This window comes from Amia ocellicauda, chromosome 1 (assembly GCF_036373705.1).
Source record: "Amia ocellicauda isolate fAmiCal2 chromosome 1, fAmiCal2.hap1, whole genome shotgun sequence".
NCBI classification, from domain to species: Eukaryota; Metazoa; Chordata; class Actinopteri; order Amiiformes; family Amiidae; genus Amia; species Amia ocellicauda.
Genome location: NC_089850.1, coordinates 5,110,130 through 5,182,218, shown reverse-complemented (window position 1 = coordinate 5,182,218; position 72,089 = coordinate 5,110,130). Strand labels below are relative to the sequence as shown.

General features: G+C 38.3%; 2 protein-coding genes across 2 annotated transcripts in view; both read right to left on the bottom strand.

Moving 5' to 3' along the window:
* sox7 (SRY-box transcription factor 7) overlaps positions 1-3,806 on the bottom strand; it is a 7,672-nt gene extending 3,866 nt beyond the window's left edge. The window contains exon 1 of the mRNA XM_066707678.1: positions 3,160-3,806. Coding sequence (XP_066563775.1) covers positions 3,160-3,391 — 232 coding nt within the window. The 5' untranslated portion in view covers positions 3,392-3,806. The remainder of the gene's footprint in view (positions 1-3,159) is intronic.
* An 11,653-nt stretch (positions 3,807-15,459) lies between these two features.
* Positions 15,460-57,555, bottom strand: pinx1 (PIN2 (TERF1) interacting telomerase inhibitor 1). Its single transcript, XM_066707666.1, has 7 exons — positions 57,497-57,555; positions 56,896-57,005; positions 56,434-56,526; positions 55,064-55,136; positions 53,173-53,256; positions 46,910-46,992; positions 15,460-17,040 (listed from the first exon to the last, which is right to left on the bottom strand). Exons 1-7 carry the CDS (start codon positions 57,513-57,515, stop codon positions 16,420-16,422), a joined length of 1,083 nt encoding a protein of 360 aa, XP_066563763.1. The 5' UTR covers positions 57,516-57,555; the 3' UTR covers positions 15,460-16,419.
* Between the last annotated feature and the right edge of the window lie 14,534 nt (positions 57,556-72,089).

Sequence of the window (72,089 nt, the reverse complement as noted above, 5' to 3'; positions counted from 1 at the left end):
GGATTATTCCTCTTTACAGTAGGTATGGAGATTTAATTTTAAAAGTGCAGGAAAAAGTTGTCACATCATAGGCATTCTGCAGGGCAACTGTAACTGAGTTGAAATGACCTACATTAATACATTTTACCTTCCCTGCCTTAAAGCAGAAAAGCTTTTCAAATAGCGACAGAAACCTAAGTTTTTAATATTAAAAAAAGGAAAATGTGATCTAGTTATGCAGACAGCTGATTGGGAACATCGGAGGCATGTGTCCTGATGTACTGCATGGTCAGTGACATGTTCTTTCCATGTCTTGTGTAATTTCTCTTGTTTTCACTGATATAAAGTTGTTATGTTGCCATGGTGTCTTTCCATGAGCTGTAGTGGCACTTTAGCCCAGTTTTAAAATGAAACCAAATCCACTTTTTATTTGGATTATATAAATAATAAGTATATAAGGCCACCGATAATTATTCTACAACTGAGGGTCACTTTCGAAGAGTTTCATAGGATCACTAGTTAAGAGGTCATTTAAATCACTTTGTAAGTTTTCCATGAAATGAAACAGAAAGCTCTAACTGAAAGATGTGAATTTGAGATGTAGGGCTGGTACTTCAACAATATAATGAGATCCAAAGTTGACTTCTCCTCAGTGGTTATCAGATACACATTCCTCTCACAGCACATAATGCGATAAAGCACGGCGGGAGGCCGGACACATCCCTGACTATGAAGTAATGAATGCCCGCGCTCTTTTGCTGCAGATCCCACACTGGAGGTGTTGGTCAGGTTGCAAAAATGTTGTACAAAGCTGCCACTGAGGCTTGAAACTTGAGTTTGTCAGATCTAAAGGTGAAGTAAGTAAAATAACAATAAAATAAGACAGGAAGGCTGTGATCTTAGGGACAGGAAAGTGCAATGCTTCTTAATATTAAACCATGAAATAGTATGGTATATTACTTTATATTGTATAATATTATATTACTGATATTTTGAAATTATTTTCGTTTTCCATCCATCCTTTTTATGTTTTACTTTTCAGTTTTCTTTGTTGATGGGAGTTTGGATTGAACTTCCACACACACATAATGAACAAATTAGATCCCATAAGCTTAATGCTGTAAAGAAAGCAGGAAAGGCAAATGGCTTTTCTCTGAGGTGATGTGAGGTGAGGTGACTCCACTGCTCTGAGTGATAGTACCTGGTGTGTATTTTGTGTTTCCTTTCCAAACAATTTATGATTAAATTTGGCATCCACCACTGAGTACTGAATGGAAAGGCTAGGGCATGTGGTACAACACATTTGTTTAACACAAGACAATCTTAAACTTGCAAAGGGAAATTAAAGACAGTTTAGATGTTTAAAATCATCCGCTGGAAGACATTCTTTGTTTCAGTAGGTAATACTGTAATTTTTGATACATACAGTAACATGACTCCTAAACCAATCTAATGGTGTTATATTCGTTTGTGCAATGTTGTCATTATGTGCCATCATTCAGAATGGCTAAACCTGTCTAAACCTTTGTTAATTGCTTTGCATTTTTGCAAAAGAACAGATAATTATAATGAAATGGTGATTATATATAGTAAAACAAATAAAATGATTTTGATTCTTGAAAACAGTACACTTCCAAATAAATGCACTATATCAAATAAAGTCTATTGAAACAATGTGTTTGTTATTATTATTATTATTATTATTATTATTATTATTATTATTATTATTTTATCCCACAGGTCTGTACAAGACATGTAATTATGTTCTATTACTATTACTAGCTTTTCTAAATGTAAAGATCTTACAGTATTGTAACCTTATACTGAAAATATGTGTATTACATCTTTATAAAATAAACTATGTAATATATGTGTGTGTTTATGTTCAGGAGTTTGGGTGTGGATGTAGAAAAAACATGTTTTAAGAAATAGAGATACATTCACTGATACAATTAATTCCTGAAAAGTTGAAACCTTGATCTCTACACATCTACTAATGGAGTTTAATGCTTGATACTAAACCTACGGACTAAAGCCAACTGCTGAAATATGAAACAGGAAAATACTGCAGGAATTCTGCTGCATCAGCAATAAATACATAAATAAATAAAATGTAGGATCATCGTATCTTCATTCATTTCAGTGACTAATAATGCTGAATAAAAAACAGCCGATGCAATAGACAAAAAAAAAAACAAAAAAAACATTACATTAGAGTTAAGACGTTAAAAGTGAGATTTTAGTATTTCGAAAACAAAAACCCAAACGATTTAAAGAAGTAACCACTAATGAAGCATCTCATTGAAACTAAGCTAGTCGACAATGCGGCTTGGTTTCAGTTTTCTTAAGCGACATAGAAAATTTAAGAAAATCTTGAAAATAAAATAAACTAATTAAGTACCAGAGGAACATTTAACAGCCAAATGTGTTTATTGTTTTATTCTTTTTAAGACGCGCAGTCCATAACGATTTATAGAAACACGCAAGATATGCTGTAGCCTACAGCGTGCTATACGGGACATCCCAGTACATTTTTCTTTCCACCACAAAACATAATAAAGAATATTTAGGCTATCATAAACAAAATCTGAATTTAACAAATAAACGTATTGAGAAGACTTTTTAAATGATATTGATCACGCCTAAATGCCATGTTTCACATCAGGCTAATACTGTCAATGAAACTGCAAAAGAAAACAGACACCCCCTCCAGATTGTATAGCCTATATTTCTTTAACTGCCATAAATATAATTCTATCAATATTTACGAATGCACCACACTATAAATATTGAAAACTTTTGTAAAACTTTACACTTAAACTCAATTTCCTCATACTTGACACTTGAAACACAGGACCGAAGCCAGGACAGAAGTCTTTTTGTGATATATGTGTACATGAATTATTATATTAATGCCAGCAGTCTAAACAAACACTTGTGCAAAGAACACACTTTGTCCAACACAATTTACGCGTCACTTTACTGAGGCACAGACACTGATTGCTTAGCTCTCTTTAAATGTGGGCTAAATTGCACTTTTCTTGTGATGTGGAATACATACTTACACGTTCATCAAGGTACAAGTAATAGTATATAGAGTACAAAACGACATCATGTGTATTGCATTGAATTAAACTGCATTGTGTGTTTCCAATGCCACTGACACTCTGATCATCTCACCTAGCATCTTGCTGAGCTCCGCATTGTGCAGGTCCGGGTTCTGGACGGCCAGTCTCTTGCGCTCGTCTTTAGCCCAAACCATGAAGGCGTTCATGGGTCTCCTGATGCGGGGCTCCGAGCCCTTGTCCCCCGTGGCCCTGTGCGTGGAGGGCCCCTCCGGCAGGTCTCCCTCCCCGGCGGTGCGCTCGAAGCTCTCCGGCCAGGAGGAGTAGGCGCTGATCAAAGCGGCCATCCTGTGATGGAGTAAACTTCAGCTGTGATTTTCACTTTCCTCTTGCCGGCTTTTTTGGTTTTGTTTTGTTTTACTTTGTTTTACTGAATTGTATAGTTTATATTTGACACATGTCCCAAAGCAAAATGGTATTTTCTAGGTATGTTTTGGTATCTTTCTGTCAAACAGAAAGACAACCTGATGTCCACAATTGTGACTATAGATTAAGCAAATCCTTTTGGTCAAATATCTTTGTCTTTCCTTTCTGTCTTTTTCTCTCTTGTAACAATCCCTCTTATTGGTGTCAGTGGTTTAATACTGAGTGATGAGTGTGGCGATGGCCAGCCTTGTCCCTGTCCAGACTGTGAGGTGCTCCTCTCTCTCTCTCTCTCTCTCTCTCTCTCTCTCTCTCTCTGTGACTCACTGCTCTCGGGTTTGGGGAAGCTATTTATATTTGTGGAGCCGGTCCCAGCAGTAGCCCCGGGGGTTTGCAGCTCCTCCTATATAGCAATTTAACCTGAGACTTGAAAAAAAAACTGATATCCACCTCAACCAACCTGTTATTTAGAGAAAAAACAAAACAACAAAAATCCCCACACCGCACTTGTATTTTCTCTAGCTCAGCTCGGTAGCCCAGGCGTTTGGCACCTGTGTGTCGGAGTCTAATGTCTGTGTGTTCTTTTCATATTTTAGTTTCTCGGAAAAATGTTTTTTTTTTTTTAATTCTTTTTATCAATGTTGTCATTGTTTTAGAGAGAAACTACACATTTTGTAGTTTTGTTTTTGGGCTATTGGGAGACGGAAGTTAATTTCAGTTCAAAGTTTAATGTAAAGTAGTATACAACAAAAATGTATGTGGTCCATGAAAACGACATAATGAAATGCACATTTGATTAAAAAGAAAGCTTTTGGCCCGTCTTTTTGTCTTTCCTATTATTATTATTATTATTATTATTATTATTATTAGTAGTAGTAGTAGTAGTAGTAGTAGTAGTAGTATTATAATTAGTTGTAGTATGCCTACTTTTATTATTATGAATAGGCTACCCTATGATTATTATGCCTATTATTAATAATAATACGATGTATATTAATATTAATACTATGCTATCTCTAGCACCATCATAATAATAAAGTGCTATCGTCGTTGTAGACGTTGTAATTTTTGCACACTTATCCTGCTTATTTATTTATTTATTTAGACATATATGCTCTTCAATAGTGTGTATTACAAAATGCATTGTTTTATGAAGGAAAAGCCTCCTCAAATATATATATATATATATATATATATATATATATATATATATATATATATATGTAATAATAATAATAATAATAATAATAATAATAATAATAAAACAAATCTACAACCTAAACTTATATCTGACACAATGTAAAGCTCTTTTACACACAGAGACAGCGCTGCTTGTGTCCCGCACACCCGCCGCCAGCGCGGCCATCAAATCACGGGCCGTTTAAACTACTTCAGCTTAAAAGTCTAATAGGTTTTTATGTTTTTGTTTTGCAGTGCAGATATAGGGGCACTTTACTCATACTTAAACAATGTTGGTAAATCACTTTTCATTTACACAAAATTATACCTATGTGAATTTATGTTTATTCTTTTTTTCCTACTGAAGCTAAAGAGCAGGTTATTCGTGTGTAATTAAAAGTTTTCTGTCGTCTCTATCCGTGTCATAGCAGATCACTTTTCTAGTCTCTCTCTATATCTCTCTCTCTCGGATAACACGTGTAAATACAACCTGTATATTAAACTTTCAAAGAAAACGATTCTTTGGAAAGTAGCTACACTATGTAGAATATACAATTGAGTCGCTCAAACTCAGAGTCCGTCTGCTGCGGGATACGGACCGCGCTGCGCACTGAGCGCAGGCGCAGGACTGATCTGCACTGGCAGCTGCGCCGCACTTTGGGCCGGTTTGAGTGGGAGGAGGGCGGGCGCGGCGGGGCGCTGATATAGAGACCCAATGACACAGCTTCATCATTGCAGAAAGCCTTGAACCTGATGGAAATTGTATGAGACTGATTCTCAAACACACATTAAATAGGCTACTTTATTGATTCTAGGATTTGGCCACCAAACCATTTCCCCCTCTTTTTTTAGGAAAGTTTAAAAGAACAAGAAGTAACACTTTACAATAACTGACACCAATTCTGAATGAATTAAGAAGTGGTCCTCAACACTGGTCCTGGCGGAACACTGACCCTGCTGTTTTTTGTTCCAACTGAGCTTTCAATTACTTAATTGAACCATTAATTTAAGTAATAATTTCCTAAATCAGAACCTTTTAATTATTTTTTAACAGATAAGTATAAAACTGTAAAAGGAAATGATCTTATTAAGGAACCACCTTTTTATCAGTTACACAATTTAAAGATTCAAATGTAATCAAATTACTTCAATTTAGGGTTCAATTAAGCAGGGTCAGTGTTCTGCCAGGACCAGGATTGAGAACCACTGAATTAATGTATGACTCCCACAGGAATATCAAATGTACACCTCATGCACTTCGACAGACTTCTGATGTTGATCCCACGTATAAGCCCTGACCCCAAACCTGTCCTTGTCCTTGTTGTATGCGTGATTAACAGCAGAACACAGGTGAAGTGCAAAAGGTATTTGTGTGTTATTGCTGTAGGATTCACACATCAGTTCATTAAGAATGGTAGCCCATTATTGTGTGACTGAACTAGAGACTTTATTCTGCAAGTTGTTGAAATGAAGCAGAAAAGCAAATTGCTTTTATTATCTACATGTCATCAGGGCATCAGAAAGTCCTTCATCAAAGCAGGGTTTCATACACTTTAATAATATAGGCAGCAGTGTCTCAAAAGCATGAGAGGACATGTATGCTTTTAATTCCCTTTTGTCCAGTGAGTGTGAGGCATATTTACAAGAACTGGGCAGGTAGTTTCAGAGACTGAGTTTTGTACAGTAATTGATTATGCTTTGATGACAGACCAATTTAAAATATTGCAGATATTGTTGCCCTAGATCAGGGGTGGTTAACCCTGGTCCTGGAGAGCCGCAGGGTCTGCAGGTTTTTGTTTTATCCAGATCGTTAACTGCTTAATTGAACCAATTATGGGTCTTAATTAGGCAAAATGTCCCTGTGTTCAATATCCATTGATTGGCAATTTAGAGAGACCTGGAAAACCTGCAGGATTATGGCTCTCCAGGAACAGGGTTGGCCACCCCTGGTCTACAGGCTTTTGTTCTATCCAGATCATTAACTGCTTAATTGAACCAATTATGGGTCTTAATTAGGCAAAATGTCCCAGTGTTCAATATCCATTAATTGGTAATTTAGAGAGACCTGGAAATCCTGCACGACTGCAGCTCTCCGGGACCAGGGTTAGCCACCCCTGCCCTAGATAAACAGATTTTCCCCACTTGCTTTTCAACTCGAAACTTTTTTGCATTGTTTAAAATATTTAATGCTTACTTACACACATTTGTAAACACAAATATAAGAGGGTTAAAGTTCAAATGCACCATGAAACCATTCTACTACATTATAATAAATCCATTAAGAAATAACACTTTTGTTTGTTAGCATAAATGTTAACATATTTTCATGTTCCTGAGTAATTGAGTAATTGAGAAAGCGAAGTTCAGTTTAGTGATGCCCAGGGCTGCAATTTTACTTTGGCCTCAGTCAAGTGAAACAGGATGATATTGTCCAAGTTTTTATTAGTAGACAAAAAGCATTTTACCATTTGGCTTAAGTCTCTGTGAGTATTCTACAGGTGTAGATGTAGCTGCCATGCTATGTAGAGATTTTCAGCAGCTTCAAATTCAGGCTTACAGGAAATTGACACATTTCTTAGTTTCGTAGACGTCAATGAGGAATGGCCCTAAAAAGGGGAACAATTGTTTTTAAATAAGACAAAAAAAAATACTTCTAATGGTCAATAAACCACACTTTGAAGCACATGGTACCTATGGTACGGTGGCGGCAGTAAAATGCACACAGGAGGTCACCTACAGACTACACTGAACACTGGGGTTATCAGGGAGGAAGCTGACCCATCTTTTCCTACTCTTTCATCTACATCGACAAATCCATAGCTGTCACTCATTGGTCTCTGCATCCCACTGGGAGGAAATACTGATGTTGCATTGCTGTGGTTGATCTTGCCCTCAATACCTATGTAAATCTTAGGGAAAGAAATGTCAAATCTTGGACACAATGAGCTACATTAGTTATATTCCCCTGATGCTGCATTAGCTCCATTCTGCCACATACAAAATAATCTAGTATTAAAACTTTGTTGACTATAATAATGCTGCCTAAAGTTATTACAGCTGATGGTTTTACTTGCATGACAAGTTATACTACAAAGCAATTATTTTAATCTAGCATCGGCTATTTGCCATGTAAAGACATGTTCAATATCGATGTTTAACTGAAGTTAGCAGATGCCACTCCCCTTCGCATGTGTTCCTGTTGACTGTGTTTCCACAGACATCCCCACTTGCTGGCCTCATATTACAGGAAAACCCTCGAAGAACTCCGTAACAACAGAAGACTTTCCTGTCCTCTTCTTATTTTAGAGGGGTGTCGGCCATTTGAATGATTTACGACTCTGAAACAGGAAACTGCACCTGATGCCCCAGATTGCCGTAGTGGAGATTTGTGAAATATGTCCCTCGACTTCCTGGATACATTCGAAACTGATTACATTTGTTATTCACTTGTGTTTATATGAAAAGTTACACACACATTCGCTGGAGTGTGGGGTCAGTTTCTGTTGTAATTCTCTCACACACCGAGAACTTTGCTGAAGTTATCTTCTTGATTTCATTGATATAGCCTCTTACGAGATGTGGCTCATTATAATTGGACAACATAAGAAATTGCATGTTTCTAAAGTTGTTGCTCAACTGTAATCAAGTGTAAACTGAGTATTATTTGTTTGCTAAAATTATGTTGTTGCTTAAATACTGCAGTGGTATAAGCCTCTTGAACAGATCATCATTGTAAATAAATAAAATGTTTATCTGTTTAAATAAAGGTTCTGTATTTAAACCCTGTATGTTTCATATTATTCAGTTCTGCCATTATTCTCACTGTTCAGAAAAATTTCCAGAGCTCCAACCTTCGTTTCTGTGAATGGGCTGACAATATAAGACAGGATTCACCATGATGTATTATATATAGGAAACATGCAGTTCGACAAAAGTCAGTCTTAATATTATATTACATGTAATGCTAAATATAGCAAGAAAACAATCCACTACATCACATAATTTAATCCACACAGTCCAAAAAGTGGTTTACCACTACAACCATGTAATGGGTATATTGATACAAAGTACTAATCATCCATTTCATTAATAGTGTTTTTAAAGTATCATAAACGTTTAATTCCAAACCTAGATGAATTGGTAAATTGTAAGCTAATTCCTTTCACAAATGGCAAGGTTAAACAGTATGTATACAAAGCTCAAAGATTAAATGAAGTTAGTGAAGATTATACCAGAGCTGTAACCAAGTCACTAAAACTGCGAGTCATTTAAGAGTAAAGGCTCAAGTCAAGTCAGTGACGTGCCAAGCTCAAGTCAAGTCGAGTCACCTATCTGGCTCAAGTCAGTACATAGAATGCATGTTTTCATTTTTCTCTCAAACTTCTTCCCCATTATTAACTGGTTTTATGTACAAGACCATCAGTATGTGTGTGCGTGTGTCTCTGTTAGTGTGTGTCTGTTATTATAATAATAATAATAATTATTATTATTATTGTCTTGGCAGAGACCCTTAACCAGGGCATACAAGAGCCATACAAAAGTGCAAAAACACAGTATAAAATTACAAATTAAACATAATACAATTACATAAATGCAGGTACAATATATAGTTAATATAAAATACAAGTCCTACATCCTATTTTTAACAGTTAACAAATGCAGACATGATGCACTGAATATGCGCTAATGTGTGTTTGTATCAGTATGTGTGTGTGTCAGAAATGGGGGGGACATGCATTTCCAGTCCTTGGGTTGGGGGGCGGGGGGGTGGTAGTTGTCGAGTAGTTATGGGGTGCGTGTTGTTCTCAAGCGGAGTGGAAAGCTTGTAAGTGCAGATCTCGAAATGCATGTCAAGAGATCTAAATATTTTGAGATATGCAAATTCTGTGCAGATACGCCACCATAACTTGATTCCTGCTTGCGGACGGTATGGTCATAGAGCTGTGCTATAGGCTAGAAAAGCATTTCCTTAGCAACGGTCTTACCAATCACTGCAAAAGCCAGTTCCATTTATGGTGACTGTATGTAGAGAACGGGCGTTTTTGTTTTGTTTAAATTTATTTTTATCATAAAGACAATGACTTGAGTCAGATGGATACTTTTGTGTTGTGACTCGAGTCGTGTCTTTTCTTGTAGGGACTCCAGTCAAGTAATTTGATATCAATGACTCGTCATTAAAAAAAAAAAAAAAAAAAAAGACAACTGTATTGACAACTACAAAAGACAGATATTTGACACTATGTAAAAGATGAAGTCTGAATACCTGAATAAGCAGTATTTCAGAGGATATGAATCAAGAAGTCAGCCTCTATGGTAGAAACAGCGATATAGAGAATTTTGTGTAAATGGAGAAGTTTGAAAAGTTCCGCACTTTAAGATAGATGACACTTTCAAAGCAAGGGCAGGAAAAGGACCGAGCTACTGTGAAGAATGGTCATGTTTCCATCAGGAGGTGGAACCATCCAGGGTCTTCATAGACTAGCAAACGTTATTGTAAAGTATCAAAAGTAAGTAAACCTAAACTCTGCACTTAGTTGTCACAGTGATGACAAATGTGACAACTCTAATCTGAGAACACTACACAATCCCATAGGAGGACATACATCGGGAGAAAAAAGCAGGTTATTTTGTGTGCAGTTTACCAATTAGCGCGCACACTTTATACATTCAAAACCACGCTATAATAAACTGCGTCAGGGGATAAAGATACCATGCACTCAAATGAAATGCCATTATAAATAATTGTGAAGTTTACTAAATCTTGGCCACAAATTACAAACTACTTATGATTTTGTGCATGTCATGCTTTATTTTTTCCAAGTTGTGTCCTATCTGGGGCTTTGTGGAACAAACCACAAAGCCCCAGATAGGACACAACTGGGAAAAAATAAACTGAGCTGCACTGGACAATACAAGTATCTGACCCAGGCACTAGTGAAATGTCAGTTAGATCTGAATGTATGTTTTGAAAGGATCTCAAAGTTGCTTATCAAGGAAAAGGGAAAAGCTCGACAGGACACATGCTGAGGATAAAATGAGATATATAATGTAGTATTCTGATTTATTTTAACCTCGATGAAGTACAAAAAAAATGCAGGCGTATACACACCTTTTTACATGATAAAATGTATACAGAGCCTGGTAATACTGGACAACAAAGATTTTGCTTGAACACCTTTGGGTGTATCTTAAAGATTTTTGGCTGCTGATCACGAAAATCACCTTTAAATTACATACCATTTTATTGAAATCTTCTAATTTGCAGATTTCTTGTCATATTTTAAGTCTATTAATATTTCGCTCACGTTATACGATGCCTTTTGTAGCTCAGGCATGCACTCAGGGCAGGTTCTCTAACGTTTGTGGAACTGATACTGATGCAGACCAGTGCCACATGACGACAGTCTTCCGGTACCAGAGCCACCAGAGAAATGGAGCTTAGACAAAACAGATGAAGATGCTGCAATGCACCAGCTGGGCATGGACAATGACATTGATCCAGATATTGAAACATGAAAGAAACGTACAAAAACATGGAACTGTTGTTGAAGCACATCCAGTACACCAAGTACAATTGGAACATGTGTGGAGATCTAAAGGTTTTGGCTCAGCTAATTGGAATGCAGCTCAGATATACCAAGTACTGTTGTTATATTTGTGAATGGGACAGACATGCTAAAGAGTCACATTACATTAAAACGAACTGGCCACTCTAAGAATTTGGTTCCAGGACAGAAAAACGTGGCACATGAACCACTTGATATTTTTGCCTCCTCTTCACATAAACCTGGGACTAATGAAAAAATTGTGAAAGTGATGGACAAAGAAGGTGAAGGTTTTCATTATTTGAGACATATTTCCAAGAATAACTGATGCCAAGATTAAATAAGGCATTTTCGTTGGTCCACAGATCAGACACATCATCAATGACAAGCGGTTCCAAGATCTGTTAGTGGAGCTAAAGAAAATTACCTGGAAAGCATTCAAGGATGTCATTCAACTACAGAGCACCAAATTACATTAAGCTGATTGACACATTTCTTACAGCATACAAAACCACAAAGTGCAACATGTCACTGAAGATTCATTTCCTGCATTCACACTTGGACTTCTTCCTCACAAATCTTGGTGCAGTCAGTGACAAACATGGTGAAAGGTTTCACATTGCCACAATGGAAAAATGGTATCAGGCCAAATGGAATCCATCAATGCTGGCTGACTATTGTTGGACACTGCAACGAGATGGACCGGACACTGAGTACAAATGAAATTCAGGAGCAAATATTTTTTAGCCCTGTTGAACACGTTATAGTCAATGAAACTTAATTTCATGTTTCTCAAAATTGTGATACAGTATGTGTTCACTTTGAAGGGGTCTATCATAATCAATTTTTTTTCAGGAAGCAAATCTTTTGAAAAAATGTGTTGTCCCGTGTAATCAGTATTTTGTGAAGTGACGTTGGTTTTGATAGCGTGGAGGAGTTGCTTCCTATAGCTTTTGAAACCAATTAGGATGGTCAAAAGCAGACTCTACAATCCACACCGATTGCTAGCCTTCGGTGCAACAGTAGAAACAGCTCCTTAATTATGTACCTGAATGTATTATCAGCAAATCCACTGTGGTTCTGGAATAGTTACCGAAACCTAGATCTCAAAAACTGGAAATAAATCATTTAATTTCATAAAGGGGGCAGCATTCAGGATCTTTTTAAACTCAATTTGTTTTGCAACAACTCATATGTTTATATGGACTTCTTGCAGTCACACCAGATATTAGTTTTGCTATGATCTTCTTGACATGCATTCAACCAAAAATCAAGATGATCTTGTCTGCAGACTTGTTTAATCGCCAGCCAAACAAACTAAATGTAGCTTAAATTTTAGGAAAAACTGCCATCTTGATAGCCTTGTTAAAACTGATTACACTTGAATTATTAAAAAGTAAACAGTTTTAGCAGAAACTCCAGCTTTAAAACACTTGTAGAGTAGTGGAGGTTATACTTGAAAAAACACATTTCACCATTTCAGAAGGGCATCTGGGGAAACATAAAAACAAAAAAATACAGCTCTGGAAAAAATTAAGAGACCACTTAATATTGATTTCTGAACTTGGAGCGGTCTCAATTTTTTCCAGAGCTGTATGTTTTGCAATAAAAAACAGACATAATGTATAAAGCAATTAACAGTAATTCAGTTCTCTAAATAAATATATAAACAAACTAAAGTAACAGACAACTAAAGCTGACCAAGTGAATAGTTTGACTGTATTCTTTAATCGAGTATGTTTTATAAGGAGGTCTCTGTGAGCAATGACTACTGCAGCCACAAGTATCTCTTGTCCTGTGAACACTCCAGTGATGTGTGGTGCTAAATCCAAACAACAATATCAAAATTAGTGTTTACAGACAGCGGCACGGTTCATTTACAGTGAAGGACCTGGGGGAACGCCTCAATAAAGCCCTGGATGAAAGAACTGCTGTACCCACTAGGGAGGACACTATTACAGAACATGTTACACAAACAGTCTGTACATTTTTGGCAATATAGCCCACACCTAAAGACTGTCAACAGATCTGTACACTTCCCTTATGCACATAAAGGAGTTTAATTACACATACAGGGGAACAACTTTACTGTATGATGCAATAAGTAGGGAGTCACACCAAATGTTCATGGTGACAACAGGAATGCGATACCAATTAGCCCAATTTTACATTCACCGAGCAAAGGATTAATGTTCACCCTTTTAACCGCCAGAGTAAATATTCGGAAAAGGCAGTGCCAGTGAAGCAAGTTTTGCTGCATTGTAGCATCGTAATGAATTGATAAAAATGAGTAATATACAGAGCGATTTTGGTGGGGAGCAAGTATCTTGTGATTTTTTGCTTGAATTTATACTCGTGAAATTCCCAAGCTGTAAAAAAAAAAAACATCGGAGAACTGCGTGTGAAGTGAAGTGGCACACAGGTGAAACCACCTCAGATACATTTTCTCCAAGTAAGAAAGTTTTCTGCATCATAAATATGATAATGTGCTAAAAGTATCATTCAGATGAATATACTGTAACTGAATTCTTAACTTTAATTTGGTTTAATTTCTTATATTGAAATATACATGAAAAATGGTTATTTAAATTTTAAAAACACTTAAAGTTGAGCTTCAAGCAAATAAGAAATTTTACATCTCAGAACAACCTTCTGGTTTTATGGTAGCAATAAACTATATACATTGAAGTCTTCAATAAATTCACATAAATTACTCAAGGAAAATAGGAAAATAGTTTTCCTTTGCATTATAAAGCATTCATTACTGAATAGCAATTCATATATTTGTTTGAAATAAGTTGTTTTAAGAATGTGGTAGTTCATATGACATTTAAAAAATGTATTGTTTCAGCATACATAAAAAATCATAAATATAAGATTTTAACAAAAAATATTAGCTGATTTCCTTAATAATCAAATTATTAAGTCAGAACCTAAAACAGTGCCAATATATTCAACAACATATTCAATTTTCACACAAGAGAAAACAAATATTAATATTTATTGTGAAACAAAATTAGATTATAATAAGACTAATAACCATGAGGCAACACCTGTGTTCAAGGTGTTGTATAAAAGCTAAAAATAAGATTGTCATGGAGGTTTACAATAAAGTAATGATTTTGCAAAATCATTTCAAGTCTTCAATGAACCACTAAATCAGTTTTTATTTTAGTGACATTTCATGGTAAGCACTTTCTCAAAGAACTTAAATCTAATTAAAGAATAATGTATGTCGCATTGGAATTCACTTCAAAGGGTATAATATATACTATAACTATACATCGATCAGTCATAACATTATGACCACTGACAGGTGAAGTGAATAACACTGATAATCTCGTTATCATGGCACCTGTCAGTGGGTGGGATATATTAGGCAGCAAGTGAACATTTTGTCCTCAAAGTTGATGTGTTAGAAGCAGGAAAAAAGGGGCAAGCGTAAGGATATGAGCGACTTTGACAAGGGCCAAATTGTCATGGCTAGACGACTGGGTGAGAGCATCTCCAAAACTGCAGCTCTAGTGGGGTGTTCCCGGTCTGCAGTGGTCAGTACCTATAAAAAGTGGTCCAAGGAAAGAAAAGCGGCCACAGGGTCATGGGCGTCCAAGGCTCATTGATGCAAGGGGGGAGCAAAGGCTGGCCCGTGTGGTCCGATCCAACAGACGAGCTTCTGTAGCTCAAATTGCTGAAAAAGTTCATGCTGGTTCTGATAGAAAGGTGTCAGAACACACAGTGCATCGCAGTTTGTTGTGTATGGGGCTGCGTAGCCACAGACCAGTCAGGATGCCCTGATGGCATTGGCCTCTTTCAGCAGGATAATGCGCCCTGCCACAAAGCAAAGATGGTTCAGGAATGGTTTGAGAAACACAATGAGTTCAAGGTGTTGACTTGGCCTCCAAATTCCCCAGATCTCAATCAAATTGAGCATCTGTGGGATATGCTGGACAAACAAGTCCGATCCAGGGAGGCCCCACCTCACAACTTACAGGACTTAAAGGATCTGCTGCTAACGTCTTGGTGCCAGATACCACAGCACACCTTCAGAGGTCTAGTGGAGTCCATGCCTCGACATTTCAGGGCTGTTTTGGTGGCAAAAGGGGGACCTACACAATATTAGGCAGGTGGTCATAATGTTATGGCTGTTCGGTGTTAACGTTTCTGTTAATTAGCGGAGAAGACCTCAGGCAGCATTTTGACACAATTGCCACACAGAACCCCTAATCAAGATTCCTGTAATGCAGAATAAATATGTTTGAGACATCTACCCTTGTTTAGTTCATTTAATGTTTACACTACAGACAGCCACTAGCAATTGTATTCATTCAACAGGGTGACACGAGATTCATTTTAGGGGTTAATACATACAGTAATCCAAGTCAAAAGTAATCCAAGCATTCACTTGAAACACTTATTTACTGATTTAAGTTAAACAGATATTGTATATTAAAATATACTTATTTATCAATTATATGTGATCAGAGGTTGTTCAATCCGGAGAAAACTTAAGATTCCAGAGTCAAAAAACTTTTTTTTTCTCAAGGTTGAATCATCCGTGAGAAATGTACCATTGATAAATAAGTATAGTTTAATGAACTATCACCAAAAACAGTTTTAAGGATATGAATACTATCAATTACATGTATATAATTAAGTCACAACATTCTTGACAAATCTTTCTTTGCAATAGAAGAGGTTTGTAGTCAGCAATTTGCAAACTTTTTGTTCTTAAAAAGGAGTGGGTTAATCTCTGGGGAAGTACAAGTATTACAATGGCAACTACAGGTCCTCTGTCCAGCATTTGATGTCTAGATATCATTAAAGGTAGTAAAACTGTTTACCATTGCAAGAATATTACAGATTTGTAATTTATTCTGAAATAAGTTATTTAAGAAATGTCTCCAGTGGTAAAAATATATAAATTGCCAGTATCATGACATCCAGAAAACCTGCTCCCAGGTATAGAAAATACAATTCAGCTGAGCAGAAGTGATACTAACTGGGGCTGTACAGTAATGTCCTATAACCACTGCAAATTCATCATCAAAACTTTTATCTCATCCTCTATGATGAACTGGCCTTACAAATGTGTCTCGTGCAACAGCTCCAAAAAATTATCACTTTTTCTTCACAGGAAACATCTTTGGTGTTTTCCATGGCTAAACCCACTTTTCCACGCAATTTAACTCCTGCATTTCAGTCACTGAGCCGTTAGTAAGTTGTGCTCCTCAATCTGAATAGTCTCTCTTCTTTTTCTTGTTTTTCTTGGATTTCTTCTTAGTAACTCTCTCTGGTTCCTCTTCCTCCTTCTCCTTCTCCTCTTCCCTCCTTCTCTTCTTCCGTTTCTTCTTTTCTTTCTTGTCTACCTCAGGGCTTTCACCATCTCCCTCCACGTGTGTGTCCATCTCCACTGTTCCTGGCGTGACCTCCCTGCGTTTTGACTTCTTTTTCTTGATGGTGGTGTGACTGTCCGCGTCTGCACAGTTCTCCTCTGGGGCTGCCCACTCCGTGGCCTCCTTTGTGTCACCGACGTCCTCAGTGACTACCTCCTCTTTTTCTTGGTGTTCTTCATGGCTGCGTTTCTTCTTCTTCTTCTTGGACTTCAGTTTCTCAACTTCTGAGGAGTCTGGAGACTCTTCTGAGGCCGGACTTGGGGACGGCTCTGCCCAAGTGCCTGCCCGGCTCCTCTTTAGCTGAGCCATCCTCTTGGCAAAATACTCCTGCATGGTCATACGGCTGGTGACCGTGTTCAAGGTAGTTTCTACATCCAGGTCAGGGGTCACTTCGGGCTTTACATCCCTTACGTCCATCACCCTCTCGTCTTGGGACTCCTGACTGCTGCTGCTGTCCTGAAAGAGATTAAACAAACAGGTTTAAGATCACAGAAAAAATTAACAGTTTAAATGTAATCTAAAATGGACAGAATCAAATCATGGAATGGGCATAATCCACTCGTACCTGGTATTTCCAAAACTTCATAACACCCATTGATAATAAATAAATAAAAGCATATAGGACAACAGAAATAAGTGACTTTCAGTATTAACAAAGGTAAATGTTGACCTATGACCCATAGTTTTTTTTTTTTTTTTTTTTTAATAACTTCACAAAATCACCTGAGAAGGTGTGGACAATTCCTGAAGAGACTAACAAAATGGCAATTTGTTGTCTAAAATATTAAAATGTAACATTACACACTGTAAGACCTTTAAATTGGCAATAGCAGGCATCTCAACTCACTTCACAGCTTTAAAACCTCTTATTGAGCATGTGCATTGGTGAAACAAACACTGAGAAACAAAGACGGAAGGCAATCACTCTTAATAACCTGCTTTGTGAATAAAGCACAAACATGCCGGTGCTGCATTGTGCAAAGTCCATCTCACAGACCTTCTAGGACAACTTTGCCAGATTTTAACCAGGCCCCACGTCCTATGAGGCCTCATCAGCTCATAAGCGACATACCCTTTCAGTGAGAGGGCCCTGCATCTTCCCGTGTTTACTCGTATCTCCAGAAAAGTTAGCTCATTACTCTGAGGAGGAAGAGGGGGATGCGGCGGGGAAATTCCCTGTTAGAGTGGAAGAAATCCAAAGCACTCCTCCCTCCAAGATATCAGAGGAATTTTAATCGCACAGAACAGGGGATTTAAAGGGCAGCACTAAAATGATTATGGATATTAGCCAGGTGAGTTTTGAGTCAAGCATGTGCATAGCAAGACAACTGATTCACACAGAAGAATTAAGGAGCACCCTGTCGATTACTCCCATCCATTCGTGAAAGCCTTTCTGAAGTAGCTGGGACTAAAAATGCATGCTGGGAAGAAAGACATCATTCTAATAGTCAAGAGCGTGTGATGAGAGTGGAAAGATTTCTGCAGTGGGCACTGGGCATGTACGTCATCTTACTATTAAAAGCTAGTGTGCATCAACAGATTTATTGAGATCCTTCAAAAAATGCACAAATGTGATCGTAGGATAAAGCAGTAGCTGCAAGCTGCACTAATCTTCCAAGAATATCCTTGTCGATCAGAAAGATACATTTAACAGACCATTGATAAATATTTAAAAAAATCAAAGTGTACAGAGTAAACAGCTATCGGTTTTATTTTGTCTTCTGGTCTGGATTCAAATGTTCATGGCGATGCTATTCATCATTAGGGGCTGTCTGTTCCTTTGGTCGTCAAAGAGACAATTAATCACGACTACAAAATCCAGCATGAGTTTCTTATCTCAGCAACACCGTATCACAGAACGGCACAAGAACCAGGTGTTCCTTCAAATTACACGAGTTCAACCGCCAGTGAGTAAGACACATGACACTAAATCAGATGCTGCTTGTGCCGCAAAGCATCGTTGGTCTGCAAACAATGCGTCTTCAGCTCTTTACTGTTGTTATTTGAAGACTGTGAAACCATTCTGTGTAATACGGGCTGTATTGAGAGAGGGCAGCTTTAATTTGTCAGTAATATTAACCTTAGAGCCATTTCTCAGGTCTCTTGCAGTAACTCTATGGTTTCACAAACGCTTCAGATCTTGTATCTTTATAGTCAAACAGGGTAAGAAAGATAGTAGATTATCTTTCCCAAACTTCCAGCAAAACCAACAATATTTTGAAATCCATAATAAACAGTCATTCTGTGCAGCAGTTCGATTCATTGCAGGTTTTATAAGTAGTAGGCTGAATTATGAACCAAAACAATCTAATGTTCTTTAATTCTACCGTTTAAAAACACAAGTGTAAACACTCAAATGCACGATTGCTGTAACAGATTGCATTGTTAAGGTGGACTACACAAAACAGATCACTTATTGGGGAACATAGCTGCTGTTATAGCTTCTTTGTAAGTATAGACTTAAATGTTGACAAAATATACAAAATGTTGGGGGGATTCATATTACTAAAATAACTGCAAAATATGATATTCCCTGTAATGATTATTAACTACAACACTGAGATGTTAATCAGAATATTTCTAAGAGAAAAAAACAAAGTAAAAGGATTTGTTCAACAATTCAGTCACAAATGTCTCAATTCTCAAATTGCCTTGGTTTGAAATAGTTGATTAAAAAAATGCTTTCTGCTAATGTACATACTCAGCTTACATCAAATACTTACAGAACACCTGTATTTGAGGGTTTCCTCCTTCTGGCAGATGATTCACTAATGATATATCCCAAACCACAGTGAGGCATAAATATGAAGGGCCAGGGAACAAGGCAAGTGTTATGCTTTCATAGTAATCTGTGTCCTTCTGTATTACCTGGGAATATTGAACTACTGAACTATTGAAGGTTAAGGTTGTAAGGCTTTGACAAGTAAATGCATACAGGTGAAAGGAAAGCTAGCATGACGTGGGTGTTGTAGTATCTAGGATTAAACTAATGCCACTTTTCTGTTCAAGAAAAACCTGAAAATCATAGGGGAGAGGTTTGGACTTTCAGCAGTTTTCCAGAGATGCTTTTTTCCCCGATTCAGTGTACCTGAAAAACATTTTGTCCATTAAACCTGTTACAAAATGTATAGGAAGGCAGTGTATCCTTCCACTTAGAACAGCTGGAAAGCGGAGGTAATTCTGTCCAAGATTCCCCCAGGGACAACCTGCACACAACTTTGGCTGAAAACCAAAACCAGTAGACTGACAGGGATGTCATCTGTTCAAAGAATGTAAACATCATGTGCTATAAACATTATCAATACTATATAATAATGATAATATAGAACTGAAAAAAGTCAGAGAGCCATTGAGTTCTTTTAAGGAACATATTTTGGTTTAACCTGTTAAATCCTGTTCTCTCTCACTATTCCTCAGTACTATACTCATGGCCACCTGAGATGTGCCCCAGTAAAACTACTGTGATTTTCATCTGTTCTGCTGCCACAGTATTTACTTTTTCATTTATGATATTAAAATTAAAATGTAATCTGCTTAACTGCCTTGATTCAGAGGATAGCCAACAACAATCTGATAATCTGTTAACATTCAAAATTGATATTGAAACATAGTAAAACTCTTATAATTCAGTTACAATTCTGAGTTTTCCATTGAGGGCAAGGAAAACTGGATCAGTGACACTGGCTTCCGTCTTTTTGAGTCAGACCAGAGAGATGCTTAGTAGTCACTGAGATGACATGTATGTAGTGGGTTAATTGGTCATACCTTTATTGATGACCTAGAACTTGTTCCCATGACCGAATACCATGTGAGGTTTAACTTAATGAATACATTAATAATATCCTCAATTTTGATCCCATAGCTTATGTTTCTATAAGGACAAGGAAGACTGATGACCATTAATTGGCATTTTCCATCTATAAATGATGCCCAGTTCAATCACTGATCTGCCTCGCATAGGCAGGCTCTCTAGCCCAGCTTAGCTGGAATTAGTCTTCAAATTCCACTGAGACTGAAGGAAGTACCAAGTTTATAATACAGTGACAATGTCCTCCTAGAAAAAGTGCAAAACCACATTCAAATAAAAGAAACAGAAGCAATTCCAAGACAATTTAATACAAAAGTAATGTTTGAAAATAAGCCAGTATAAGGAGAACATGTTTATAAACAAAGTTGTTATTTTTCAACACTAAAATAATTTGAACTGAGAAGTCTATATCATTTTTTAACTGGTCGTCTGACCTATGAAAAAAAAAAAAGATGATAATCTCAGGAGGCATTATGGACCACTCAGCTATGGATAATAATGCATAACTCAAACAGTTTGTCATCCAGGCCTGCTGGACCATTTGTCTTCATTTTCCTAACGGCCTACTCAATGCATAATGATCCACTTTGAAGAATACCCAGCCTTCAACGCCACTAAACAATACAGGACCTCTGATTATATCTATACAGCAGACATATGCACAGGGTTATGAAAAGGCATTTAAACAAGTAGGGTGTTTGTACAAAATGTTCAAAAGCTGCATTAGTTTAGGACTTAATAGTGAATATTCTTTACTGTACAATATTATAAATCTACTTAATCGCTAGATTAAATCAGTTTGGATCCTTCAGAATAATAAAAGTGTATGTACATCTGACTTAAAAGTGATACATTTGTTTAAGCTGTATTTATGTTAATTGACATATTTTACTATTTAACAGGATTAATGTTAAAGTTGTTTCCACCAAAATCACTGACGGCATTGCCAGTGTGTAACAACCATTTTCATAAAACTGCCTTCAGGCTGTTAACATTACAATTGTGTTGCGCAGGTTTTGCCAAGTTGGATTCTGTCCTATGGATGTCTGGAGACTCACCTCTTTCCTTAATCCTGCATTAATTATTTTGGTGATGAACAAAGAGCTGAAAAACCATTGAAGTTTTTAACCCGTAGTATAAATAACTCGGTAGCAGGAAGTAGCTGTGTGTGGCCGCCACCTCTGGGGCTCGCATGTCGCAGCTCCATCTTGAATTGTAAATAAAACAGTTCTCCATCGCAACTTCTAAAAAACAGATGATTGTGCAATACGTTATACCTATAAGTCGGGTCATAACCTTTTAGCAGCAATCTATATTTAAAAGAAGTCATAAATTACTGATGAGATTATTATTTATGGTTAAACAGGACTATTGATATGTTACACCAAATGTACGTTGGCCAATTTTACATGCATTTCCCCACAGATCCACAAAGTCATGAACTGAAAATCATTTCACTTCCCGACTTCTGAGAGTCCTTATTAATTAATTTTGACTCGCACTCCTTCCTGTCTCGGCTCACTGAGAGAATTACTGCAATACTAATTTCCCGCTCACGAAGAACACACACACACACACGCATACACAAATACATTATATATATATATATATATATATATATAAAAAGAAGATTAACAATTTCCCAAGTTAAGTCCCCATGATAAATAATCTGCTTATTTTATGGTAATGTGTACAGTGTTCAAACCCATGCTAAAAAAGAAGCAAATTTAATTATACACAAAGCTAATGCAAATCAAAGCAGCATTGGGGCTCTTGAATGTATTTCTAAATAAATACTACATAAATCTAAATGAATTAAATGCAAATGTACAGTAGAAATAAAGAGATCAGCAAAATAATTAAATGTATACATTTTAAGATCATTTAAATGTTTAAGTAGTCAGGTAATTGGTGGGAATCTATACCCAACAAAAAATGTGTGCACACACTTATTTAATTGCTTTAATTAAATATTTCAACCAAACTAAAAATTACGTCTCCGGTTTTCCACCCCCATTGACTATTCGGACTTAACACAGATAAAAATGAAGGAATGTTGTAAAACCAAAAATGGGAGGCTAGTATAGAAACAATGAACAGAAACCAAGGAAAGATCTTCCTTTGTTGTTTTTGTTATTGTCAGTTTTACTTTGGTAGCTTCAGGCTTATTTTGAAGTTGTAGAGCAGAGCGGGAAAACAGAAATTTGGAGGCAAAATCCAGTACTTGCCCTCCAAACTATCCAGCTCACCCTGCCTGAAGAAATCCTATTAGCTTCATCACATACAGAAAAGGCAAGGTAATGTAGACATTTGATACCTTGTATTTTTTTATAGTCTAGGCTTGCACTGACGTCATGCAAGTGTATAGCAGAAGATGCCAGCTCTCTTGTTTATTTTTATTGACTTCTGGCACATTTTGTTTTGATGGTAGCTTTCAATACAATTTTGTGATTTATAGATACGGTTCTTTCCTTTGTTCTACAACCTCAGAAAAAAATAACCTTTGAGAAATTGATCTAATTAACTAGTAAGACAAATGTGTAAAGTAAATGTAATGTAGAGCAGGTTGATAAACGCTCCTAACATTAGTGGCCACATTTGTGTTTGTCACTAATCTTAAATTTTGACCAAAAGAAATCGATACCATTTCAAATGTCAATTTGCCAAATTGCTTTGTCTAATTATTAGCATGTAAATATGTAGCTTATTAATTTGTTCCAAATAACTATACAAGCAGAGACTGCAGTCGAGCCGATTCAAACATCACGATTTTAAAATGTTTTTTGTGAACTTCTTCACTCAGCTCATTAAACACATAATTTATAAGCCGGATAAATAAATATGATCATAAAGGCATTGCTTAGGGGTCTGAATAGATGTACATGACGCCTATATAATACAGCTAGTCACTGTATTGAAATGTGGCATTTGTGATGGTTAAAACACTAAAAACATAACATTCAGTAAAATTAAATGAGCATCAGAGTTCTGACATTTTAGGGAAAAGGTTTCTGGAATAATTTCCGATATCAAGATGTTATCTATCGATGTAAAAATATTTGTCAAGCAAACTCACTTTTCTGAAAACTAATTCTGACATTTTCAAATCATTTGCTTCTGGCTAACAGCTGCTTACACAAAATGCCTCATGATTTCCCAAGAAAGACGCATCTGACATCTGAACATTTTCCCTTATACAAAAAGTAAAATTCAAAAACTTCTCAGTTCCTTAGAGAGAGAACATTTTCTGTGCTGTAATTGTGGAAAGTAAATATCTAGAGCATGTACTTGAGATTCTTTCAGAAAGCTGATGAAAACAAGGTGAAACCATGAAAACTAAAAAGAGGTAACGAGTAAATTAAAAATTCTGTACATGCACACTGCACAGCCACACGAATCTTTCAAAACTTGTTATGCTGAAAATACAAGCTGAAAAGTGCAAAAAATAAATCATTTTTTTCCAAGTGCTTTATCATAACAAACGAAAGCTATGACTGGTTGCAAACAGGCAATTCTTTCACCAGTGATCTATCTAATGTTTACACATCCAAATATAGACGAGTCCCACAAAGCGCCGAGTGCTTCTGTCAAAACAAACTTGAGAAGATGTGATTGACAACAAATAAATATACAAATAATAATAGCAGTCCTAAATCCTTCTCACAGTGACTTCAGTGGTCACACAGATCTTTTTTTGGCACAGAATGCCATTAAAAATAATAATAAAAAAATTCAACAGAAGCTCACAGGCTTTTAAGTAGCGAGTGAGCAACCCCGGTCACCCTGCCCTGCCCCGCTCGGGACACCACCCAGCGCCTGTGACTGGGGCCTGGCAGGGCTCCAGCAGATGAGTCACCCCACCGTCAGGAGCCGCGGCGCTCGTTTCTGAAGTCCCTCCTGAGCAGAGCCAGTTGGTCGACATTCCCCTGGCCACCCCCAGCACCGCGCTGCAGGAAGAGGATGTGCTCCCAGCGCCACATGCTGTGCAGAGATAAGGCTCCTTCAGAGAGGCAGACTCGCGGCTATCAGCCTTTCCTGCCTCGTTCTCCTGGCAGCGGGCACGCGGCTGTACGGGGCTTCTGGTGCAAGGGGCACTTGGGATGCATTAAGAAAACAGACACGGCCAAGCAGGGAGAAAAGCTGGCGGGGGGGGCTCTGAAGGACTTTACCAAGACAGTTCTGCACATGAGCTGTGAAACCTAAAGAAATTAACAAATTAAACAGCCTTTGGAACCGTTCTGGCCAAGGTGCCACTAAAAAAAAAAAAAACACTGTATAAATCACTTTGTAAAGAATAGCTAGCCATTTAAAAGAAAATCGTAGTCTCATTTCTAGACCAAATAAAAAATGGATGGTTAAATGTCTACTACTACGTTACCTGCAGCCCTTACATTGTCATAAACCAGACTGAGTTCAGGCACCTTGTTTTGTCACTTCCAACACATGCAGTCTTGGACTGCTAACATATTGCGATTCTTGTATACAGCTGGTGAGAAGACAAACGATGATCTTAGCCCAAGCTTTCCTGGAGGGATATACCGGTCCGGATGGCTGCTGGTTTTTATATATTCTAAATATATACAAGTAATAAATTACAGTATGTTACTAAAACAAGATGTTTCATATATATAAAATGTACAATAATATATGTAATAAATAGTCACATTAAAATCACAAAAGGAAATGTGGTTTTATTCCCTCTGCCTCTCCCAGTTGAAAATGTTCAAAGGGTCATCAGCAGAAAGTGTTGGCCTCAGGGATGGCACAGATTCCCCATTTTCACATACGGGAAGTGCTGACACATTTGCTGTGAATAAACACTTTTCATCTGCTTGTTGATTGCTAAAATCGGTCGGCAGAAGCTTGTATGGAGGATGTAGTCATGGTACCTCCTAGTCATGAAACTGGGCACGTATTTTGCTCTCTCGTCTGGGCACAGCCAGCGTTGTCATCATCAGAGTCTTGTGTAAAGACAAATACAGGAGGGTGCATATGTGATCGGAAATGTGCGTATGTTTTTTTGCAGATCATTATCGAATCGACTGCATCGTTACTGAATATTCATTATGCAAAACAGCCTCTTAAAATAATATGCGTTTCTATAAAATCAATTGTGATTCTTCCTCCCAACACAAGACTAAACTCATGTCTTGATGCGAATTCAAACAGGAGATTAGCACGGGCAGGCTCACATTTGCTTTAAATAGTAGATTGTTATTTGTAAAAAATATTAGGCCTAGTTTTATCAGTCATGACATGAGTCCATACTTTATACTCCCTAGGATACACTATCTGAGGTTTGAAACTAAACACTTTCATTGCAAAGTTAAAATGCATAAACACTGAATTATATTATATAATGCAGAACACACTTTAATAAGTGTTTTTATTTTATTTTTATGAACCACCTCCTTTATGATGATGTTAATAACTACATCACCACATGTCACACCCAGGTATCTACATGTGAAAGGCAAGAATATTCAATGGAAGACTGGCACTCCTAATAAAAAGGATGCACACCTTTATGTCAATTAAACTAAATAAATAAGTTTAATTAAATACTTATGCAGTAATCCTACCATAAACCATTCATAAAGAAAACGTAACACACTGAGATCTTTACATGCAAAAAAATATATAATCTATTTCTTAAGATCACCAGAAAAATAACATAAAACATACTCAAACTCAAGAACCATGCATTCAATTTTATTTCCCTTATCAGCATACATGTGCAGGAAGTTCTCACAGCAGACCCTTAAAAACAGTCAAACCTTTCTCTCTTTAGTGGTGGAGTATGGGTAATTCCAACAGCAATATTGACTGAAGCCCCATGGGTGCGCTTCCTCGGGCTGGAGTCTGTGAAGGACGCTGTCCCTGCAGACCTACACTCTGTTTGTCTAAGACAGCTTGTATTATTTCAGGGCCTTATCTACAAGAGAGGAACGCATCTTATTGCATTACACATTTCTGTCAGTAGATCTGCTACAGCATAGGGTTAAGCCTAAAGGATTATATATACATTCATAGCTTCAGCCAAAGGTGCTTGATAAGCATTTACTTTTTTACAGTGAAGAATCTCTGAAACTTGGTTGAATTCAACTACTTGTTACTCTCCTCCCTTGAGCAACCAATTAAAAAAAAATCTAAATCATATTCCATTTCCATATTTCCCACTTCACAACGAACGACTCCTGGAACAGTCAGAGAGTATGTTTCTTTCAAGGCAAACTGTCTTTTCTGGCGGTTCATAACCTTGTCCAAATGTCTGCTAAACAATAGCAAATAGTTAAAATTGCCAAATGAATTGCCTCTAATAGAGCGATTGTCCAGTTTACACTAACTCCTGTGGTATGAAATATTACTGCAAGTCTGCTGCAGGTCTATCCAGAAGCTCAAGTACTACCGTGTGTTGGACAGGTTGCAGGTGTATATTATCTTTAAGTTAAGTGTTTTAAATGGTCAATATGCAATTAAGTGGCAACACAAAGGCTGGAAAGTTTTGAGGAAAGCATATTCTGAACATATTTGGTGGTACTGAAAATTGAAATTCATTTGTGTGGTGAGTGAATTAAATCTTAGGGCAAAGTTAATTTTTGTTAATAGTTTTTTTTGATTAAAATAAATGTGTTAATTAAAAGCATGAGTATATAACAAGGTCACTGATAAATGAAAAAGTAGTATGTCTTACATTCTTTAATTACAGTATGTTTTTCCATTTCACAGGGCCCTTTTTTTTTCCCTTTCCAATAAATCCAACTGTTGAATTACAAAACCACTGATCTGGAAACAAGAAGGTAGCCAAAATATTTGAGAAGAACAGAAAGGCTATTTATCGGTTGCCGCCAGGTCAACACTTAGTGCTTCCCGTTTCTCTCGGACAGCGAAGGAATGTGATGGACAATGTTTCATCCATCAGTGGGAACAGAAACCAGGAGGCAAGGATTTATGTGAACTGATCAACAACTTGGAATGGGCAACTTGTACTCCTTCAGGTCAGCTTCTAATATGAAACAGCTGCCACAGTACCCCATGCACACCTATACTTGATTTACTTTAGCCCGTCTAAATAAAGACCATCAAAGACCACAATTAATCAATCTCTGGGCCCCCGATAAATGACTGAACAGAAATATTGTAAAATTATTCAAGCAGACAATAAAATGACAATGTATAACTTGATGCAGGAGTTAATGCTTGTTCACGTACTGGAGACAAGTCAGCAACCAGAACCATACCCTGAAATTTAAATATAAAATACAGAAGTTGATTTGCTTGTTTTTCTAATGTAGTGACTTGCTGTCAGTCTTTCTAACCTTTGAGAATGATCTCACCCGATTCAGATAAACCTGAAAATGCTGTTGTATTGCTGGCACACAGATCAAGGTAAACCTCACAGAAACTGGCAATGTTAGGTACACATGACAACAAGCAGTGGAAGCCGGGAAAACCGTTAGATTTCCGCAACACACAGTATTATTCTAGAATATGCACAAAATTGGATTTAGCTACATTGAATTATTTGTATAAGAGGGCAAGGATTGCAATCAGGAACACTGTCAACAATCACATCAGCAATTGGGAGAGGGGGTTAAAGTAGTTTTACCAAATGTAACATTTAGACGAATACAGTATTGGGTTGTTGTCTTCAATGTTGCGCAGATTGTTTTAAATTTTCTAAACCGAATTCATTCAGCATTAAAAGTGTGCGTTTAGGTAATTAGAAGACAATTAGAGATTTTTGCCATGTATTTTTAGTATGGGGGGGTTATATATTCAGTAATTAAGGAACTCATTAATTCCAAGTAGTTTATCATCACACAAAAAATGTAATAAAATGAGCATTTATGCTCGTATGAAAGCAACCAATTCACTCCCCGTGACCAATCATTATTTAGTTATACACTTCTTGCCACTATCTATTGCTTATTTATTAGACAGATAAATGTGAAATAAGGATCCTGGGACCCAGGGACAAAGTTACAGTTGATCGCGCTTTGATTTCCAAAGGTCAATAGTTATCCTAGTCCCAAAACCCCAGACTCTGTTGAGCCTAATTGGTCCCTGCCTCCCCGGGGTTGCACGCTGGCCCCGTTGTCATCTAAATCAAAAGCACTGAATGCCTAATCTCATTGTAAGGGTTATCAGCCAATAACCTACATCCAATATTGCTAACCTTGTTAACTGCTAAAGCCGTGCCTTCATTGTCCTGCCACTTTAATAAATTTGGCTGCGGAGGAACATTATAGATTAAACTCAGATTAAAGAGATAACCTTCCCAGATGAGCCTGGTTAACAATGTGCCCAGGGTCTCCACACAAGGATGCACCACAGAGGTGGGATTTCTGTTTGCCTTCCTAATACTTTTTTCTTTTTAAATGCCTGTAAGTAAAATCAGTTGGCTGTCACTCTTATTCTCAGGAGGTGCACAGCATGTGAATTGACAGGATGAACAAAGGACGAGTTAGACAGAGCATCTATCTCCAGCAGAAAACAAACTCTTTACTCATTAATCAGAAAAACAGGATTCTATTGAAAAACGTCAAATAAATTAACAGAATGTATACAATCTCTCCTCCAACTCTGATATAGAGCTCAAGTCACGTTAGTTGAAATGAATAACTGTGGGCGAATAATGGCCGGTGACAAATTACATGTTGACCATTTTCTTCTCTATTTAGAGAAAATGTGCAATATGACCAGCTTTAAAAAATACCAAACCGTACTCTTACTTTACATAAACCCCATTCACACTGAAACATTTGCCAGCAAGGTCTGTGTTAATGGAGGAAAATGATTGCTGGCAAATGACGTGTCGCGTCTTTGCATGGTAGACGCATTGCATCAGCTAACTGACGTAACCAAATCAGAATGGGGGCGCATTTTTGCGACCACAACACAAAGGTTAAGCCGCCTTTGACCAAGAACTTGTGACCATAACAAGAAACAGACCGGGTCCTTAGAAATGGCGGAGGTTGAAAATAATATAGTTGCAACAATTCCGAGTGTTACTGATGAACCAACAGGTTGGCGTATGTAATGCTAACCATTGTCACACACATGTCAGATGTTATATACCAATATATAATATAAAAATACATTATCTCTATACAGGCAAACGTTTTACCCCCTCACACTGGGTTTGTTTCAAATTAAATCGGTTTGTTTGCTTCGAAACAATGTATCAGTCAGTGTGCTGTTGTTCACACTTGCCTTGTGTGCAAACGCGCTGAGTTCGTAACTCGGGGTCGTTTTCGTGGTTCATCGTGTTTTCTCAGGACTCAGATCATATTGCAATAATCAAGTGAGCTCAGTTCGTTTTGTATGAATAAAACACCAAATATTTACATTTTACATGATTAGTGCATGTAAGAAATGGCAGCATAACGCGTACAATAACAAATAAATATGATGGCAATAAAGTAACTACATGCAGTAATCTAAGACATTTGACAGTCTACTTCTGATGCAACCAAATAATACATGGCCACGTTCATCTGCAGGTCTGACCAGCAAAGCAATTCATTTTCAGAATGTGACGATTGTCTGTATCATGAATGCATCCAATATTTAAACACACTGTATGCAGTTATTGAACACAGCAATATGCTGCTATACTTGTGAATATTATAATCAGTGCACGTTGCACTACCTTTGTAACACCCTTGATGAACATACCCCAATATCCAATTGTTGTCAGATTACTGATGTTACCGTTAAAAATAAGTAAATGAACAAATACAAATGTGCGTTATCTTAACTGGTACTGTACTGGTAATAGCCCGGTAAAGACAATGGAAGGAAACTGGCAAAACGGGGAAATGATCGAACTTGTACAAACACGTCCAGAGTATGGGTCTGTGTCTCCTCTCCCGAATCCACAGGCTTCTGTAGAGTCTTGCTCCCACTGCCACAGCGCTCTTGCCGGCACTCTCCGTTTTCTGTGTGAATGGGTCCTTGACGGCAATTTTCCGGCATTCAAAGCCAGTGTGAATGGGGTGCAACAGGAAAAAAGCAGGTAAACATTGCCCGCAATTTTCTGGCATTTCAGTGTGAATGGGGCTTTAGTCATCCTGGGGTAGGGGGGTCAACTGTTTTCTGCTGACTAGACACAAATAATAATAAGAAAAGTTACATAATATATGGGCTTCATAGAAAAGTTGCAAGGGTTGCAATTGTCCTTAATTCAACTTCCAAAGTGAAAGCCAGGTTATATTAATAACGTAGAAAAGCAAATGCCTCTGGGGAAATACTGTGGTATTTATTTTTCTTATGCAAATTAGGCCTCTTTGTCTTGTGCTCCCTGGGAGTGATGGTCAACCTTTTTGATGCATTTCCACCAATATTATTGTAATGATTCATTAAATGATTATAACTACTTACAATTATATTGCAGATTGGGTGTCCTGTTCTACATGCTATACATGTACACACGCAGGGCCATTTACACAAATATCTTGTAAATTAATCGGCTGTTTTCATTGGCTTTTAGTCAGCAACCTAAAATCAAAAGTGATTGTGTCAGATATACTTTACCGATAAGGTCGAACATATTTCAGAAAAGCAACAATACAAGACACATGACAGTCAGGTTCCTGTTGCAAAACAACCCCTCTGCTTTCTCTTTCAGAAACACAAATCTCTGAAGACTGCAGCAAAATCTCCATCTCTCCAAAGCCAGTGGCAAGACTGCATTAGTAACTCAGGGTGAGAAAACTGGCTATTCCACAACTTGGGGGATATAACGCAGGACTATTATCTGCCAATTTTAAATGCATGATTCATGGCTTTGAAGGGTTCCAAAATGAACAGGTGTTGTGTCTATACTTGGCCCTCCATTTATTTAAATCTACAGCCTTTATGAAAATAGATAAACACACACATCCACAAAGCTACACACACATACATAGGCTTAGGACATTTACTTGGTAAATGGCGATTGCTTTTTATTTTGCTCCCAGGAGCTTTGCGTCAAAAAAACACAAGATGGAACAGATACAATTTAGTTTTTCAACTTGATTGATTGGATTTCACATCAGTGGTTAAAGACAACCTGGAGAAATAAAGACCCACGGAATTACAAATCGTCAGGCAGCTAACCTACCCCCCGGTAATTATCCTGTACAACATTCTTGCTGTGGTTAGTAACTAGGAAACACCAAACCTCCAGTCATCTTATGCTCACAGAAACAGACCAGTGGAGGTCTGTGATAATCTGTACATGTCAGAGAGCTGGCAGATTGAGTGAGCTGGAGCGCAAATGCCAAAGGGGATGTCACTGGCGGGTTTTAGTTTCACCAGCAGCAACAGCACTACCAACAAACCCTTTTAAGTGGCAGCACTTGCACTGAAGGAATTAGATGTTATCTGAGACGTAATTAGCCCTAACTTCACCATAAACATCTAATTCAGCGGGAATCTGTGGTGAGGCTGTCGCAACAACCACTTAACTACTGAACAACAATCTAAAGCCAAACAAATAAAACCCAAACAAATTGCAGTCGATTTAACTTATTAATAAAATTAAGTGTTTGACGTTAAGTGTATACTTTCTCAACTTTTGTAACCTGAAGACCCATCAGTAAAATTATACAAATTTTGATTATTCAATCATGTCCTCCTCCAACAACTAAAAAGAAGGTCAGATCTTTTTGGGGCTGGTTGGGTGATACAGACGTTTTTTTTCTAAACTTTTCCAGCTGAGCCACTACCCTGACTGACTTGACTAAGAAATCTGCCACAAATAAAGTAATCTGGACAGAATCTTGCAAGCAATCATTCCAAGACATGAAAGACATTCAGTGCAAGGAGCCTAGGCTGCAGAGTCCTGACTTTGAGAAGACCTTAACTCTGCAGACAGATACTTCAGCTGTTGGTCTGGGAGCTGTTCTTCTTCAGGGAGAAGTTGGAGAGCAGAGACCAATGGCCTACATTAGTCGAAAGTTGTTTCCAAGGGAGACAAGATACTCGACAGTGGAAAAGGAATGCCTAGCCATAAAATGGGCCTTAGACTCTTTGAGATACTATCTCTTATTAAGGGACTTCATAATGGAAACTGACCATCAAGCATTGCGTTGGTTACAGACGATGCCTGGTGCTAACACCCGAATTACCAGATGGTACTTGTCTATCCAACCCTATAAGTTTACTGTGCGGTACAGAGCAAGTGCTGAGAATAAAACTGCGGACTTCCTTTCTCACGTTCCGGAGAGCAAGAAACCTGAGGGGGAGGGAAATGTGATGGAAGAAAATGCATATATTTAAACAGAACACCGTTTCACCCTTCACTGTCCCGCACTGTTCGTTTGCCCACACGGAGAGGAAACTAACTAATGAACTGAACAATTATTAATTTTAAATACACACGTTTTGTATTTTGAATATTGTTTCTTTTACATAAGTAATTGCATTAATGGTTTGTTTTAATATGAAAACAAGCACACTTACCCACATATCTTGCCAACATTTCTTGGGTAGAATAACCAGTAGTAATTTATTTATTGCTTTATTTATTTTGAATGTATGGTTAGGGAAACACTATTACCAACGGAGGTAGTTTTGGCTTTGTTTTGGAACTTGTCTGAGAGGGGATGGCAGTTCCAACCATGTTAACCTGCACAGAACCGTGTGTGTGTGTGTGTGTGTGTGTGTGTGTGTGTGCTTAAAATTCCATATTAAAAGTTTATTTATATATTAATAGTCTATAGTAAAATATATGGGGTATCTGTTTAAGTTTCATTGTTATTGTTAATATTAGTATATGCGATAGTGTGGCTTGGGGGAGAAGATCCTACTGGACAGCTATCAAGCTCTCAGAAGACTGGGATCAGGGATGAGGGTTGGAGTTAGTTGTAATACAGCCAGTGTTGGCATGTTGTAGGTGATCCCCAATCTGATCCCCCAGTCTTGAGTTTGGTGGGGGTGATTTTTTGTGTTTTGTTTGTTGTTTTCATTTTTCAATAAGTGTTTTGTAATTTTTACAAGCCTGTCTTGCCTGATATTTGCCACATAGCACTCCTCTACACAAATAATAAAAACACGACCCACTTCAACCATTTGATAATTTAATGTGGTTGTGGGTGTCTGTATCTTGCCTGCAACTTTCCTACCTCCAGGGTAAGGGAACATTGTAATTTTAACATATGTTAGAAAGAAATCAAAAGAAAAAACAATAATGTTGCAAGTTGTTTTGCTTTCTGGCAACACTCTAACTCTACATGTGTCACACACATTTTAAGCACCATGTCTAAATATAAAGTTGAATTAGTTTATCATTGTTTTTTGTTTTTTTTAACACTATTACAAATAAAACACAAGTGATAGATAAGTCAATGGAGAGAGCAGAATGTAAACTAGCAACACAGCCAGCTCACTTTCAGCTGATAATATCATTAACTCTAAGCATTAAAAAAATAAATACAATTGGAAAATCTGCAAGTAGGTTCTACGTTTATAGAAAACCTAAAGGAAACGGTGGATTCTCTTTTAATGTCTGCAAAACAGCAGGAGTCTTAAAATAAATACAAGTATCCCTCTTCTACCTTTTATACTGCACTTCTATATTTAGCTGCAAGGAAGTATGGGTCGAGTGTTGTGGGGTTAGCAAATAAAGAAGGGAGATCCTGTCCAGCCACTGACAAACTAACAGACACTTTCATCTGTCTGTCCCCCCACCCCACCTCAGCGTGTCGGCTCAGTTTCAGAAGGATAGCGAGTGGAAAGTAAGATGTTATATCCTGTCAAAATTATTTTGGAAATGTATAGCTTCTTAACCCTTGAAAGTCAAGTGGTTCTTAAACTACAGCTTCTTTGCTGGGGTATTTCTTTGAATTCAGTACATCATTTTCTCTCTAAACTTGAAAGACTTGACCTAACTTGGCATGATGCCATTTACTGCTGGTGCTTTATATGAAACACAGCAAATACAAATATAAATACATTTGGGAAGCAGTGAAGACAAGGGTGTTCATATACAATAGTTACAATACTGTGTTTGAAGGTCAATACTTGGGAGTCCCACCTTTGGCAGTAGAACAGTTGCGACTCTTTTGGGGGGTAAGTCTCTACCAGGTTTGCACATATGGATTGTACAATATTCACCCATTTTTCTTAGTAAAATTGTTCAAGCTCTGTCACGTTGGATGGGGTTCATTGGATGACAGCAAGCTGTCTTCCCACTGATTCACAATTAGATTCAAGTCGGGGCTTTGACAGGGCCACTGTGGCATTAAAATAATGCCACTCCACTGTCACTTTGGCTGTGTGCTTGGGGTCATTGTCTTGCTTAAAAGGTGAATCTCTGAAGCAGGTTTCCTCAAGGATTGCCTGTATTTAGCTCCATCCATTTCGCCCTCTACCCTGACAAGCTTCCCAGTCCCTGTCAGTGCAAAGCATCCCCATAACATGATGGGGGAAACCACCATGTTTCACAGGAGGAATGGTGTTACCTGGGCAATGTGTTTTGATGGGTTTGCGCCAGACCTAACGCTTTGCAGTTAGTCCAAATAGTTCAATTTTGTGTTTTCGTCAAACCACAGAATCCTTTGCCACATGTTTTTGCAAATTCCAAATTTTACATGCATTTTTTTTCAGAAATGGCTTCCTTCCTGCTACTCTTCCATACAGGCCAGATTTGTGGAGTACCTGAGTTATTGTTGACACATGGACGATCTCTTCCATCTCATCCATGGGATGAGAGTTGGCCTCTTGGTGGCTTCTCTGACTAACGCCATTCTTAATGCTCTAAGCAGATTCTGGGTGGTGCGATATACCTCCCACTTCTTAATGATCAACTTGACTCTGCTCCTAGGGATATTCAATGCCTTTTCAATACTTTTATTCCTTTCTCCTGATCTGTACCTTTCCACAACTTCATCCAGAAGTAGTTTTGAAAGCTCATGGTCATCATGGTTTGCTTTGAATCCACTACCCAAATGTGGGACCTTACAGAGACAGGTGTATTTAATTTGAAATTATGTGAACCACTTTTACTGCACACAGATAAGACGTATTTTGTGAATTCTGAAAAGAAAAGTACTCAAGTTAGAAAATAATGTCCAGATCAGTTCTAATTAGAGTTGAGGGATGAGCAGAAAGATGGGGGGTGAGAGATTGTAACATGTAGCCAGCCTTGCAAAGCTCAGCACCAGCTGTGCCTCAGAGTTACATATGGCCATGGCTACCCCAACTCTCTCACGCACATATACACACACACACACACACTCACTAATGTGCAATCACACACACAGAAATCACGTATGCTTTAGTTTCAGGATGGAGCATCAGAATGAGTAAGCACTCGTACTGCCAGATGACAGATAGAGAAGACTGTTGCCCCCTTTCTCTCCTCCAATCCAAAGCATGATTTGGCAGACTCTAGGGAATATCCACGGAGAAGCGATTCTTTACAATGAGCGAGTGTGGGCGTCGGCGCCACCCCCGGGCACTACCCGCTGTCCTTGCCCTTTGTGCTGCGGGCGGAGTGGGAGTGGGAGAGGTCACAAGGTCACACTAATAGGCACCAACTGCCTGACTACAACAATAACTTCCTTCTAAAATCTATGCCAAGTCACACAGTTTCAATTCACAAATCATACGAGATTAAAAGATACCAGAGCACAAAAGATGAACAAGTTAACTAATAATTATTCAATTTCACAATATTTTAGCAAACCATTTGGATATTGAATGAAGGAACTAATATGGGGATTGTGGGATCATGCTAATCCAGAGTAAAATAGAAGATTAAATACAATATAAAACCAAATGCAATGGTGTTAAAATTTTCCCTGAATTTCTTAGTGTCTAAGTTTAAGGACAAAAACATTTTTAACATTTAACATATTGCAAAATTAATATATAATACACTGATATGAGGTACAATTGAAAGGGGGCAAAAAAATCCACATTACAGGTTTTGGCTGCTGACGCTTACAGTAATAAGTAGTTGGTTTAGTGGAGTGCAAAAGATTTAGCCTGACTGAAAATACCTACCTTCATGATGACTATTTGGTTATGTGAAACAAACGCAGAGTCCTGACTGAACTCGGTGAATTCACCATTTGGTCTGATTTTAAATAAGACTACATTCTTGTATAAACACCCTGGTCTCTCCCACCACCCCGCTCACGTTTTCAAGTGCAATAAAAATCCCACATGCTTTACACGAAGGCTCTTCACAGATGTCCTGATAACAACATGCACTGTGCAGACCAGGGTAGTGCAGGTCACAAAATGGACATTTCCTGGAAGATATCCTAACTTTAAAAAAAAAAAAAATACAATAGTTTTACAAACATAAAAAGAACTTTGGCCTTTAAGAGCAATTTGCTCCAAGATGAAGACGACTAAGTGCTAAAAGAACTTGAAAAATGCACCAAGATAACCTCCAAAGTGAGAAGGGAAATGGGACGTATTTGGCTCACCTCCCTCTAAGGATCTGAAATAACTTCAGTCTCATCACTACCTCAATGTTTAGCTAAAGACCTAAAAGAGTGAACTCTTGAATCTTTCCTCACAAGTCATTCTCACCAAGGGAGAAAAAGTCTAATTGTTCTCACTTGGACCTCCTCCAAGATTTCTCCAGACTACTTAGTAGGACATTGTCTTTATAAATTGTTGATTTTCATCTTAAGAGTGCACCTATTCTGCATGAACCATAGTATTATCTGCCCTTGTGCTCCCTCTTCAAGTGGAAAATATAAGGTTCAATAAAATAAAATAAGTGGTCACAACACTGACCAATTGTGCAAGTAGTCAATCAGTTAAGTGCATTTCTTAAGACTTGAATAAAAATGTAGTTTGCCTTCAGTCTGATTTTGAGAACCAACATTTTACCACAAAAACTAGAGACCACTAGCCACCTTTCTTTCACCTGCGTTTCCACTGCATGCAGAGCCTAAAAACCTCAAAGCCTCGCTAGCAAAGTAAAATTTGTTTAATTTGCATGTCTACCCGTCTTATCTTTTCAATTACCATTTTATATCTACAACAAAAATGAAATAAACCTTAGTTGGTTTTAAGTAGATATTTTCCATCAGACAAAAAGGTAACATACATCAGTTAGAAAGAGGCTGTCTCTGATATTGGTGCATTTAAATCCATACTAATAATCTTCAAATATTCAAACATAAGCATTCGCATACAAACACACTACCATTCTAGCAAAATTTCAAAGAAATAGCACTCAGAAAGAGAACTGGAATAGACAATTAATTTGCAGGGAAATGTATTAACCTGTTTTTATACTGAGGTCCTGAGACTCTGTGGTTTCCCTGGCTACTGATGCAAAATGGACGGCTTGCATCACCCATGTGGGTGGGCACGTCCATAGTTGATAAAACTGCAAAGGACTGTGGGATTCCTTGGCTTGAAAGGAGTTACAGAAGCATATTATTATTTTTATGATTGTATCAAAAGACAATCCAGAGTACGTGTGTGCTGGCAGTTTTAAACCTCTCATCCAAGTGACACGCCTCATGCAGCAATTGCAGTTGCCCATATTTTAGACAAATAAAACAGTAGGCAGTAAGAAAGCAAAAGAAACAAGTTTTGGGAGGTTGTACAATTTGGAAATAATGAGAAAAAAAAAAAATCAGCTACTGATCAGCTATTATGAATGATGATGATGATGATTAGGGTAAGACATTCATGTCAAGGCACCACTCATAGTAATTATTTCCCTAGTTGCTGCAGGGAAGACTAATCCCAGGCTCTTGTAGCTCTGGTTTAGCAGAACTCAAATGCCACACCTGAAAACCCCAGAAACAGCACAACTTCATTCAAACTAAGGTCTTCTAGAGAATAGCCACCCTGACTGCACCCCTGCCCCTCTCCTGTGAAGATCCCTAACATATCAAACAGGTACCTTCAAGTGACTGGGGAGGCAATACTATAAAATAAAATGCACTTTTCTATTTGATCTTTTTCACATCTGTAATCCCCAAACCTTAACACAATTTACTGCAGGCACTAAATAAAATGTAAGTGGGAAGTATTAAACTTAAATGATACTCCACAAAAACTGCTTATTGATACAGATCCACCTATTCCAAACATGTTGGTGATTGTGGTATTTCACAAAGCCACATTTATGCACAGTATACGCAGCAGTCATTCTGCGCCTGTACTTCACATAGGTTCAAGTGTCAAGTGTTCGCGACATACACAGCTACCCTTTAAATCGGTGTTGTTTTCATACAGCTTCTTGAAATCAAAAGGGTTATTAATCTATAACTCCCCACTCACTGTGGGACATCTGTGCTCATAACAATAGGTTAAAAAAACTAAAAACATTACAGACGTATTGTAAAGTAACTACAGCAATAGCAGTGCATGACAGACAGTATAAACATGAATGGATAAATAATATAATAAAGAAATAAAGCTCTGCTGGCAAGATGTTTGGTAACGGGTTGCTGTGCAACACAAATTCCAAATTATACAACAGAAATGTTACTGCTATTTGCTAGAACAATTATTCATATTTTACAAGACAGACAAATGCAGTGTTGAAAATTATACATTAACCTTGGGGATCAAATAATCTGTGTGCTTTCTATACTGCTACCATCACACACTACGCTTCAGCACCAGAGTTGTTTCCATCTTATTTTGGCTGACACCATACTACACAATTGTGCAGATAAAACAGGAGAAGAAAATGCTAATGTTCACACTGTTATAGAGAAAGTGTTAACAACTGTATGGCCAATATATTCTGACACTGTGAGGTAAATACACTAGTGTACAGAATAAAACAATCACACATACATCTCGGCGACCTTTGTCTAACATAATTACTTTCTATCACTCTGCAATTTGAGCAGAGGCCACAGATGAACATGTAAATTAACTGTAAACTATAGCTAGCAAAAGTGTATCCCAAAGCAATAGCACTGTAGGGAGTTATTAATTGAATTTTACACATGGATCTTCCAAATGTCTAAACTCTATAGCTGGGAGTCACTTCAAAAACATTCAGGATTAACCGGCATCTGTAAATGGATGGACATTCTTATATGAAGTCCTCATTTATTTCAAACAGGAAACTTTAACAATAAAGCAGTACTATTTCACAAATGTGAAAATCACACATAAATACATTCAATCATCTTAAAAAGTGGAAAACTTTAATCCAAATTCAACATTCTGAAATGGGTGGCTTTAAATGTTGAAAACAGACAAAGTTAAAATGATCATGTAACTTCTTTTAAAAAGTATGCTGTACGATCCCCTTCAAAGATTTCAATCACTTCTGCAGTCGGGAAGATTAACCTTCCAGAAGAATCACATCTTAATGCACAGTAATTCAATGCAGTTGTCTCAAATAGTTTTTTTTTTTCTTGCAAGAACATAAAGAGAGAGTGGGGTGGGGGGGCATTGCAATCTACCTTTCATGCAAACAGTGGCTTTAAAAAATGACTAAGTTTTCTTGATATATGAATTCGTGGGGAAACCATTTATCAACAGGCCTGTTTACTTCTCTGCTTGGGTCCCTCATGTCGAGGGCCATGTCATTCCCCTTTGACTGATTAATTAGCCAATCAGGGGACATTTTTCACGAGGAGGCAGGATGGTTTATTTCAGCTAATGCTGGGTCTCTAACGGCGACACATTAAAGCCAACTCGGCTCTTTTGGCCCGCTGGAGTGGCCGAGGAGAGAGGAAGGGAGATAAATCAAAAGCGCTCCCCTCAGCTCCGCTGCAGTCCCTAACAAAACCCCAAAGGAGCCGACAAGCCAGGGGCCGCGTTCACCACCGATAAGCAGGAGAATAGAAAAGTGCCAAGCGCCTTCATTTAAAAGTGCCTCAGTCTTTGATTTTCAGCTGCTCGTCATTTATCTTGCCTTGAGTAATTGTGTGGTAGCAGAAAACACAACATTTGCAGAGGCGTGGGCACCGGTGATAGATAGCAGCCAGTTCTCCAGATGGACAGCCAGATAGACCAAGTGTAAGAATTAGGCAGGCGTGCAGTTCGTTAAAATTTTAGAGAGTTTTAATAGTTGGGGAAATTAACCCGGCCATCTCTCATTTCATGTCTGAATTAGAGAGCGAGGCTGTCGAACTCCAAGCATTACATTCCTTCCCCCCCCCACCCGACATTTATAAAGAAAAAATATGCTTGACCCAGTCACTCCTTTGATGAATGCAGATAAGACTGAAGTTCGTTTAAAAAAAAAAAAAAAAAAAACAGAAATATTGAAATGCATTCTTCAGATAAGATTTCTCAAATTCATAATAGCAATACATTTTTTTCCACTCAGGTACCTTAAAGGCAGATTATACAAAGTGGGATTCCTGCAGCTCAATCAGCAATGGAAGTTTAGCTTCTCAAAGGCAGTAACCTAACTTGCAATAGCAGGCATTAAGTTATTATACACTGATCAGCCATAACATTATGACCACCTGCCTAATATTGTGTAGGTCCCCCTTTTGCCACCAAAACAGCCCTGACCTGTCGAGGCATGAACTCCACTAGACCTCTGAAGGTGTGCTGTGGTATCTGGCACCAAGACGTTAGCAGCAGATCCTTTAAGTCCTGTAAGTTGCGAGGTGGGGCCTCCATGGATCGAACTTGTTTGTCCAGCACATCCCACAGATGCTCGATTGGATTGAGATCTGGGGAATTTGGAGGCCAAGTCAACACCTTGAACTTGTGATTCATCAGACCAGGCCACCTTCTTTCATTGCTCCGTGGTCCAGTTCTGATGCTCACGTGCCCATTGTAGGTGCTTTTGGCAGTGGACAGGGGTCAGCATGGGCACCCTGACTGCTCTGCGGCTACGAAGCCCCATATGCAACAAACTGCGATGCACTGTGTGTTCTGACACCTTTCTATCAGAACCAGCATGAACCTTTTCAGCAATTTGAGCTACAGTAGCTTGTCTGTTGGATCAGACCACACGGGCCAGCCTTCGCTCCCCACTTGCATCAATGAGCCTTAGCCACCCAAGACCCTGTCACCGCTTTTCCTTCCTTGGACCACTTTTGATAGGTACTGACCACTGCAAACCGGGAACACCCCACAAGAGCTGCAGTTTTGGAGATGCTCTGACCCAGTCATCTAACCATCGCAATTTGGCCCTTGACAAAGTTGCTCAGATCCTTACGCTTGCCCATTTTTCCTGCTTCTAACACATCAACTTTGAGGACAAAATGTTCACTTGCTGCCTAATATATCCCACCCACTGACAGGTGCCATGATAACGAGATTATCAGTGTTATTCACTTCACCTGTCAGTGGTCATAATGTTATGGCTGATCTGTGTATATGATAAACAACAATAATGATAAGTAATGATTGTTGCTTTGTCAAAGATGGCAGGACATACCCCTCTGTCTCCTTTAGCAACATGAAGTATTAGGTTTTATTTTGCAGAAACCTTCCACTGATCTAAAATGTCACAAACACAGCACCACATAAAGTCCAACTTTCAATACTCGTCTCTTCGATTAAAATAAATTACTTAAACATTTCAAGAAATGCACAAGTCAATTTTTGTTGTTGTGGTTATTTTCCACTGGCAGGCGGGGAAAGAGCAACAGGGAAGATCACACACACACACGGCACTACAAAACCAAGAGTAAATAAACGCTGACAGCTCGGGCCCCTTGCTCGCTCGCTCACTCACTGCAAGCAGGGACACGTTTGTTTGGTAGCGAATGCAAAAAGGCCGGCCTCGCATCCCTCCAGTTATCTGGGAGCATTTTTGCCAGCGATAAGGCCCCAAAAGGAAGCGCAGCTGGATGAAGGAAGGAAATTCCACATGGATGATGGGGGGGGGGGGGGACCTGAAGGGGAGAAAAAAAAAAAAACTGGGGTATTTGGGAAGTTCAGCCAGATAGGAGCTGCAGAAAAGTTTGCTTGTTCTACCAACGACAGGCTGTAGAAAAACGAAGGAGAAAAACAAACACTGCCATACACATACTCCTGTCCCCCCATACTTTTGCTAACCATAAGCCCTCCCGAGACCCCATTGTGATTGCTGCTCAGTATTGTCGTTCTTTTCATTGGCATTCTGTAAGGGACAATAAGAAATCAAACAAAACAGAAAATGCAGATATTTCCAATTTTTGTTTTCCAGCAGCAGTGGCCATTGTTGTGGGAGGATTGGGGACATTCTCGGTAGAGGTATTTTGCAAGCGCTGAAGATCCTGAATCCTATTTATCCCAGGCAACAGTTGTACAAAAACAGGAGTGTTTGTTTTTTCTATATGATAGGCTACAGCTGCTGTAAAAACTAATGTCCAACGCCATCTCACAGCGTGCATTTCTGAAGCGCAGCTTTACCACGGGCTTCACATGTATACTGGTTAACATATGATAATACAATATGTATAACTTTTAGAAAATCGTCTTGTTACGGAAATGGAGGCATCTGTTTATGTACAGTTTTTAATCCACTGAACATAAACAAACTTTCAGCCCGTTATATAAATCACTGCCACTCGAATAACCTCAAAACAACAGGGATACTTCCTTAGCGATGGGAATGTGTATTGAGAGCCAGCCAGCCTAAACATTTACATAATGACCATCTTGCTGCTATATAAAAAGCATGAATGTTTCTTCATTGCTATGAACTGCAGGTCATTACCTGGCTGTTATTTAAAACGCATTTCCTGATAATATTAATTTACTTCTTAGTGAAACAAAGGAGTGGACACACTCAAGAGTAAAAACTGTGCACAGGGAGCCACTGGCCTCCACGTGTTTGTGTGAAGCGACACCTGCAAGACAAAGCAAAAACATACAGCGGCCACTTCTAAAAAGATGCATGCGGTCATTACACTGGCATGTTTGTGTTTCTATAGTAACATGTGAAATCTCTATGCTCTTAACGCTAATCAACAGTCGCGGTTATTCAAATCGGGACAGGCCCCTGGATGCAGTCCTGCCCTTTCTGTAACACGTTGACGATCAATTAAATGAAAACCAAACTCAAAATATGATTAAATGAGAAACCTGAACATTTTAACGCTGTTGGTGTATCATGATGATGACTCAAGTAACACTGCAATGTTTGTCATTGTACGAAGATTTCAAAGTTCTAAAAAAGCGTTTTACATGTTCAGAAGTCTGTTTTCTTACATTCCTGGCCATTTACAATATTCCATACATCATGTTAAACCAGCACACACAATCTACATTTTGGTTTGGGTTTAAAACACCATGCAACTCAAAAATAAAAAAAGACCTGTATATAACCGAGGGAAGGAAAGAGAAATATAAATTCTAACACATTAGATTCAGTCTCTTAAAGCACCTCACAGGTACTAATTTAATCAGAACATTTATTTTTTGAGCGACTCTGCACGAACGTAGATATTGTGCCATAGCACGATATGCTGACAATTGTGTGGCATTCCTGCCCGCTCTGAAATATTTGACCACTATTGCAAATCAAATTAAAACCATCCAGAAGGATCTCAATGTCTCACAACTTGTGGTCAGAAAAAGCACACAGGAAATAGTCAAGGTTTTCCCTTTTGATGAAACCGACTTGAAATTAAGGCCTGGTATTTAACATTTATCATAATTGTATATGCTTCAACTAAGACCTAATTACATACATATATACATACACATATATAATACAGACTATATAATATAATACTGGTATTGATGAACAAACTTCTTGACAAAAAAGCTTTAAGTTAAAAATGTAGCGTAGCAACATGACTTTTGTAACCAAAACATAACCTGGAACAACACCTGGCAAAAATACCTTTCCCAAAGAGGATACGTGTCTTTTTGTGCTTTATGAACAAGCCGGTAACCCGGTGTGCAGCACGTTCACTGCCACAAGCTACTGCTCCACACACTGTCTTGTGTGAGTGAAATACGGTTTAGTTATTAACACTTTAACTCTGATCAAAGCATCGGTTGATCCACCTGCCTATTGACACCTACAATAAGACATAATTAAACCAGGTTATTGCGAAGGCCATCGCTATAGTTTCTGATAAAATTCAGACACTTTCGCTCTAGGCTTGTCTGCACTGCTTTCCAATGAATGATACGGCATTTTAATTATTATACCATATTCTTATCATTGCCTTTTTCAAATGAAGGGTCAGAGTTCTATACTTCCTAAGCCACTCCATTTAATTTTTTAATTTTTTTATATAGAAGTATGAAGTGTTCGCAAACATAAGTTTCCTACATCATCTTTAACCCAGCAGTGCTGTGCATGACATGTTTTATAGTCTTTTAGCTCTAGTTAAATGAGCTCCATGTTGATTTTTATGTATTGCTGATAAGATGGATGGTGTGGCTTAATTTAACTTTAAAAAAAAAAAAAAAAAAATGTCAAGTGAAAACAGGTCTGCATTTTCAGCACACTTTCATTTTCTGTGCCCCACGGTTACTGATGCAACGGGTATAATAACTAGCAGCCGATCTGAAACATAATGATCTAAATCGTTTAAAGAGATTGTTGCCGCTTCTGTTAACAGTGACCTAATGGGATCCCACATTGTGTGCGATCTAAATGTAAGGGCAGGTGTTGGGCAACACGCTAACATAGATAATCCCATTTAGCAGCCATGACCTAAGGTAGTAGAGGTGGTGGTGGTGGTGGTGGCAGTGGGGGGGGGGGGGGTGTGTCACAGGATGCCTGCAGCATCCCATTATTAGCATCACCCACCCGGGCACTAAATAAACTAGCAATGATGCGACCTGACCAAACTGTCAGAAGCATTATGACATAACCAACCATGTTCAAAGTCAGGACAGTGATGCTTCACTCTGAACGTGTCCGAAGACAAAGCTTCTTGAGGACTGGTCACAAAGGACACGGACAGACTGACACTCAGTTTCTCGTGACCTGGGGTGACTAGATATTGCTCAAACACCATCTGAAAAGGCCTGTTCTATAAACAGAAAAAGAATAGCTTTGTTCAACACTAATTACACTTTGTGAAGCAACATCTTAAATAGCCAGGAGGCCATGGAAGGTGGTTTAAACTGCAGATATGATCAAAACAACTCCCCTAAGTGAACACATTCAGCTGAAGACACAATTAGTAGGCATGACAGACACTTTATTAAGCGTCTTTGACAAGGGAGAGAGGGAAGGTACTTGATTGTTTCTCTGCCCAACTTCCAAATACCAATAATAAGAATTCCTTTGGTGGAAAAATGTGACCATTTCAAAACTGATAGGTAGGGAATTCATTTTCTATTGTAAATTAACTATTAATTGTTCTTGTCATTTATGACAAAATAGAAATAATGTATTTACAGGATTCATAAACGTATATTAAGCATAATGATAGGGTGCAACAAGCAAAACATACCCATCTGTCTGAAGAGTCTTCACCTTTTCTTTCAATATCATAATTACGTTGTACTATTTTCTTATTGTTTATCTCAAGCGAAAAAAAACTTTTGAGTTTGTCATTTGAATCTTCGATGCGATCTCCATCAAGCCTTCGAAGCAAATCCTCTGGTTTGTGATTTTCAAAGTCTGTTAGTTTAAGCATTTCTAGGTCACCGTCTACTTCTGAGGAACTTCAGTAAGTGTTTAAAACAAGGGTTGTGAACCTGAGGAACACTAGCCTTCCGTCTCTGCATCATGAATATGTTCATTGGCATATAAAAATAGATACTAATCCAAAACATACACAGACCATGCAATTTTTATCTGAACCTAAATGACCAGGTTAACAGTATTATTTACACAATCAATCAATATTAAATGTATATGAAGAGTTTTCTGTGGATTCTATTAAGTGTAACTTTGCTTCATTCTTTTTTAATGCTACATTTAAAGTTAAGGGATCTGACATATAAAGGTAACAGGTGAAGACACCAAGACACAAAGAACATATATGCAATATGCAAATGGTGGAACGTTTCTCCTTCTCAGTTCAAGTCTTCCACAGTAGCAGGCCACTACACTGCCACCCAAATGCTGTCCAATGTCATCCTGTAAAGTGTCCAAATCTTGTAGGAAATTATTTTAAATTGAAACAACACAGCAAGGTCACTGAATGTTTCAGGCATTTGAGAAAACGAGAAATGTACCAGAAGGTAAACTCATATGTTCTACTACATGTAGAATTTTTACAATAAAATACAAAAAGAAAACCTTTAAGCAAGTGAAGTGCATCTTCGATCCTTTGTTGTCAGCCCCTTAAATGTGACCTCTCTCATAATGATAGGATTTCAATAAGAAAACCAACATTGTAAATTCTTGATTAATAACATGTTAACCTTCCAGCCAACATCAAGCACGTCTGTCATGTTTTAAGATGATTGCAAATCTACATTCTGATCTGCATTAGTAACTGTTTTAACTTTTATTTTTTTTAATCATTTTTGTTTCATCATCTTCAGCCCGTTCAACTTAAAGATGGGCAGGCAAACAAAACTTGGTTCCAATGTCAATAGTAGCAATGTGCCAAGATGCATTGGAGGTTTCAAAAATGGGGGGGAATTACAAAAAAGTATTGTCGATTCCAAATTCTTGAGAAAAGAAAAAAAAAAGATTTTGAAAACTTTGCCTACCTCCTCTTCCTTTTTAGCTTTCTTCATCCGCTTCCCAAAAATACAGGCCAGGTCAGTCTCACTACGGTTGGACAAGTCCTTTCCTGCAAAACAAAACCGTGGGCAGAACTGTGAATACAAATTCTACTGCATGTCTTAGAGTAAAAAAATCCAGAACTAAATGCAATGTTTGGAATAATTATTCTAAAATGTGTTTATAAACTCCATCATAGTCTGGTCCAAACATAATCAAAACAACTATCCAAAACCTGTTAGATCTGTTATGATAATGTGACAGTGCAACCTATTTTGAGTGCTTCGTTTCATGGTCCAGTAAAACGTATCACAGTAATTTAAGAAACTAAACGGTACAAAAAAATAAATAAAAGCCTATTTAGGGAATAGTGATGAACATCAATCACTGATAGAAGTGAAGTGAATGACTGTAAAATAATGGGAAGCTGTGGCTCTGGTCTCAAATTTTCAGTCCCATTTTGGAATTAGCAAACCGAATCTTGCAAATGTTAAATGCTAAAATGCTCTTTGTGCAGCACAATAAAAAAATATATATATTAAAACAGCTCTGCATATGTGCAATCTTCTACATTGAAACATTTTCAATAGAGGCTTACACAAACTGAAAAATACAGATAGCAGATCATCAGTGACTTTGAGAAGATCCGATAATGAACTAGCAGGTCTCTTCCACTGCATCATGGTTACCATAAATGCTTAAGAGCCCATTTAAATCTCAAAAATCAGATTAAAGCAGACAGTGTGGGGATTAAATCACCAATGTACCACATAATGTGATACCTGGGGGGGTGGGAGGGGAGTACCATACTTTCTGGCCAAAAGTACATTTAACTTTTTTGGGATGTTGAAGATGTAGGCAACACACCTCAACACCATAGCTATTTATTTTTTCCACCAGTTTTGGCTTGCAGCACACAACCACCCCTGCTCCTGCAGTCATGCACACATGCATACAACCTCTACTTTTGGCCAACATATAGTCCTTTCACGATTTCTTGTTCTTGGTTAAGTATACAGCACAGTGCTGGTCAAACCAGATTAGAAGCACCGAGGCCAAGACAGCTTTGGCTCCTTACCTGACTAATAACCTAACTGACCTAACAGAACATTGACTTAAATAAATCATAAAAACAGGACCTATTAGTTATTAAGTTCACCAAGTACAAGTAAGGTTCTGCTTGGTGAGATACAGTAGTTATACTGGAATAAGATGATGGCACAGTTCATTCATTTATTAAAAGTGGACTAAGTAGCATAGTGGCACCGGTGCAATGGAAGACAAATTCTCAAATTAGATACTTGAATCAACAATATTAATACTTTAAAACCTTTTCTGGGTAGTTTTAAGGACCTGAAGACCATGGCGATATCTCCGACAGTACCGGGCAACCTGTGGTCATGATTGGGATTCATTTACTGCCCTCAATCCCCGCCGTGGGCTGTGAGATTAATTCAGAAAGTTTCATGTGCATCTACCCTTCACTCATTTACATACACTGCTGTTCAAAAGTTCTACAACTTTGTGTTTTTGTACTCCGATGAGAGAGTTCAATGCAAAAAGAAAAACGAATGTCTCATTAAAGCACTGAAATAAACTGCTGAACAGTGTGCTCCTCTCGTTCCCATCCCTCCATCTAGGCAGTCAGGATACTTTGGATCTGGGCTTTGAGGCATTGAGGGGCCTAGCTGCTCCAGTTTTAATGATTATTCGGTGGTTTCACAGTTTTTCAGTACTTGTTTGCTTAACCGAGGTCAAAGTAAGCTAAGAAACACTCTTGAGTGGAAGCCAGGTTTCTGGATCCAACACTGTCCGTTAACGAACACAAACTGGATTAAAATAAAGGATATCAGGATGAAGTCGTTAATTGCCACCAGGTCACTCATGCCATGTGATGGAAAGGAGTCGAACTCTTGCCATGGAAGGTTTGGTGGCCAGGCCAATACATTTTAAGACAAAAACTTTACAAATAATAAGAAAAAGGCTTCATTAAATCAATGAAATGTTCATGGTTTTCAGCTACCAAGTTCACATCAAATGATCCGAGTGAGAAGAATGATGAATGGGTGGGCAATTATAAACAGGTTACTGGTTTACACAGTAGGTATGCCGGGCATGTAGGAGACATTGGTGCCTTTCCCAGAAAGGATGGCCATCAATCGTGGCTGAAACAGCACAGGAACTCGCAGCTTGTGGACATCAATTAGGGCCGAGACCGAACCGCTCTGTCGTCAGCTCTCCAAGGCCGGCGATGGTGCTTCGCCCGAGATCTCCGTCCCCTGCTGACAGCGCCTGCCCAGCTTGGCCCGCGGTGCTCAATCTCTCAGACGAGGCACTCCCATAAGGCTCAATAGGACAGGGGGATTGGTTTTATTTTGTATTGGTTTGCTTTCTGGGATGCAATCTGTTTATATTTTTATTTAACTTACGTTAAAGTTAACTTAGGTTACTTATGTAACCTATGTAAAAAAAACAACCAAAGCCCTTTTTTCAGTTACCACTCACCTAGAATCAATATCTGGCACCTACAGGACCAGAAACTACTATTAAAAACAGAATATTTACATATTCACCGATACTGGTAACCCCAAACATTGTTTTAACTTTTTAGTTGAAAGAATTCTAATACAAATGTATTGGCACCAAAGAGAAATACTTGGAAAAAAAAACAATTGTATATTACTAGGGATGAGAACAAATAGTCAAATGATGGCCACTATCGACAAGTAAATCTAACACTTGATAATTTATATTTAAAAAAAGTATACATTGATTTAATTTTAAAGCCTGGGCTGATTGTCTATCTATGTAGCTGTAATGAAGATTGACGGGAGGGTGGGATTTGTTATTTCTTGTCTGTGATTGGCTAAACTAGAATACACCTTGGCTAAAATTTCTTCCTCATAGAAAAGTACTATATGGAAACACTACAGTAAATATGAAAATGAAAACACTTAAATGTATAATATGCGCAGTACAATTAAGTACCACAAATCTACTGGTATGTTAACCCACATAAAAGCCAGATTTCTGCAAAACTAGAAATGACAGAAAAGGAAGGAGGAGCAACAAGCAAATTATTATATAGCTACATACATAGCCTGCTATTGCCTGCAGGCAATTTATTTTTTATTCACTGGAACTCGAGCACACAAGCATTTGATTTAGCCTAGACTAGTTAGTGTGGTTTGGCTGCTTATATTTTTCTGTATGATAATAGGGAACTTTACAGGTGGAGATTTTATTTTCCATTTTAATCTGACTTCCTTAGAGCTACAATTAATACATTTTTAAAATGAATCTGATTAGCCAATATAACCTCTGCCTAATAAGTAAAAACAACATTGCAGACGATTTTAAAACTCAACATACACGATCACTTCCAAGAAAATGCAGTGGACCAATCCGAGCACTTCATTCTGAACTCTAGTCTAACCGGTCCAGGACTACAACATGTCATGTTTCTGAGATGAATCACAGCAAATGGCAAACCTGAGGAAACTGGCACATCACACGGCTGACACTGCCTTCGTGTGACAAGGGGGAAATCTTAGAAGTACACCTACAGGTAGGTAATAAGATATATTACTTATCCTGTTGTATATCTTAAGTTCTGTAGGTGTGCAGGATTTCACAGTAACCGAATTTCCAACTCAAGATAATTAACGCCTGAGGTTTAGCGTTAAGAATTCTGTAGGCCTCGAAGTCAAAATGCATAAATGCTGAATAACCTCAGAGCTGCCAGGCAACGCAGAGTAACCCCTGGAGACCGCAGCGATCGCCAACACACAGCGCTGCCCAGGGGCCGTGCAAAAAGGGCTCAGGTTCTCGTTTGACTGCAGGGCGAGTCGAAACACAGCGGCTGACGCACTAGAGAAACACGAGGACACGCCAGCGCTGTCACTTGTCTTTCTGACTGATAAATAACCTCCTTGCACTGCAACAATGCCAATTTCCACTTTCGACCTGTAACTTTGCTGTTGGGATATATAAAATAAAACTAACCAGTGATTTAAACAAGCACATATTAATGAAAATAATTCTCTATGAGTCAAAAAAGTGGTAGGAAAATTTTAAAAAAAATCAAAAAAAAGTGCAGAACAGGCAAACAGCCAGCTTTCAATCAGCGGTGACGTGCAAACAGTAACTGAATCAGATAGTTTTCATAAGTAGTCAAGCACCCGTCAACAAGCGGTGAAATGGGAGGCAACATCTTTAGACACTCACAAATGAGATTAATAGCTTTATCAAGAAATATCAGCTGCCTCGAAGACCACAGTATTGCTGCAACAGTCTGATGTTCAAGCAAACAGGCCTAAGTGCTTAAAAAAAGACTGAAGAATGGCTGAAATGTGATTAAACATGACCACAACTTTTGCTCTTTTAAAATGTTGATTTTAAAACATTGCAGTTACAAAAGAACAGCTTTATTATTAATATTCATACTAAGCTGCTCTGAGCATCTAAAATCAAGTTGTCCCTACACCTTCAGAGGTCCGAGTTAAAATCTTGCCAAGGGGCCACCTACACATGAGAAATAGGTTGAGTATCAGTCCCGGTGGACGTTTCATAACACCGTCTCTCAGGTCGGGACAGCGGTGCACTGGAAATGTGATGAGGATGTTTTGCTTGCTTCTGCTATTACTGGACAACAACCCTTGCAACAGACTTATCGGAGGCTGAATCTGAATACAGAACAACAGCCACGCAAGTTCCTCACCAGTCAAAGCCATTTGCTCAGTAAATGCAGTAGCCAGCTGCTCCGACAGGAAAAAGGAAGACCTGTTATGAAACGCAATGTGTCCCAGGTGAAGACAACAGCTTTTCTCCTGCTTAACCTTTTCCCGGCCTAAACTCTTGGTGGAAAATAAAATAGAGTTTTGCGAATTTTAAATTAGCATTTCTGCACATTTCATCGTGAACAGCAAATTAAAACTTATTTTAACAAATAAAAAATATTTTCATTTAAAGGTTTCCAATGACAGACTTTTCCCTCGCAAATTAATGTTGTTCTATACCTGTATTTGTTTTTAATTTAATTGAAATCCACAACTCTGCATATATAAAATGTTCCTTTCATTACCCCTGAATAACCTCAATTTAACTCAATATATTGAAGAAATATGACTAACAGAAAATTGTAATTCACCCCCAACTTAAAGTTATTTCACCTCAAGCTGCAATTTGAGATTCAAACCGTTTAAACTCATGTCTGCAAAACAGTCTTCTTTACTGAAGAGACCTGACAGGTGAGGTGGTGTACTCTGTCAATGAGGGAAGTTACTTCAGAAAAACTGCAATTTACTGTACGTCTGATACTCCTCAGGTTTCACAGCAGAATAATAGAGGAAGCTGAACACTATAGAAGCAAGAAAAATAATTGAAAATGGACAACATGGTCGAAAAAGCAGTGTAGAGTACCTACAAACTAGAACGAACTTGGCAAAGCAACATGTCCTACAGGCTCAAAAGCAATCTTTATTTAATAGTAATCAGTGTTTTCAGAGGCAGGCCTGAAGAGGCTGCTTTTTAAATTAAAATTACAGTATGCACCAGGTGGCACAAATGACTAATTAACAAATGACTCCCTCAGCCATAAAAAGGCTGTTCTAGTTAAAATGACCCCGTTCACTGGCACCCGGGCATACTGAGGCGCTGACCCGTGCACCTGGGTCACACGGCCCACTGCGGAGGAACGAGAGCTTCATGTGATCGGCCAAGCAAGCGCCCGTCCACCCGTCCGTCATCGAGAGGCAGTGGCGCAGCTGAGCACACAGAGCGAGCTGCAGCGCGGGGTGGGGACCCCCAGGGGGCTTCGCAGAGAGGGCAGGGATGCTCTTGATGAAGGCGTCCGCTCACTGGGCTCCACCGTGTCTGCCCCTCCACTGCCCAAGCCACCGAGACAGCGAAGGGACTGAATCACCGTTCCCAGATTTTAAGAGTGCTCAGGGGACGCAAGACATTCAGCAAGGATATCCTGGCATGCTGATAAACTCTGACTATTCCCCTTCTTTAGAAGAAACTAAATTACAGTTTATGGTTAGGAGACTCATTTCTAAAGGTTTCACACTGGGGTGGGAGGGGGGGGGTTGCCTCCTGCCAAGACTAATGACAGAAACATTAAGAATGCAAAATCCAGTTCAGGGAAAAACACACAAAGAATGTGTCATACCAGACTACGAAACACAAAGATTGAAGTCTAAAACTGCAGTCAGACGCAGAACACAACGAACATGAATTAAAAATGTACCTTTTGTGAATTTCATGTAGTGGACTCTCTTTCTTGAAGTCTTGGACTTTTCCTCCAAACTGAAATGCTGCGTCTCTTCAGAAGCTGCAGACGGGAAGAGAAATCAAAATAAATCTAGCACAGTTCTTCTTCAAAGGATTCGGGGAAAGGGTAAAAAAAAAAAAACTAACAATAAGTCACTTTGAATATTATTGTGGAATTCATCATGGACACGTGAAATTGGGAATTGAATTTAAAAACCTGTACATATTCAGAGAACAGTTATATTATTCTTGTTTCAAACTGAAGAACATTACTGATCTGAGGACAATAAATCAAATCATTCCTGGTATCAATTTTATTTTTTTCCAAGAATTCGAACCATGGACAGGAAACAACCATCTGTACGACACATTCGGTTATCGTGCTGCGGAAGATCGTTTCCTGAAAACCGTGGTAGGTGGCAGCACTATTGAACAAAGCGCAATAAGAATTGGAAAACCAACTACACACCTACAACACATACATCATGACATGAGCAATAGTTTCAGAGGCAAGATTTTAAGAGTTTTAAGATTAAAAGAAAAAATGTTAACTCTCTGTTGACAATGTACTTGAACATTTAATAGCCTCACAGCTGTAATATCATTTGGAGCTCTGAAAATAAACCTATCATTTTCTAATTTGAGGGATTTAATTTCTAGCTACTGGAGTTACAATGTACTGTTCGACTGCATGGATTTTGACTATCTTCACAAAAGATGTATGAAGGCCACGTGGAGAGTTCGAAGGTCAACTGCGCCCTTTTCAACTGATATACATACCTCTTCAGACGCAAAAAAAAAAAAAAAACAGCTGTCAGTCAAACAGCATTGAATATAAACTATATATGTCAGTACAATATGTGGCTTTTGAGGATGATCAGACCTGACCATGCTTGGGTTAGGAATATGTTCAAGTCTATTTACTTTTCATTATAAAAACTCCATTATGAAGAGCCTCTACAAATCATTTGTGTAGGGCAGTGGAATTTGGGCACATATTCTGTATCATTTTCATAATGGATCACCGAACAACTATAATCATTATTTATTTCTTAAATAATGTTTTGGCATGTATACTAATAATTATTGTATTTAATCTTTCATTCAAATCACACTTTTAATGTTACATGGTTTCTGTGGAGCAGTAGGATTTTATTTCAGGTTGTACGATTTCTTGGGTGATGTGTTTGTCTGTTTAAGTAATTCAAATGTTTGTCTACTTGACAAGCTGTCTGGGTGCCACAGATATTGCCTACATAGTATTGCTCCTGCTCACACCCTGCACAATTAATATTTTTAATTACCATAAAACATCAACAGCACATATCCCCATACACCCATGATGCATAATTGTGGTACACTTAGTAAAAGCATTAGGTACGAATGCTATTAAATAAATAGTTGGATAGTTGGCAAGAAAGTGGTTCCATCATCGCCTAGTTTTTGCCTGTGAGGGTCAACGGATAAATATCCACTTTTAACCCTTTCAACTGATTTTCATTTTCATCAGCTGACCTTCACACATATGAGTAGGTCACTAACGCCTGTATTTGAGACAACTGTATTGGTTATGCATGTTAAAAATTAAGTGGGTGGGTGAGCTTCACAATGACATAGCCTACACATTTGAATCCCGCTCTTAAACTTGTGTATATTGTCCGATTTATTCTGAAACAAACACCGGGTACCTGTTGCATTCAGTTTGTAAAATACATCTTAGACACTAGAATATTAATATCAGCTCTTGTCCTTTTCCTGTTACTTTGGTAATGTCACAATAGCGCCGTCCAATGGTACACCTGTGAAAGTACAAAACTCCTGAACTGGTGTTGTGGAAAAGATCCGGTCAAGAGGAAAACGCCGGTTACCGTTCTGGCTGTGACAGCTGTTCAGGTCAGCGAGAAGCTTGCTGAAATCGTCCTGATGAGCAATCCAGTTGTCCTGTGAGGGGAAAGTAAAATACATTGAGCTCTGGATGAATATAAAAATACACACTAGAATAGACAATGCAACCACCAAAAACAAATTGTTAACATGGTGGTTACATTTATAGAAAAGTCACTACACAAAGGAAATAGGACATTCACTCTAGAAACAAACAATGTACTGTATTGGTCGTGACAAACATGATGGGAATCAACTGTTCCTTTAAGACTTTAAGTTAACGGTTTCTCTAAAAATATATATATATAAAAAATAATTAACAGAAGGGCATCTGTGACAATGTACTGGATTACAAAAATATATAGTGTACATTGACTGAAGAATAAGAGTGCTAATGCAAGCTAATGGTTGGCTCTAGAAACACTGTGTACGTAAAAAGCTCATTTGAAGGGAGTTGCATAGTCTGGCTACATAGCAGGTGAAGGAGAGTCCTTAGAGACGGACACACCCGTCATCAGTGTAAGTAACAGACCGGCTTCACAACAACAACAACAATAACAAGAGTACGAGAAGTGGGCAGGAGGCCAGATCAGAGACACTAAGCAAAATTAAATATTATACAATAAACTGTATTTGTATAATCAAACTCCACTGCACTCAGGTGAGAAGTTACAAAAGTGAAAGGAGATTCGTGCATGGAAGAAGTACAGTCTGATTATTTAAGGAATAGATAAACTGGTATTTTCAAAGCAGACATTGTTTAATGATGCATTTTATTAAGGCTCCATAAGACATAGGCAACATAATTCAAGTATTTTCTGAATCAATGTTCCATCAGCTTCTTCTTATTTATTATTACAAAATCAATACATCCACGTAGCTAAGTGAATACATTATGAAAATATAAACATGATGTGTGTGTACATTTAAGATCGATATAGAATTCACGTTTAATTGCTCAGTTGATCAAGCTTTTGTTGCTTGGATTCACTGGGCACAGGGGGATGCTCTATGAATGTTAATTAAAGTGTCACAGAAAAATTCAACGGGACTTAAAGGTCAACTGAACAGGATTTCTAAAATATATTAATAAAAATCAGTACCTGTAATAAGATACTATGTGCTTGTTGTATTGTGTCCTGGAGCTCTATTTTAAATCATCAATAAATAGTTCCACCTTCCAAGAACGTAAGAAAATTTACAAACGAGAGGAGGCCATTCGACCTATCATGCTCGTTTAGTGGTAGACTTATTGCTGAAGACAAACTCACGCAATTGTGTTTACAAATGCACAGTTCACACGCACGCACGCAGTCTTGATGTTGCCCTTGTCTGCAGGCCGTGTGAAACTCACCTCATGGTTGGTGGAGGTGCCCAATCCCAGGCTGTTGTTCTTGAGTTTGACTTTTACATGCTCAGTGCTCCCCTGCTCGCTTTTCCCCAGCCCCTGTGGTAAATCACACACAAACAGCAAACAGTCAGATTCTGCACTGTACAAACACAAAAACATGTAAAATGCAGAAATGTAGTGTAACATTAACAAATATACTTCATGTTGTATTAGCTATATAGGCAGGTAGACAGATTATATTAATAATCTCAGTTCATTGGTCTCTGCACCTGTTGTCACCGAGTGAATTACTGTATATGTGCTGACTATTACAATTCTAACTGAAGTCTCTCAATTCACTACATCACACTTGTATAGGCCAATTCTGATACATGACGCTAAATATAATGTTCATCCTGCAGTTCATGATGATACCCACACACACACTTTTGTAAAGGGTAGCTCACAATAAACGATTGCCAGTACCTTTCCTTTGGACCAGCCCATTTTCTCCAGCATCTTCTGGCCAAACTTGGACTCATCATTACTCCAAGTGCTGTTCCTCGGATCCACAGACCATTTCTGCTTCCTTCGTGCTGCAAGTGAAACACGTAGAGAGTTATCAAATAAGCCATAACAACTGCAATACAAAATAAATCCGTGATGATGTTACGCTCCTTATTACCCAAATAAAACCAAACGCGTGGACATGCTTTTAAATCCTTGTACTGCTGCTGCTGCTGCTGCTGCTGCTTCTGCTAATTATTCTTATTTTCACATTTAATATTAAACATCAAATGATGTACATGTTTAACAATCATTTTATCCAGCTGGGTAGATGAAAACAAACAAATGAAATATACTTTTCATTAACATGACAGCTATGCTACACTGAATAACTTGAACACGTAACCAAGCAGAATGGTGTACATTTGCGTTAATCAAAGCAACAACTGCGATAACACATTAAACTCGCGATATCTGATTAGATAAAGCCAGATTCATTGTATAGCATTTAAATCATGACTGAACACTGTTTTAAAACGTTATAAAGTTATAAAAACTTCACACATGTGGAGATACTCACGTTCTGCGAGCATCGCCATCTTGGGGGCTTCTCTCACATGGCAACAGTCTGTCTCAGTATATGCCCGATGAAAATTTTAAAACATTTAACATTTTAAAACAGAATATACACATTTTACATTAAACAGCAGTGAAACAATGTTTTGTATAGTGTTTTTATTGATTGTGTGTGTGTTTAAAAGTATTTTAAAGTTTTCAACAATGCAGGCATTTTACCTACTGATACCGTAATTCCGCCAATATCAGCGCAAAATACATTCAAATAAATAGGAGCATATTATCTTAAAAAACGGTTATGTTCTCAGATTAAACCAGCTATATTTGCAGTATAGCAGTAGGAAACCACAGTTCTTGGAGGGACCATGTAATCAGTCATAATTACATATACATAGCATTGGAAATACAGAAAATTATATATTCTTACAATTATTTGACAACATAAAACTAATGTCACCTGACAATAATTGATTTTGAGTTTCAATGTTTAAAAATAAAATATCAAACAGAACGAAATTTCAATGCACCATTTGCAATTCAGTAATATGAGAGAATGGGACAGGGGTCTCAATTGCAAGGCACTGTGTATATAACATGCATATGCATATGTAATTATGTAATGATGACTGATTACAATGTAACTGCAATTATTGTAGTTCTTTAAAATACTATTTTTAATGTTATACTTTTGGTGGGAGAAGACCACATAAAATATGTTAAAATGAAATAAGCATTGTAGGTGTGACAAGGAAATGGGAAATTTGGGATGTAAAAGTTTATACAGGGGCCTAACAGCAATTATTTAAAACAATATTTACTTTTTTGTTGTAATTAAGTTATTAAGCAAACATGCCAACAAAACAAACAGCAATCCACATCACAAAATAATCAAAAACACTATGAACAGATAGAACACTTCTATACACCCCCCACCACCTGCATCCACTGCTAACCTCCCCCACATTGAACCCTCATCCCTCTGTGGTCTGAGAGCATCTGAGCTCCAGTCTGCTCAATAAAGTGAGGCACCACGAAAATCCTGACCAAAACCAATTATAAATATATAGTTTTATATTTTTATCCCTCATTCAATTCTTGCTCACATACTATGATATTTGATTGTACATTAGTGCAATAGCAATAGCAATAGCACTTCACCAGGTTGATCATTTTTGGAATATGTCCACTTTGGACAATGAGAATATTTCATCCTCATTCAAATATGATCAATCACACTTAATTGTATACAATTATGTATAGCATGTCACAACATACAAAATAATCAGTGCATCATACAATGAATACATAATTTGAATGTTGCAGTATTGCTACAGTGCAGTAAAATGCATGAATCACATTTCATCATATATTAAGTTTGAGGATTATAATGATAAAATATATTAAAAGAACAGAATCCAATGTATTACACTGCAGGAGAGGGGCTCATGGTTGGTGACGTCATATACTACTCTCCTCGCTTGCTTTCTATCACACAGCAGCACAGTGGCCTGACTGAAGTCTGCCCCCACAGAATTGGAGATTGCGTGCCGTTACAATACAATAAGTAGAAGTTTGTACCTTTGGCGCACTGCATCACTATACCCGTCTCATATGGTTTTGTTTTTTGTTTGCACGCAACTATTATCAGTGTACCTTTGTGTACAGCACTGTCAAGAAGCACGGCTCAGTACTGATACTGTGTCGTTGAATCCGCCAACCGGAATCAAAGAGAAATAAACACAGATAGTATCTATATATCAAAGGTATCCTGATAGGTGTTAAACTGAAATAAGCAGATGGCATGTAGTTTTCCTCTTTTATTGTTTATTCTTGTACTATGGATCTCTTCACATTTCCGATGAAGCTAAAACACTTGGTATTAAAAATAGCAAAATATATCCTCTTAGACATCCACAAGATTCTCAATAAATTCTCTGACAAATTCATATTTTAGTAGAGGGATCTTTGCTCAACATTGCAGTTAGCTTCCTAATTTGGATTAGAAAGCAGCACATTACATTTACTTAACAAATGTGCAATACAATCTAATGATCTAAAACAAACAGTAAAGAACAAGGATTAATTAATGGCTGTCATACTAATAGGAACACTTGTACTTTGTGTACTTTAATATTACAATCAACCAAACATGTATTTCACTCAGTTTTGCTCAAATAAGTACCCAATTTCACTGCACATTCCATATACATGTTATTTTACCCTTAAATTGAACCTTTACATGACTTTTCAGTGCAGGTATTTTTGCTCAGGTGCAGTACAGCTGTACAACCACCTGAGGGCACTGAGACAGAGCATCTGCAGAGCATCTGCAAGAGGAGCTGTACTGGGAGCCTATGGTTCTACTGCCCCATTGTGGAATAACGATGACATTAAATGCATGAAACCACTAAAGCAGTGGGAATACTTCTAGATGATCCCTATTGAACCAGACCAGGGACAGTATATCCCTGTCTCATATCACTGTCACCACAGAGTAGCACTGGGTTACTGCTGTGTCTCGGGGGGCATTTTCCTGGAATGGTAACACTTGTCCCCTTAGAGGGAAAAGTCACTGCAAATCATTACAAAGTTATTCTGAGTGATCACCTTTATCCTATGCTGACATATTTCTATTCTGATGGGAGTGGTCTCTTCCAGGATGACAATGCCCCCATCCACAGGGCACGAGGGCTCATTGAATGGTGTGATGAGTATGAATATGATGTGACTCATATGCTATGGCCTTCACGGCACCAGATCTCAACCCAATTGAACACCTATGGGAGATTTTGGACCGACGTGTTAGACAGCGCTCTCCACCACCATCATCAAAACACCAAATGAGGGAATATCTTTTGGAAGAATGATGTTCATCCCTCCAGTAGAGTCCAGAGACTCGTAGAATCTGTGCCAAGAGCATTGAAGCTGTTCTGGCAGCTCGTGGTGCCAAACACCTTACTGAGACACTTTACGTTGTTTTTTCCTTTAATTTGTCACCCATCTGTATATGCCAAATATGTCCAACTCTGCTGTCTACATTGGAGAGTGAGGTCTCCACATCGATCACCCTTTTAATCAAAGAGTCAACAGTGGTTTGGGAAGTAGTGATCGCACTTCTGGTCTCTGCAAAATCATCTCGCAGCTTCCCAAATACGTCCAGAATGATTGCCAATTTAGATACAGGGGGAGAGGCCATATCCGTAGGCCTGGCAGAAGGAATTGGCGTGTCATCAGTGGAGAAGGATTCAGCGGCTTGGTTTTGTTTTGGCTTTGAGATTGTACTGATGTCTTTTATAGATTAATAAGAGTGTGTGTCAAAATATAACGTATGTAATACTGGTTTACTATAGAATTTATTTTAAATTAAGAGGAGCTGAGATTCCAACTGACCCAGCAAACCCAGAGCACTGCCAGCCCTAGAACACAGTCCTACTCTTCACGCCTCTTTTGCAAATCTATTGCATTTCAAAAACTGAACACTAGAGGACACCCACACACCATCTTCTGATTCTGGTTCTGTATAAACACTTGAATCCTAAAATAGTCATGTAAGATTTCACAAACAGTTAAAGTACATTTTCAAAACACTTTGGAAAACCGCACACTTGTTCAATCAATCAGGAGTGAGTTATAGCTGAAAGGGAATTTTTGAATGTCAATGTAATGTGTTGCATTTTTATGGTGTGTTTATCTGAATATAAAGTTATCAATATGTTTTTTAACAAACCTTTAAACTACCTACAGGCCCCTATGGATTTAATTCCCGCTCTCAGTTACATAATTATTCCAATTAGTGGCTTAATTAGTTAAGATGATATGGTCTTAGTCACTGATGGAAGACACGCAAAACCTGATTGATTAAGACTCTCCAGGACCAGAGTTGGAGGCCATTGATATAAACGATAAGCTTTAAGGTATGAAATATTATTGGTGCCAAAATTAAAATAAATAAATACAATGTATTTATTTATTTATCTTTTTGGTGAAATCTTTTCACTCTCAATATCACCATCATTCCATAGAGGGCAGGACAGAAAGTGAATCGATGATCTTCTGACTTTGTATGTCAGGGATTATAATTATAATTAGCTTTCAGTGCATTCATGATTAAAGCATGTATCTGGTTACATGATATAAGTGAGCAATATATTTTGTTATTAAAAGCTATTATTTTTACAAAAAGTTTTACACACCTAAACCTGTGTGTCTAAAGCATGACATCTATGATTTTGTAAGGGGCTAATAGAATGATATGTCATTCAACTTGAAATTGAATTGAAAATGGTGTGCCTGGTCCAAGGGCAGATGTGTCATAAACTCCTGGCTTGGGTGGGGAGTCAAGAGTCATGCTGACATGTTTTGCAAACTTCTGTCCTAGAAGCAAACATTATGCAAGACCTTCAACTACACTAGAATTTAAACGGTAAGGTGACTGAATTTGTTGGTCGTCACATTGGTAATAAGATAATGGGTCGTATCTTGGCAACGCAGTACACACCCACTGTTTCCTATTCGAAGTGTACCTCTTTCTTTAGTACAAACTATATAAATACCACAGTCAACCAAATCCAAAGGATATGGTGTGCGCACACACACACACACACACACACACACACACACACACACACACACACACAGCAGCTTTGGGGTGAGCACATAGACCTAAAAAATGTCTGCCAAAAACCAAACAGCAGTTATGTAACAGCATAAAAGATAATTTAGAGCCTGGAGTGAGCTCTGTTGAATGACAGATGTGCATTCTCTCATTCGTGCCCAGAATGATGCTATAGGATGGCAGAGCCAGTTCTCCTGCAGTGTCCTTCAATGATCTCTGAAAATTTTTCTGCAGCCAATGGTTCCAGTCTTGTCCTGAGACAACAATGCCAAGTTATCTAGTCTTCTTAATTGGCAGCACACAATCACCCTAATCAAGGCCCTGCTGTTCGCCCCCGATAACACCACAGGACTGCACCACCCAGAGTCATTCACACCAGCCAAGCGCCTGACAATGGACCCACCACAATGGTATGAACTGCCTGTGTAGAGGATGCCTACAAAAGGCTCTGAAATGGTAATAGCATTTCTCCCTGTCCAGGTTAATCAGTGCTAAAGCCTATAAGAACAGAAGAGTATTAAATATGGGTGGGGTAATTTGTTGATTTACAAAATAGTAACAAGGACAAAACCATCCACAGGATTGCCGTGGAAGAATCCTACAGGAGAAATATAAACCCAACATGCAACAATTTCAAAGATTTTAGAGTTACAGTTCATATAAGGAATTCAGTCAATAGAAATGACTACAGCAATGTCCACCAGAGCTGCAGCCAGGTCAAGACCCTGGGTTGGTATGGTTACATGTGGTCTGCGGTTGTGAGGCCGGTTGGACGTTCTGCCAAATTCTCTAAAATGAATTTGGAGGTGGCTTATGATAGAGAAATGAACATTTAATTATCTGGCAGCAGTTCTGGTGGACATTCCTGCAGTAAACATGCCAATTACACACTCCCTCAAAACTTGAGACATCTGTGGCATTGTGTTGTGTGACAAAACTGCATATTATAGAGTTGCCTTTTATTGTCCCACACAAGCTGTACTTGTGTATTGATCATGCTGTCTATTCAGATTCTTGATGCCTCACCTGTCAGGTGGATGGATTATCTTGGCAAAGGAGAAATGCTCACTAACAGGGATGTAAACTAATTTGTTTATATTGTTTCATAATTGCGACGTATAACTTTTTAATTTGTGATGTTTTGGAATGAACAGGAATCACTTAAGGAGATAACATTAATAACCCAAAGAATAAAACCTATGGATTATATGTGAAGTTTCAGAGAACCTAAAAGGTCTGACAAAAAATCAATGAAGTATAATGCATTGGTGGGGAAATTTCGGATTTGTTCTCTTCTGCTCATGTCAGAATCCTTTTTTAAATAAATATATCTACTTTTTACTGTACAGGATTACAAAACACCAAACAACTTTTCCTTTGCTGTTTTAAAACTCTTTCTTCAGGGCTGCGTGTGCGTGTGTGTGTTCAATGTGAAAAAGACAGAATTGACATGTATTGAAGGCAGTTTGACAGACTAAAGACAACATGGAATGAACTGTCCTAGAACTGCCACGGCACAGGGTTGCTACACCTGAAAGCAATCAGGAAAGTCCTTAATTGTGACCTTTCTTACATAACCCGCTGGCACAGTGTTAGCTATCTGGGAAATGTTATCATCGGAGTAAGGGCCCTGTATAATGCACACCACGTGAATCTCTTTATGAACACAAGATAAAATACTAGTGGCCCAATGTTTTGATGTTTTTAATATCAATGCACTTCATGTGTTTGCTTATCCGCTTTTTTTTTATTCTATATTTAGCCAAGGTGGATGAGATCATATTGGACTTACTTTACAAAGCTCCACCTTTTTTATTTTGATCATGTTACTTAGCAGACATATTTCTATCAAGAGGACCTTTATTGTTTGTCATATGATGTTCTACTGTTACTGTGATGTCTCCTATGCCCCTTCCCTTCAGTTCATACCTATGTCTTTGAACTTTGTATTTTATATTCATTGTACACTCACCTAAAGGATTATTAGGAACACCATACTAATACTGTGTTTGACCCCCTTTCGCCTTCAGAACTGCCTTAATTCTACGTTGCATTGATTCAACAAGGTGCTGAAAGCATTCTTTAGAAATGTTGGCCCATATTGATAGGATAGCATCTTGCAGTTGATGGAGATTTGTGGGATGCACATCCAGGGCACGAAGCTCCCGTTCCACCACATCCCAAAGATGCTCTATTGGGTTGAGATCTGGTGACTGTGGGGGCCAGTTTAGTACAGTGAACTCATTGTCATGTTCAAGAAACCAATTTGAAATGATTCAACCTTTGTGACATGGTGCATTATCCTGCTGGAAGTAGCCATCAGAGGATGGGTACATGGTGGTCATAAAGGGATGGACATGGTCAGAAACAATGCTCAGGTAGGCCGTGGCATTTAAACGATGCCCAATTGGCACTAAGGGGCCTAAAGTGTGCCAAGAAAACATCCCCCACACCATTACACCACCACCACCACCAGCCTGCACAGTGGTAACAAGGCATGATGGATCCATGTTCTCATTCTGTTTACGCCAAATTCTGACTCTACCATCTGAATGTCTCAACAGAAATCGAGACTCATCAGACCAGGCAATATTTTTCCAGTCTTCAACTGTCCAATATTGGTGAGCTTGTGCAAATTGTAGCCTCTTTTTCCTATTTGTAGTGGAGATGAGTGGTACCCGGTGGGGTCTTCTGCTGTTGTAGCCCATCCGCCTCAAGGTTGTACGTGTCGTGGCTTCACAAATGCTTTGCTGCATACCTCGGTTGTAACGAGTGGTTATTTCAGTCAAAGTTGCTCTTCTATCAGCTTGAATCAGTCGGCTCATTCTCCTCTGACCTCTAGCATCAACAAGGCATTTTCGCCCACAGGACTGCCGCATACTGGATTTTTTCCCTTTTCACACCTTTCTTTGTAAACCCTAGAAATGGTTCTGCGTGAAAATCCCAGTAACTGAGAAGATTGTGAAATACTCAGACCGGCCCGTCTGGCACCAACAACCATGCCACGCTCAAAATTGCTTAAATCACCTTTCTTTCCCATTGAGACATTCAGTTTGGAGTTCAGGAGATTGTCTTGACCAGGACCACACCCCTAAATGCATTGAAGCAACTGCCATGTGATTGGTTGGTTAGATAATTGCATTAATGAGAAATTGAACAGGTGTTCCTAATAATCCTTTAGGTGAGTGTATATATAATCTACATTTAACTTTTGTGTTGTTTTATTTACATTTTGTATTGAATTGTATTGCTCCACATTTGTATTGCTTGTGTAACCTGCCTGTAAGTCTGCCTGGATAAGGGTGTCTGCCAAGAAATGAAAAATAATAATAAATTGCATTAACTAATCATCTAACTAAGTGACTGTGTGGCTTTGAAGAGAAGGGGGATGTGTGGGAGATGTATTGTTGATTAACTAAATCCACACTTGAGTTTACAAATCCACATTTTAAGCTTTACGAAACTAGAGACACAACAATTAGACAGAAAAGCTTAATGGCGGTATGAGCAGGAAGTTGAACAATATACCAGGCCTATTACACAATGGAAACGTAACATTTGAATGGTTTGCAATTTCATCTGGTTGCATTAAATGCTATCCCATAGCCCGGGGGTACTCAATAGACGGACCGCGGTCCGGATCCGGACCCAGACGCAATACAATTTGGACCGAAGCCAAAATCAACATTATATAATTTAGTCATGATCCAAGCGAGTTTTCATTGGTGCGTGATTTCACGCCTATATTGTTTTCCTACTAGATGTGGTTTATCTATCTTCTGTGTCTGTCCAATCCAAAGATCCAATCAGGAGCTGTAATAACTGTAATCACCATGACAACTCAATCCATCTGCGGTACTTCCTTGCTAGCGAAAATCATGGCGTGCTCAAAACCTGACAAAAGAGAAAAGTCGATTCTGAAAATCGCGAATTTAAGACAGAGTGGACTGACAGTTATGCATTTGTGCTGCCGGTGGGGAGCACAAAACCAATGTGTTTAATTTGCAACGAGACGGTTGCCATTGTCAAGAGTGGTAACGTGAAACGTCATTATGACTCAAAGCACGGACACTTTGACCACAATTACCCGCTTAAATCTGAGGTAAGAGCCAGAAAAATCAAACAACTGCAATCATCATACCATGCAACATGCAGTGTAATAGTTAGATCAGCCACCCAACAAGAACGTGCAACTGAAGCTTCATTAAGAGTGGCATGGGTCTTAGGAAAGCACAAGAAACCATTCTCTGACTCGGAGATTGTGAAGGAATGCATGAATGAAATAGCAATGAAATAGCAATTGCCCTGTTTGAGGGAACTCTTTGTCTGACTCCACTGCTGTAAAGCAAACTGAAGTCCTTGCTGAGGAATTGCTTGACCAAATGAAGTCTGCAATAAAAAAGGCTAAATGCATTTCATTGGCTTTGGATGAATCCACAGACAACACAGACAACGCACAACTTCTGGTGTTTGTCAGATTTTTTTGATGAAGAGAAGGGAGAATTCTGTGAAGATGTGTTAGGCCTCACAGCCCTCCATGGACACACAAGAGGGGATGATATTTATGAAGCACTGATACAGATGTTGAGAGACAGAGAGATAGACCTGAAGCATGTTATTTCCATGTATGACTGGAAGAGAGAGGGGATTAGTGGCACGCTTGAGAGCTCATCACCCTGACCTAATAGCATATCATTGCATAATTCATCAGATGGTTTTGTGTGCCAGTCTTGAAGAAAAGTATGCAGAGGTCATGACAACAGTAATGAGACTTGTGAACTTTTTGAGGGCATCATCTGCTCTGCAGCATCGCATGTTGCGTTCATTCCTAACAGAGGTGAATGCAGAATTTGATGATTTGCTCCTTCACAACAATGTCCGGTGGCTTAGTAAAGGCAAGGTACTGGAGCGCTTTTGGACATTACGGAAAGAGTTGGAAACCTTTCTGTTGGATCAGAAGAGTGCAAAAGCAAAACAATTTGTGGAATTTATGCAGAATGAAGAAAAAATGGAAATTGTTGCATTTTTATCTGACATTACCTCCCATCTCAATGATCTGAACATGAAGCTCCAGGGCAAAAATAACACAGTGTGTAACCTCACATCAGCTGTCTGTGCCTTTCAGAAGAAACTGGAGCTGTTCAAGTGTGACTTACAGCAGGACCTGCTTCACTTCCCAAAGCTTTTAAATCAAACAGCAGGAACACATCATCATCACAATCATGCTGAATTCCTGGACAAGCTGATAAAAAAATTCCAAACTCGCTTTGGAGATTTCCCTCTGGGAAAACAAGTCTTACTATGCATGGAAAATCCATTCCTTGTCAAAAACATCGCAGAATTTTCAACTGAAGCCCTGACAATCTGCCCATGGGCTAGTGCTGCTTCTCTTCAATCAGAGCTAATTGAGCTTCAGGAAAACCTTGCACTGTAGGAGTCTCTCTGTGACCCTACAACCTTCTGGACTAAGATGGTCCTTTCAGCAGGTGTCCCTTCCTTGCAGAAGGTGGCCCTTCAAATTCTCACCATGTTTCCCTCAACATATTGTTGTGAGTCTGCCTTTTCAACCATGAATATGGTGAAAAACAAATACAGGAGCACCCTCAGTAATGAACACTTACATCAGTGCCTCCGCCTGGCCCTCACACCTTTTATGCCCAAGTTTAAAGAGCTGGTGGCACAACAAAGGTGTCACTTTTCACACTAATAAGGCCAGACCACATCACCTTTTGTACATAGTTTGAATGTTTTGTGCAATTTACCACCTTTTTTGTTGGAGTTCTATTTTTGGATTTTGACTATCACTGTTCCGGACCCTGGACACAAGGAAAATTTGGTGAGTGGACCTTTTAGGTTTCTAATTGAGTACCCCTGCCATAGCCTATTAAACACGTAATGCAAAAAATGTAATTATCATCTTTGTTTGTCTACGTTATCTTTACAGACTGATTCCCCTCTTAGTTTTTTACCATGCAGTATTTTAGAGATGCTGTGATTTTATTCAACATTTGTCCAGCTCAACACACTTACAACATTCAGTCTATGCCCAGTTGTTTCACAAATTGTCTACTCCAGGGGTTTTCAAACCAGTCCTGAAGTACCCCCTGCCCTGCTGGTTTTTGTTCCAACCTAGGTCTTAATTACTTAATTCAATGGTATATTGCTTTGTTAGGTCAATTAAGGATTTAATTAAGCAATTAAGACCTCAGCTGGAACAAAAACCAGCAGGGCGGGTACTCCATGACCATTTTGAAAACCACTGGTCTACTCCAAGGGTGGCCAGGCCAACCTGATCCTGGAGAGCCTCAGGGCCTACAGGGTTTTGTTCTATCCAGATCGTTATCTGCTTAATTGAACCAATTGTGGGGCTTAATTATGCAAAATGTCCCTGTATTCAAGGTATCCAATGATTGGGGATTCAGAGAGACCTGGAAAACCTGCAGAATTGTGGTTCTCCAGGAACAGGGCTGTAGGTGGTGGGTGTCATCTGGATTGAGAACCCTTAGTCTGAAGTTATTACTCATTGCATATTTACTTGATTGATTGATTTTCTACAAAAAACAGAAGACAGATCATGTTCTTCTTGACATTCCCTTGCCTGCAGGAGTGTCCACCAGGCTGCCTTTCTTATAACCTTTGTGATATCTGCACATGACAATCTTCTTTCTTGTTAGTTAGACTTCCTATGTTTTTTTTCTGTAACCTTGAGCTGAATTAATATATTACATTTAGGTTTCTCCACTTGCTGGAGCTAAGCTAACTGAAAGAAAGAATAATTTGATTGTTGAAATGTCTTCAGTTTGGTGGCTTCTTACACCTGAAGAACCACTCACCCATCTCTAACAGGACTCATAATGCTAATGCTAAAAGGTGCCTTATAAAGTAACTGATGCAATTTCATTTCTTGCTTGGAAAATTACATTCTTGGTTAAATTGAACTCGTATGTATTCTGTGTGCGTGCGTGTGTGTGTGCGTGCGTGCGTGTGCGTGTGTGTGTGTGTGTGCATTGTAGAAGATGCACAGAGCTCTACAGCTCGTGGTCAGCTCAAGGGAATCATGTTCTCTATGACATGAATTGTTGCACACATTGTTCACATGTTGGTACTCAACCAAAAATAAATGTGATGCTTTGACAGGGTGACATCACCACCACCCCCCCCACACACACACACAAGCACACAGATGGTAACCAGAGGCAGGGTGTTAAGTTACAGGACCGTTTCTTATTTGTCTCAGGCTTCTCAAACCATATATGGCATTGGATGCTTGCCCACAGCCATCGATTTGCATGCATTACTTGAACCATATTAAGGGGCAGCAGTCCTTGTAGATCCACCTCTCTGCTTTCCAATCTACATATCTTTTCCACCGATCCCCCAGCAAGTCACCTGACACTCTCCACTGTGGATGTTCAGATCATCAGCGCCATTTTGGTTTCATTCTCTGTACTACCCAACTGCATGCTCACTATTTAAATGTGTTGTAACAGTACACCTAGTTTTCTGTAGCTGCTGTATCTTATACTGTATTATCTCGTACTGCATTAAATTCCTCCCTGTACCCTCTGCACTGTGCACTGTCTAATAATTATAATATAAAGGTTTTAGGTTTATAGGTTTTAACTGGCAATCCCTTTTTAATAACATATTCCACTTTTACTTCACCAATGAAAAAAGCTGCACAAGCGCATATGGCGTTGCTGACCTGATCATAACAGCCATGAGAGACGTGAAGAGATGCAGGGAGATGGGGAGGGAGGTGCTCTGGGAGGACGTGGTTGCTGGCAGGGGTGCTGCCATGCAGTCTTTCCAGTCTTGTGGTGATGCTTGACCTGACACCAGAAGGCTCTATAACTAGAAACCTTGTTGTTCATTTCAGGAATAAACTTGCACATGGTTATGTCACAGGAGAAGACAAAGTGCTTGGTTTCACAATGTAATTTGACACTTAATTGGTTCGTATTTCTCTAATTTTGTGCAGGCAAGCATCCTCATCACTGGTGACTTTGCTTACTATATTCTCCATAACAGTAATTACCATCATTGTGCCAGGATTTTTCAGGAGGAGGACTGCATTTTGTAAACAGCACGTCTTCCCAACTCCACTGAAGTCCGTTTGTCACTGTTAATAATAATAATTCAATGGCCGAATCCCATTTCTGCTGTAAAATATGTTGATTCATGTTAAAGGAGGCTTAAGTTTGTCTGGAACCCTTGATGTATTTCCAATTTGCTGATTGTTTCCCCGATGAGTGTTTTTTGTTTTGTTTTAATGCAGTACAAAATGTGCAATTGTATTAAAAAAATTGTAGATAACAAATGGGGAGATTAAATCAAAACGTTGATCCACCTGCTATGGAATCACTTACTTGTGAATGAAACTTTGTATTTAAGTTGTCGATTGGTTCAGTATTTAGAGCAGGTAAAACATATTTGTGTTTTCATTTAAACAGAACAGAATATTTCTCCAGAACAACACCTGGTTTAAAGATTCAAAAATAAATGTTAACGAGAATACTTGCTGGAAACCCTCTTAAAGCTGTGGGAATTATTTGATTGGTGTGCAAATGTCATCCTGTTTCTGATTTGTTTCATTCCTTCCCTGATTATGTGGTTGTTGATGTAAAATGCAAACTGCATGAACCAGAGTCAAAAGGGCTGGCACCTAAAAATCAGCAATATCATCACAGCAACACTGTAGAGATTACAACCATCCTCAGCAACCTTGAATTTGAATGTGTTCTGTCCTTAGGGGGAAATAAATTATCTACGAAAGTTTTGGATCTAAGGGCAGGGGCTAGACTGACAAAATTGTATATAAGGGGGAACAAGGAAGTTAGTAGAGGGAGCTGGTTTGAAGGTTAACACTCTCACTGGTTTGAGTGCTGGCAGTGAAATGATCACCCTGTTTGTTCCTGATGTTTGCTGTTTGCCCCAAAAGACAATCAATGACTTTTCTAGGACAATTGTTCCCCTTGTTCTGAAACGTCTGACAAATGGTCCACTGCATGTGTTATTTTTTAAAAATTCTGTTAAACCCTTTTCATGACCTCTCGATGTTGTTGATGTGTTGAAGCAGGTCTCTCAATCCTGTGTGAAATGTGATTGAAGCCTCTTACATCCACAGTTCTGTATTTATACAGTTCAATTATTTCCCATTATTTCAATTATGTATAAGGTCAATTAGAATTAAAGTTCAAATCTAATCTCAAAGTTGTTCAGAATCATGAGATTGGTTTTTACATTTGTAGCTCAGTTATCTGCGATTAATATCTGCCTTTCCAATGTTATGTTTTGACTAAGGTTTTCTCCCAGGTAATTAAATCCTCTTTTATAACACCATATATTATTCAAATATATTATATTAGCTAGTATGACATACACAGATAATTCCACATGCAGGCTTGTTCAGTATTGCATTGCAAAATGTTTTGTCCTCATTTCTTACACTGTATACCAAGTTGAAAATGGTGACCTGGCTAACCTTAGTCTGTAAGCGGAGGGATGTTATAACTCACAATTACATCCTTAGACTTGAAAAATAAATTAAAGGGAGTGTAACCATTAATTAAGAAAAACAACTAGGATGAGTCAGTATTCAGTTTTCAGGACAGACTGGTACACCTCTGCAGAATTAGTAACATCCAATTTTTATTTTTAGGAACAAGAAAAGTATTGTTTGAATGTTACTGTCAAGATTATTTGATATTTTCATACAAAATATGATTTCACTGTAAAAATAAATAAAACGTTTTTAATAACATGTTTATTTGGTTTATTTTAGGTAAATCATTTTAATTGTGAAGATAAATCAGCAAGAGACCTAAAATATAAGAATTATGTTAGAACTGCATTTGTTTTATTATTATCTTGCTTAAATTTCATATCTTATTTTACACGATGGGGTAAGTGAGTCAAGTGAGTCAAGTCAATTATATCCCAGGAACACAAAGCCACTTAGCGGAAATCTTATATTATATTT

What these genes read in the sequence shown, in the direction of transcription:
- pinx1 (XM_066707666.1), bottom strand. An exon ending in TGGGCTGGTCCAAAGGAAAG is followed by an intron (nt 56,527 to 56,895) that starts GTACTGGCAATC and finishes GATTTACCACAG; the next exon opens with GGGCTGGGGAAAAGCGAGCA. An exon ending in GCACCTCCACCAACCATGAG is followed by an intron (nt 55,137 to 56,433) that starts GTGAGTTTCACA and finishes TTCCCCTCACAG; the next exon opens with GACAACTGGATTGCTCATCA.